We start from the raw sequence: 72089 nt of genomic DNA on the forward strand, positions 1-72089 counted from the left end.
GGTCGGAAAAGAGTATTTCAGTTTATATGTCTGCATAATTTTTCTTTCTCCCCAGAGGCAAAGTATGAAGTCATATTTCATGATCGACATATATGGTGTTATGCACACAGGAATGACATCAGGAGATTGTCCATGACCTTCATCTCCCTAAAAGGAGCACGGCCCAGGAAGGGTAAATTTTTTCTTAAATGATGTGAGTCACTAGTAGCAGAAACGTCAGGACCTAGAATTACTATCTGTCAATTGCAAATTCACAGGAGCAACTGGGAATTGCTTGCTACTATCCCCACCCTTAACCAGTTAGTATATGCAAACATAATAGGAAATTGCTCAAGAGAGTCCTCAATCTGTACAGGTAACCATTAAAAATGATAGCCCCCCGCTACCATTAATACAGTTACTAATAGTATCAAAATATGTGTTATTAAAAACAGGTACTGAATGGCAAGGTTAACAATTTCTTATTCTAGCTACAATAATGTAATTCATTTAATTTACATAAAGTAAAAAGTGATAAACGGTGAAATTCTTATGCCTGGAATAACTCTTCTAAACTACAACTGAAAACTGCAGGCAGTAATGTTTACACTAAAACCGCTTTTTTCCAGCTTTATAACTAACTACGAAAGTTACATAAAAGATTTTTCCAAATCACTTAAGTGAATCTTTCTCTTCACCATTGAGTTGGGATTGCAGCACATTTTATATTTGATAAATATAAAATTCCTTTTCCAACTCTAATTCCTTTATTGTATCTCATAATTGCTAAATGGGCATTTTGGTATAAGGAAATGTTTTATTTCATTGTAAATATTTTCTCTTATTTGAAATATAGGAGTAATAAATTTATAAACCAGAGAGTCTAGTGATGAAAAACAGCATGCAAGATGTAGTTGCATTGGATAAAATCATATTGTTCTAAACTTTCATCTTTCATTTTACAAACATTTGTTAAACATCTATTATGATTTAGATATTGCCTTCCCATAGGTTTTTCTCACATTAATGTGTGTAGGTAAGTATGTCTAGAACAAAAACTACTTGACTGCAGTGACCATGTCTTATTATTTTTTTAATCTAGACTTTATCTATGTAAGTGTCTAGTCTCTAGTAGGTATTCAGTAAATATTTGTTCATTGGATAGACTAGAAATTCCCTCATTGGGTACATACAGTTTGTTTTAAAGTTATTCACAATTATTCATCTGAAAGAAAAAGCACAAAAATACTTGTGGAAACATATGAATGAAAAAAACAAAGAGGGCCCCAAATAATTACGTTAAAGTTTTTGAAGTAACTTTAAGTTTTTAATACACACACACACACACACACACACACACACACACACCTTTCACCTATAATTATAAAAATAGGTTGAATGTAGTTTTACCAAAATTGCTGCATTTCTTATTTACTCATGGAGAACTGTGTTCAAAGAGTTTTTCTCTGTAGGAAGTAACTCATTATTTCTTAAAACCGGAGCTATGGTATACTTATCATTTGTGGAAAATATCAAATAAAAATCATAACTAACACTTGAACAGTAATCCATGCAGCAATGCTCATTTTGTCTAATTCCATGACAGCACTCCTCAGGAGAATTCAGGGTATTCATTTATCAAGTTTTCTATGAAACGAAATATCAAGAATGTTATAGTCCTTAACACAGAATATCAGAATAGCAAATCGAGCCTGCTTCCTTTTGTATTCAATTCCACTTCTGAAATGGACTTTGACATTTAAAAATGTATTAACTACCCACAAATCAGTTAGAAATGCACATATTCCATCACTTCCAATATCCAGTTTTACTATCATCTGTTTTACGGAAAATCATGCCAAAAATCTATACTATGCTGATAACTCTACTTTAATACAGACGACATACCACATTCATTTTTTGTCAAACAGCACAACTGGCTAGAACCTGGTACGATCTAAAAAGGATATGGTTTAGACAGCAATAGAATTATAATTCTCTCTGTGCAAAAGAATGACCTTCTTTACTCACTAATGGAAATACTTTATGTCATAACACTTCACCCTACTATAAATGCACTTCTTTCTCTCTTCTCTCCCCACCTATTCGTACATGGATAGTACACATGCTGTCAACAATGTGAACTCTTCTCAATTTACAACCCTGTAAAAATGTCCCTGCATATCTTATTATCTGAGCTGATGGACTAATTAGAAACAGTCAAGGTTATATCTAGGTGTGCTGATAAAAAATGTTTCTAATTGGCCCTGAGACGGAAGATAATTCAATTACAAATCTTTTCCATTTGATTCATTCTTTTCTTTCTTAGAAAGGATTATGTTGATAGGATTCAGGTAATGGAGCTTGGTGGCTTAAGAAAAGCATTAAAACATCCTTCCAGCTTTCAACTAATGTGATTAAATTTTATGAAGTTTGTTTTTCTTCTTAAAATCTTACTGAGGTCAAGTGCTCATGTGATTCCCTTAGAGCAGGGTTGAGAAGTTGGGTGAGTTGAAGAGGCGTTACTAATCTCTTAAAATGTGCTCATTAAAGTCCTAAAAAGATTTGAAATACTCGTTTCCCCATATCACAATACCTAAGTTAATAAATGAAAATACACAATCCTTTTCAATTAAGTCTTTGTTACAGACCTTTGAAATGCTTCTACATAATACTTTGAGAGTACAAATGTACAGTGATTAATGGACAAAGAGTGATTTAAGAAAAGAAAAAAACACCTTAGTTTTAAACCTTTGTGTTGTCTCTAACATAAGCTTTTTTTCTGGATATTTACCAAGCCCATAAAAATAAAATACATTATTTTCTCTTACTCCCAAGGAAACATAAGTAGCAGAGATGAAACATATTTAATTCCACATAGGCATGGAAAATTTGGCAAAAATATTAAGCAATGTATATTGTCCAATATTTCCATTTTTTGTGTGCAAAGAGCTTGAATTGCACGCTATCTTCATTCTCCTTGAAAGATGAAAAAACAATGTATTAGGTTATAAAGGGAACATTTTAAGATTTAGTATCCAGAAATTAAATGTATCATGAAACAATAGGTGGAGTTTAATGTACACCCTATCAGTGTGGGTCAGTGACCTGGAACATTTTCAGGATTAGTATGAATAGAAAGTATTCCCTTCTATTTTCTCTTCATACAGGAATCTATTTTAGTATCTCTCTCAGTAGGTCAAAGGCTCTTTCCAGTGATTCTAAATACACAAGAATTTCAGAAATCAAATTATATTAATGAAGAACAACACAGAAAGCTCGAAGAAGTGCATGCTCTATCTGTATATAAACATTTATGAATAAGGAGATCTATAATTATGCATAACAATTTGTGTAACATCACTTATGAATCTATACTTATGCTTACATGTTTTCCAGAAAGAGATTTTTCAAAAAGAAAAAAAAAATAGCCTAGAGATAGATGTATTTGTAAAATGCCTAACTGTGACATGCATTGTAGATAAATCTGAAGGCAGTATAAATATATGTCACAAAATGTATTTAAGTATTGGTAGCATTTATAGGACTGCTCAGTCTTCTGATTTATATTATACATACTTTGTATATGATCATTAGAAATTTTATTAAACCAATCATTCCTGGAGCTTGATAATTACCTTTGAGTAAAAGAAGGTACGTGTCTCAGTGGATTCTCTCTCTTGCCTTAGAGGAAATATTAATTGGAGTCAATTTTCGATTAGATCAAAAATGTTGTGAAACTGCCTTATCAGCAAATCCCTTCTCCCTACAATGGAGAATATTCTAGTGGGTTACCACATGACAACCTCAGTAGAGAACCAGCTATCTTTCAGTACATACCAGCCTGCAAAGTTGGTAAACAGCTTTACACTTGATATGAGTAGTAAAATAAGAACTTTAATTATATAATTTAAAAGTTGCCATTTGTCAGTTCTTTAAATTCCAAAAATGAAATAAATTTATGTTTCTATTAATGTTCAGAAGATATATGTGTGTATATATACACATATATGCATATACATCTACATGTTTGTAGATATGTGTATATTTAAATATATAGATTTATATGTATGAATATATCCAAATCTACACCTCTTTCTCCCATACACACACACCCACACACACACACATATTTATATGGCCCTATAATCTGGTTTACTCATTCTAGTTTTTCACAGCTGCCTAAGGTACAGGTAGGAAAGGGGGCAGCTATTATAGCTTTTCAAGTTATCTTAGACAAATTTAATGCTTTTGCCTAAATGATGTATTACCTAGCTAACAACAATAGCCATGGAATTCATAGAAAGAGGAAATAAAAGTTAATATTTTTAAGCCAAATAAACTACCTAAATATTTAAAATATTAGGGATTTTTAGATGCCTGAGATTGGTAAGCCCAATTCTTAACTCACTTAATGAGGATCATGTTATATGAAATAAGCAAACTCCTTGTTTTATCAAATGCAACATTTGTTTAAAATCAAACTTTGACTTCATGAATCTTCCTCAATATTTACACAACGTAAGATAAAGCTTATCAATGTCAAGTGAGGCATGTTTCTCATTGATGCTCATTTTAATGGGCACTGTAGAGCTGATGGACTGGAAGATTGCCCAACCAGCTGTAATTGACATAACTGACTATTTGACCACCCCGCGCTTGCTTTAGATCCCATATTAGTCTTATGCTTTTTGCTTCACAAAGCTGTGTAACAGCTGCTCTTCAAAAGAACATATGCTAAGGACATGGTAACTAAATTCAGCCCTAACCAAAAACTTCAGGAATTCTTTGAGAAAAATATGCCAAATGACAGTATTAATCCTTGAATCACCTCTGGAATCTTCAGTGTCACATGGATCAAAGAGTTCAGGGCATGGATGTTTGTTAAAACTTAGTTATTCATTTCCCCCAGAAGAAAGTTTGTGCGTTATCAATGCTGTTGGTTCTAAAGGAAGAGAACTTTTAAATGGAACATTTTCACTATCATACTAAACAAAGCTCAGATCATTTTCTAGAACATATAGTTTGCATTTGTCTCATTTTGACAGTTCATCTTGAAAGGTTTTTTGTTTGGTTTTTGGTGTTTTTGCACTTTAGTAACAACATTAAGTATCATTTAACTTTAGGCAAAATGATAGGTATAAATAGGAAAACTATTTAATGACACATTATTTCTAAATAAATACAGCCAAGCAAATCACATAATACATTAATAACACTAGGTCAGGAAGGAATTTACCAGTTTACCAACTTTAGACACACAAACAAACACACATACCCCTGTAGGGGATGGTCAACAGAAATGATAGGAATTTGCATTTCCTCAAATTATGCTTCTTGGCACTAATTTTATCATTCACAGTATATGCTGTCTTCTGCACACATAAATTTTTACTTTGACATCCTAAGACAGTTAGGTTGAAAATAAAAGTAATGAAAGGGGGCGTGGGAGGTACAAACTATTGGGTGTAAGACAGGCTACAAGGATGTATTGTACAAGACGGGGAATATAGCCAGTATTTTGTAAGAACTGTAAATGGAGTGTAAGCCTTAAAAGTTGTATAAAAATTTTAAAATTAATAAAAAAAGAAAATACATCCCACGTTTTCTGTTATAAACTGTTAGAATTATTTCCACACTTATTAGATGTAATTTTTGTTTGCAGTCTGTCACTATTGACCCAGTTACCTCCCCATCTCGTTGACTGCTGAGTACTTTTTCATAAACAATTTACTCTATCCCCAGATATGTCAGTAGGTGATTGGACAGCTGTTACTTTTTGAAGCTAATATCTAGGGGTAACTTTCTGATGGTGATTTTTACCTTATTTTGCATTAATAAGTACAGGAATTCTATCAATGCCAGTTTCCCTTGCTCTGTGGGACAAAAGTTTGGAAATCTGATGGCATATGCATTCTTCAACCGAATACTGAGATAGGAGTTATAATAAATATTACCTTAATACAACTGACATAAATATTGTCCTCATATGGGAATTCCTTCCCAGTGTTTCTTAGAAAATTTATGTATTTTTTCCAAGTTCTGAATGTTCAAGTTTATCAGTTGAGAAACAGGAAAATTGTAATACATTATAATCCCTCTGTGAAGTTAAGGCTTAAATATCAATACAGAGATGTTATTGGTTTGAAGGAATCCACTGACATTAAGTAAAAAGCAAGACACCCTGACACTCAGGGTCATGTTAAGGTGGATATTTTCTGGAACTAGTACAAGATCACACAGGCCAGAGGCAGTCACAATCTAATCAGCCAGTCTTGCCTGTAGTATTGTCAGTCATGTTATGTGTTTCTTGCTGGCTTAGTGTGCTGTTTATAATGAGTCATTCTTTAAAATAAATACTAATAACTTTACATATATATATAGTATACTTATACAAATACTATGAGTTATGTTCCAAGAAACAAATATAAAAGTAAAATAAGTTATTAAATTGACGATTAACATATGTACTACTTCTAAACTTGATAGGAGATACAAATATTTGTTAATATTATCCAGTAATGCTCACTGGTGTTTTCCAGTGTTTCAGTATTTTCTATAGGCTATGATTCTTGGAAATATTCCAGAAGAAATACAAAAGGAAGATGATATGAATGTTATGAAATCTTCATTGTGAAATGCATAACTGATCTCCAATATGACTTAACAAAAGCAATATTTAGTTCAATGGTAAAACCAAAACTAAGAAAAGCAGAAAAATTATTTTCACAAATAAAAGACAAATATTGTCAAAATGACTAGACTATTCAATGCAATCTACATATCCAATGCAATTCCTATCAAATTACCAATGGCATTTTTCACAGAACTAGAAAAAATATTTTAAAATTTGTATGGGAACACAAAAGACCTTGAATAGCCAATGCAATCCTGAGAAAGAGAAATGAAGCTAGAGGAATCAGGCTCCCTGACTTCAGGCTATACTACAAAGCTACAGTAATCAAAAGAGTAAGGTAATGGCACAAAAACATACATATAGATCAATAGAACAGTATAGAAAGCCCAGAAATAAACCCATGCACCGATGGTCAATTAATCTATGACAAAGGAGGTAAGAATATACAGTAGAGAAAAGACAGTCTCTTCAATTAGTGGTGCTGGGAAAACTAGACAGCTACATGTAAAAGAATGAAATTAGAACATTCTCTAATACCATACACAAAAATAAAGTCAAAACGGATCAAAGGCCTAAATGTAAGGCCAGACACTATAAAACTCTTAAAGGAAAACATAGGCAGAACATTCTTTTTTTTTTTTTTTTTTCTGTTTTTTTGTTTTTTTTGGTACGCGGGCCTCTCACTGTTGTGGCCTCTCCCTTTGCGGAGCACAGGCTCCGTTCGCGCAGGCTCAGCAGCCATGGCTCACGGGCCCAGCCGCTCCGCGGCATGTGGGATCTTCCCGGGCCGGGGCATGAACCCATGTCCCCTGCATTGGCAGGCAGACTCTCAACCACTGCGCCACCAGGGAAGCCCCATAGGCAGAACATTCTTTGACATCAATCACAGTAATATCTTTTTGGATACACCTCCTAGAGTAATGAAAATAAAAATAAAAATAAATAAATGGGACCTAATTAAACTTCAAAGCTTTGGCACAGCAAAGGAAACCATAAACAAAATGAAAAGACAACCCACAGAACGGGAGAAAATATTTGCATACAAAGTGACCAACAAGGGATTAATCTCCAAAATATACAAACAGCTCATGCGGCTCAATAACAAAAAAAGAAAGAAAGAAGGAAAGAACAACAAAAACAACCCAATCAAAAAACGGGTAGAAGACCTAAAAAGGCATTTCTCTAAGGATGACATATAGATGGCCAAAAAAACATGTGAAAAGATGCTCAACATCATTAATTATCAGAGAAATGCAAACCGGAACTATAAGGAGGTATCACCTCACAGTAGTCAGAATGCCCATCATCAAAAAAATCTACAAACAATAAATGCTGGAGAGGGTGTGGAGAAAAGGGAACCCTCTTGCACTGTTGGTGGGAATGTAAAATGATACAGCCACTATGGAGAACAGTATGGAGGTTCCTTAAAAAACTAAAAATAGAGCTACCATATGATTCAGCAATCCCATGCCTGGGCATATATCTGGAGGAAACCATAATTTGAAAAGATACATGCACCCCAATGTTCACTGCAGCACTATTTATAATAGCCAAGACATGGAAATAACCTAAATGTCCATCAAAGAGGAATGAATAAAGAAGATGTGGTACATATATACAATGGAATATTACTCAGCCTTAAAAAAGAATTAAATAATGCCATTTACAGCAACATGGATGGACCTAGAGATTATCATACTAAATGAAGTCAGACAGAGAAAGACAAATATCATATGATATCACTCATATGTAGAATCTAATTTAAAAAAATAATACAAGCGAACTTATTTACAAAACAGAAACAGACTCACAGATACTGAAAACAAACTTATGGTTACCAAAGGGGAGATGTTGAGGGAGGGATAAATTAGAAGTTTGGGATTAACATATACACACTACTATATATAAGATAATCAACAAGGACCTACTGTATAGCACAGGTTACTCTATTCAATATTCTGTAATAACCTATGTGGGAAAAAAAATCTTAAAAAGAATGAATATATGTACATGTATAACTGAATCACTTTGCTGTATACCTGAAACTAACATAACATTGTAAATCAACTATACTCTAGTAAAATAAAATAAATAAATGAGCTTATATGAAGCAACATGTACTCAAATGCCCAAGCTGAAGAGCGAAGCACTTGTAACGACTCAACCAATGTCCACAGAAAAGTTTTCTACATCTTAAATATTTATCATGGAACAAAATTCAATACTTTTAGGTAAGGAAATTAGTGCGTTTTAAAACTATTTTTAAGAATGATAACTTGAAAGTAGTAAGTACTTGAATTATTATTTTCAGTGTTTTGTGAGGAAACATTGTGAGGAGCAACCACAGAATGGGTTGAGGACAGAATAGAAGATGAGGACAAGGAAACATCAAGTATAGCAGATTTTGTGGAATTTGCTATAAAGACTAGCAGATAGGCAAGGTGGAAGGGTTGTGGTTTATTGCTTTGGTTTCATTTTAAGTTGAGAAATATTGTGAGATGTGTCTGTGAACTAAAGAAAAACAATTCAGTAGCAAGGGAAAATTTGATGATACAGATGAGAGAGAATAATTTCAACAGCAAAAACCTTGTAAGGCAAATGGAACGAAATTTGTTGCACAATATATTGTGATAGGAGGGAAGGCAGATTTTATGGAAACATGTATGAGTGGGTTATTAACTTTGTTGGTGGGAAGATGAAGTAATTCTAATCTGATGACTTCTGTTAGTTTGGTTGTTCCTTTATAATGAAACTGCAAAGTCTTTTCACAAGTACACTTTATAAAATATTTGCTTTAAAGCCTTATAATGTATGGGAAAAGGTATTCCCATTGTAGATTTTATATCATGTTTATCTTGATGTAGTGGGTTTTATTCCTTGTTTTTAAAATTATGTGAACATATTTCGCTGGGTAGTATAAAGGCTGAAGATTCAAATAATGAGTTGTAAAATAACATTTGAAAAAAAAAGATAACTTGAAAGTATTAAGTACTTGAATTATTATTTTCAATGTTTTAAATGATTTTAGTTTGTCATACATTTTACATTATTTCTCTCCTTTAGTTTTATCTATTAATTATGGCAAATATTTTACATTTTATTGAAATATCTAATCTTGTTACAATGTATTGGTGAATAATATTTGCATTTATTATTCGTTCTCTTTTATAGAATACTTCTGAAACTTATAACCCTAACACATAAAAATGTTGCACTGATTATTTTGTTCAGTCATTAATCTTAGAAACATGTAAATAATTTGTTATTAAAAACAAAGAGTAATTTATGATTTCAGCAATCTCAAGAATTCCTAGGAATTCCAATTTCTTTTTCCTAAATCCTGAAGACTAGTATCTATTGGAAATTAGAAACACTAGGCTTGGATGAGTTCCAGAACTTTGTTTGTGACCTTGTCACATTCTTTAAGGTAAAACATGACTCAAAATTGTTGTTAGTCAAACAAGGCCAGAGGCTGTGTATGATGACCATGGATGATTCTTTCTACTTTGTACTTATAAGGCTTTGAGTGAACAATTTAGAGCTTAAATCTGCTTTAAGACAATTTTCATCAGTTATCTTTGCAAACGACTCCCCTTTTTATTCTATTTGTGTATGTCTTTATCACTGGTGTTCTGTTTGATGTGACTTGACAAAACATTTCAACTTAATGATAGCAATGTGTATCTGTAACTATGATACTCGGTTTTCAAGTTACAGATAATCTAATGTAATTCAAAGTTGGGTTACACTTGAAATGTACAAATGTACACTAAATTCATACAATTATTCACACAGGTTTGAAATCCACTTCACATAGAAAATAAATTATATTAGGGGTTTAAAATTCCTCACTAAGTGTTTCCAGCTCCTTTGCTTTAAGAAATTGACTGCAAAAGATGCATATTCCACCAAATAGAAGTGATATGCTATTATCTTAGAAATTTTAAACCTCCCCAAAAGTGTATTTCAATCAAACAGTGTAATGGAGTAACCAATCATTTAACTTTGCTGATAGACTATTTTATAGTATATTTATAGTTGTTAACTTAATATGTAGTTTTTAACTGTTTATAATTATGTCCACTTTATACGTCACAGAATCAGTCTATGATCAGCCTTTTTGCTTGCAACACAAAATTTTACATAATGTCTCTGGGACAATTTTAATGATGATCTAATAATTTTATGAGAGAGTTAAGACTACTTAATGATTTTGAGAAAATTAAGATAATTTTCCTGCCTTATATTTCTTATTATAAGTTCTCCTAGAGCAAAACATGTCTTTGGGTTTGAATAAAATAATGTATATTAAAGTTCTTCAGGACTTGTAAAGTTTACGCTACAATAAATATGCTGGTACTACTATTACTTTTTCAAGTCTGAATGTGTTCTTCTGGTGTCAAGACTGCAATTCTTTGGCATTTCAACTTGAAATTTGAGATGTCACTCTATTCCTGGCTCAAAACATACCTGTAGCCCCCCTGCCTCAGATAAATAAATAAATAATAAATAAATAAATAAAAAGACAAAAAGCTCCAAAGATAACTTTGTTGTTTTTTAGTTTAAATTTTTTTTTAAAAAAAAAACATTTCCTAGAGATTACATGGCTCATTCCAAAAGCTATAGGTACTGTCTTTGGACATGTACACTCTAAAATGCATAGGATTGTGGGAAGCAGCTGCATAGCACAGGGAGATCAGCTCGGTGCTTTGTGACTGCCTGGAGGGGTGGGATAGGGAGGGTGGTAGGGAGGGAAACACAAGTGGGAAGAGATATGGGAACATATGTATATATATAACTGATTCATTTTGTTGTAAAGCAGAAACTAACACACCATTGTAAAGCAATTATACTCCAATAAGGTTGTTAAAAAATAAATAAATATAATTAAAAAAATAAAAATAATAAAATGCATAGGATTGAGCATGGTCAGAAAGTTCTATTCTGGATTCTATGATATTAATGGGCATTGGTTACTTTATCTATACAAAAGGAAAAAAGTGTCTGTCTAATATCACTGGACAAACATTGTGAATGTAAATGGTCTTTAAGTAATTTGACTTTAAGAGGATATCTTTTTTTAAATTTATTCTAAATAATCATTTCTGTTTAAATCTAAGTAATGATTCAAAGTATACTTCTATATAGAAAAAGGATCAGTGAGTAGTTCCGCTGTAAATGTGGAACACATGTCTTACCAAACTATGCTTGTCAATGTCCTAGTTGGGATATTCCAGATACCACAGGCTGAAATTTTACAACAAATCTTACCATCACATGTGTAATACTGCTCACATCAATTCAGAAATAGTCTTAGAACAAACCACTGTATACTAAGTCAGCTATGGTTCTTAGCACAAACTCAAACTATCCACTCCATATGGCTTTTTCCTCAGGTCTACCCTCCATATTTCATGGTCTTTATTTATCCTCCTCCCCGTCTACCTCACATCTGTAGATATATTTTGGGTGGCCTTATAGTGCTTTTAGATTCTAATAGGGGTCAACTAGCAGATGGAAGAGAACTATTCAAACAAAAAACATTTTCTCTAAACCAGGAGTTGGCAAACTATGGCCTGTAGGTCCAATTCAATTCACCACCTGTTTTTATAAAATTTTATTAAAATACAGTCATGTCTACTCATTTACACATTGTCTATGATTGCTTCAGAGATCGTATAACCCACGAAGCCTAAAGTATTTCCTCTCTGGCCCTTTACAGAACAAGTTTGAAAATCTTTGTTTAAACCAATATTCTTGGGCTTCCCTGGTGGCGCGGTGGTTGAGAGTCCGCCTGCCGATGCGGGGGACGTGGGTTCATGCCCCGGTCTGGGAAGATCCCACATGCCGCGGAGCGGCTGGGTCCGCAAGGGGAGAGGCCACAACAGTGAGATGCCCGCGTACAGCAAAAAACAAATAAACAAACAAAAAACCAATATTCTTAAATGTAATCAGAATGAAGGGTTAAATAGAGGCAATTGGTGGGCTCCACCCACACACTATGATTTGGTAGAACTGGGACTAGGTTCAAGAAGTTGTATTTCTAATATGTTCCCAGGTGATGCTGATATTGTTGGTTAGAGGAACACATTTGAGAACCGCTGTTCTATAGTGTGGAGGTACGTTCCTCTTTTTTTTTTTTTTAACATCTTTATTGGAGTATAATTGCTTTACAATGGTGTGTTAGTTTCTGCTTTATAACAGAGTGAATCAGATATACATATACATATATCCCCATATCCCCTCCCTCTTGCATCTCCCTCCCACCCTCCCTATCCCACCCCTCTAGATGGACACAAATCACCGAGCTGATCTCCCTGTGCTCTGCGGCTGCTTCCCACTAGCTAGCTATTTTACATTTGGTAGTGTATATATGTCCATGCCACTCTCTAACTTCATCTACGCTCCTCTTTTTAAGAAGCTGTTCAGATGTGCTATAATTTTAAAGAGCAGATCGATATTGGTGTTCTTCAAATAGCATTTACCTTCAAGTCTGGAAAAATAGCACTCTAAGAGAAACAACTAAAAGTAATTTCCCTTCTTAGAAACTTGAAATGTTACCCTTAAGAATTAACACGTTCTCCATTAAATGACGCTCATGCTTTTTTAAACCTCATACTCAATCCACAATAAATGCAATACCATACCTCATACACAATTTGAAAATTTATGGTATGATAATACATATTTTACCATTAAACTATTTGAGGTAAATTTGTATCCATTATATGCATGGATAAGAAAAAATACAACTTACCATACTGAAGTTAAGTGACTTCTCTAATACTTTAACTGAGGACTTTTAATTCAGGACTCTTTTCCATGAGATTGTTCTATCAAAACAAACTACCCAATTTCTTAAAAAACTTAAAAAAACAAAATTGGGCCACCATTGTTAAAATTACTACATGTAATTAAATAGAGCTGGGCATTTGAACTTTCACTGCTAAAGATGCTAATATTTGAGTCTATAATAAACAACTCCTCATACAGAAAAAGAAGTAAAAATGTGAATTTGTGGTGACTGTGGTCAATGAAAATGTGGTTTCCTACATTATGATATACAGTTGGGACCAATAGTTAGTATGATGATAGAAGCATCCTTTTGCTGGATATTAACCAAGTGTCATTAGGCAAAAGCAATTGTGGAAGTAGTGGTAAGATGCTCACCTTGGTTAATGATTTGGAAAAAAATCTCTGGAGATTTAAAAGTAGGTGCTGTATATCCGTTTCTTTTATTGACTTTGATGCACTGTTGGAAATTGAAACCACTTCACATGAATAAAAAACAGTCTATTACAGTGGGATGGAGAAAAAGGCTTGGGTGAGATTAATATTTAAAGTACTCACAGCTGGTAAGTAGATTAAACTACAATAGTAGTAGACTGGTCTCAGCATCTTTCTTTATTTCATTTTTAGGTTACAAATGTTGGTCTTTATGAGAATATCTTAAGGTAATAGTACTGGAATAAAATTATATGATGGATTTTCACATTAATATCTTTCGATTCTCACAGATTTGTTAAGGGATCATTTTAATAATGGAGATTTTCTATCTTGTGATATCTACTAAGGAAGAATGTATAAAGATAAGATAAAATTACATAATTTTTCTGAGCTTTACTTTGTAACGAATTGAAGAATTACAACAAACAACTCAGAGGAATAAATTATATACACACTAAAATTTTCTGTTTCATTTGTATTATTTTTAGGGAAACACAAATTAAGAGAATTGGTTAGATCGTTTCATTCCTATTAGGTTTTTTTTTTTTTTTGCTTTGAGTACAAGATAAAATACACACTTTTAGCCTAATCCACTTAGTCTTGAAATATGAGTAAGGCATTGGAAAGTATCTTGAACAAGTAGTCAGAAAATCCGTGTTTTCTTAGTTTTGCCATTGACCAAATATGTGACCTTAGAAATTTACTGCATTGTTTTGGACCAAATCCACTCAACTCTAAATGTATTTTATTATTTGATATCTAGTTTCCTTCTGAAACAAAATCCCATGATTATATGTGATATGCTTCCATAACCAAGTTAAATCTCTATGTGTTGAGATTATATTTGTAGTGATTTTCTAAATCGTCTATTGTAAATATCAGGCAACAGTTAACTTTCTACAGAATGTAATCACAATTTTGCCACCAACTCCCTAAAGTTAATTTTACATCACCAGCTGGTGATTTTCAGGTAGAATTAGAACTGTGGACCAGACAGTCCAGAAAGATATATACATACAAATATATACTTGAACATGTGTAAAGGTACATCTTAGAGATGTATAAAGCCTCTAGGATAATGGAGAAGAGCATCAGTTACTTCCTGCCTCACATGATTCTAAAATTTACCATGGAGCGTTTAAAAACTGATGACATGTCAATGCTGCCTGAGGTTCCTTTAGTAGCTAAGGGGTAGCATGAGTCCTAGGGGTAATCATTTTGTAAGCTTGAACTACAACTATATGATCATAACTATTAATGAAATACATCAATTACTTTTTTCTTCTAAAACCTATAAGCAAATTATTTTATTTTGGCTTTCAGTGAATAAATATTACAAACATAATGAATATATTACAAACATATGACTTTAGAAAGTTATGCAATGTACAGAAAATGATTGGATTTTTTCTTCATTATTTCTATATTACCCATTTAGTCCCTAAAATTGATTAGAAAACTTTTGTTCTATTTTTCAGGTTTCAAACATAACTCAAAGGTAGGCTGTCTGTATTCCCTGAAATATTCTATCTAGCTTTATAGAATATATAAATATTAGACGTCTCCATATCATGTCAGAGGAAGAAAACAAGTGTCCACATAGTTAGAGAGATTTATATTGAGTATCATGCCTATGTAATAATTTTTTAAGCTTTTTGACATTTTTCAAACTTATGAGTATTTTTCACTACCTTGAGGTTTCCCATCCCATTCCCCACTCCCCAAACTGTAGCTAAATAAAATGGCCTTCAAAATGAAAACTAGTATTTTGCTCTGACCACCCTTAAAACCAGGCAAGGCATATAACCCTAAGAAGAATTCACTGGTAAAATACTATGCCACAAGTCTCTATTTTAGCAAAAAGATAGAGATGGTTTGACACTGAGACCAAAATATAAAGTCTGGTAAAGCACATTCTTCAAAGAAATACTGAGACAGGAAAGGAATTCACTTGAGAATGTGGTTCAAAAACATCACCAACTGAATCTGCTGATGGTATACCAAATCCCTCCTCTGCTGTGAAAAATCACTTGAAGTTGATCATGGTCAGTTGTTTAGAAATGTTCCCTTAATTCCTGAGTTGTCCCTGGGAATTTACTCTTGAAGAGATCACTTATTCTATTGACCTGATCTTAGGCTTTCCATGCTATATTTAATCCAAAGATATATGTTTTACCCTAATTTACCTATTATAATACAGGCAGCATGAAATTTTCCTGGTCCTTCACCTGAATGTGGGTCTAATGTCAGAAAGAAAAAGTACTTTGTGAGTTTTTTCTGTTTTCTTTTGTAATGTGTACCTCATTTGGCACACGTACAGAGAATTCATTCTTCATTTCTCTATTTGGGGACTTTAAAAATCAGGATTATGCTTTGTCTCCTTGCTCCTTTGTTTCCTGGAATTCTGAAGCACCTCTAGAAGAAAACTGGGTCGCTTGTTAGATTGAGTTGAAGAGCCTTAGGGATGCATTTTTCAAGGAAGTCTATTGGGTCTGCCTCTGCCCCTTCAGGCAGTCCAGTAATTCTGACATTCTAGTTCAAGATAATGTCTTAAAACTACTATCCCTCTTCTGGCACTGTATAGCTCTCATGTTTGAACTGCTACTTTACCATTAGATTGAGTTTAAGTGTCTGGGAGTGTCAGTTACGGTTCTTTATTTTTTGTTTTAGAGTCAAGGTTTACTACTGGTTAATTTTAATTTAAAAAAGGAAACAAATATCCAAATAAAAAGTCAGCCTATTGTCACAGATGTAGTATGTAGTAGATTGGTTCTTTTCTAGAGAAGCTTCCTTGAAAATGTTAGACAAAAGTGTGTTTCTGTCCTTGACACTTACTCTTACCTCCTATATTTTGAGATCCTTTCTGTACCAAATACTTTTTTTTTTTTTTTTTTTTTTTGCGGTACGCGGGCCTCTCACTGTTGTGGCCTCTCCCGCTGCGGAGCACAGGCTCCAGACGTGCAGGCTCAGTGGCCATGGCTCACAGGCCCAGCCACTCTGCGGCATGTGGGATCTTCCCGGACTGGGGCACGAACCCGTGTCCCCTGCATCGGTAGGCGGACTCTCAACCACTGCGCCACCAGGGAAGCCCTCAAATACTTTTCTTGATGTTTGTTGTTTCTAGAAGCTTTTCTACAGAATAAATTATACCTATGCATTTGGCGTAAGCTTTTCAAGTGCCATGATTCCATAGAAATATTGAGGGCAGCATTAACGGGCTATCACTGATACATCCTTTAGTTGGCTCCACCCTGTCTCCTCCTTCTCCCCTATTTGCAATTTTTAGATACATAGTCATAGAGGTCAAGTTAACCAAGCATAAGAATTTGTTCTACTACCTTTTCTTAAAGAATGAATGATAATCATCAATTTTGACTTATATGGAATTTTTGCATTAATCAATCTATTTCAAAATAAGGTTATTTTACCTGACAATATAAATGTACTTTAATTACCTGAACAGAATTATAGCTCAGTTCTTTGAATCACTGTGGTTTAGAACATCATTTCACAGCCAAACAGAAACATGTTCCCAATCACTGAACTTGAATTATTGTTATGTAGCTTGAGGCTTGTATTAAAATCACTGAATAATTGCAATCATATTATTATAATCAAGTACAGGAACAGTAATTACAGGTTACAGTCACTTTAAGCTGCCCTGGAAGTCCTATATTCTGAGCATATGCATATTAAAAGTTTATGTTAGTGATAAAATTAATGAACAGAACTGTAAGCACTTGTCAGTAGGAAAGATGTCACGTATCTTACCATATAGGGAGTTATGTTTTCACATTAAGGAAAACTGTGTGCCTAACATTATTTTCTCTCGTAAGTTAGATTATAAAAAATAAAAACTAAATTTCACAAGCTAATAATGGTTATTTTAGTATCTGACTTTAATAAATTTACCACATTTTCTTATGATGATTAATATTTGGGATTTTATTATTCATTTATTGGTTTAAAAAACAAAGAAAACTATGTAAATTTGTGTGTACTTTGTGTTCCCCAATGAATTGTAATTGTACAAATCCTTGATAAAAGGCAAAGTTAAAAAACATTCCTTGAGATCAAAACTAGGGAAGAAAAAGTCAAAGAAAAAAATGCAATCTTTTTCAAATGATATGATCTTGTTTTGAAGAGACATAAAATGGAAAGGTATTTGATATTTGCTGATGTAGTGTATTAGAGGTATCCATCTTGTGTTAATATTCTGATTAAAAGACCAACCCTATTTAAACTTTAATAATCTTGTTCTTTTATTCAAACGATGAATATGGCATGAGAGATAGGAATTGTATTTTGATAGTCGGAGTCTAAAATTAGAACCTGAAGCTGAAAGCAGCGTAGAGCCCTAGGGGTCCAATCATGGGGAAATGGCTTCTACACACATGTGCTAACCACCGAATCATATTATTACACTTTCTGATTCACAGTGGCAATGGGGACAGAGTGAACATATGACCATAGAAATAAGTAGGACATATATAGCTGTGATTGGGAAGGGAAGTCAGAAGGGGAAAACGTGAAAAGGTTACGTGTGCAGGTGACTTCCAGGGAATTTCACTCCAGTTGCTCATCTCACTCATCACCAAATGAGCATCAAGACGAAATGACACTCTGTATGGATAAGATAGGCCCACAGACGAGGAGATGAATCTTGTGCCAGTTTCATAGGCTTTCTACACCCACCATGACAGACAACATAAGCCAGATAAAAGGCCAACCAAACACCCAGATGCTGTTGCTGGAAAATTACATACTGGAGCTCAGCATCTGGGTCTCACAGCAGCCAAGTTCACCCCACAGGTGGCCGTGGTGCTTGGCTCAGATATTGGGCCAGATAGAAAGGGGTGAGCACCACGGAACACACTAATCACCACAGTGAACAAGAAGACAGTAGAAAGCCAAGCATGAAGCTACCAATATGGTTTCAAAAGCATAAAACGATACTTCAGGATCCTAGACATAATGTTGACAGCAGGTTTTTCCTGTTTGGTGTAGAGATATGATTTAAGGGTCATTAATGTTGGGCCTGGGGTTATACTCTCTTACTGAGTGAAGGATGTCAGTCATAAAAGAAATTATAATCATAATTACCTTATGGATTACAATACCCTACACCTTTACATGTAGTTAAAAATCCCTAGGAGGATAGCTAAGCAGAATGAGGAGAGCCAGAGCCATTTGGTGTAAGAGCCTATATCAATAGGGTAAGAATATACCAAATCAATATACAAAACAGCATGTAAGATCAAAGATGGCAACAGGGTAATGAGTGAGCATTACAGACTCCACTGGTTTCACCTCAGGATTCTAAACCACATCAATTTATAGCAAACATGCACCTCACTATAGATTGTGTTCTTAGGAATCTGCAGCAATATAGCTCTGATGAGATGCTATGATGGGAATCTTGTGCCCAGGCTTATGAAGCTTGGTATGTAGATTTCAATTAATAAAGTAAATGAGTATTTTTCCAATCAGTGTGTTTCATTTCATGTGGTTTATTTTCCTTCTAATTTAGTGCTTTGTTTTCTAGATTCAGAAATATCTTAGACATATTTTATACATGTCTTTATTTTTAGATTGTTTTTGGCTTAAAAGGTATTTTCTGACTCATTAATAGGTAAGTGAGTACAACAGGGCATAATATGACATTTTTTAAGAATACCCTATTTAAGGAACTAAGCTGTTATTAGTCAAAAATATTAATACTGAAGTAGTAATAGTATATTTGACTCTGCATATAACTAGAGAAAAAGGATTCATTAAACTTCTTATCAAAATGATTATTTTTGCATATTAATTGTGATATGCAATCCTCTGAAATTTCATTTCTTAAATAACTATGTGGCTCTCCACTTCTATTTATTTTAATGCATTATATTTAAATGATTGCTTTTTAACACAATGTCTCTGATTTTTTAAAAAAATTTATAGGTGTATATATATAAATGAGTGAAGTATAAATATGGCTTAAAACATATGCTATCCTACTTTAGTCAGTAATTATGTTTTTCCATAATACTAGTATTATAATTGTAATTTAAATAATGTTGATAAAATAAAACTCTTCTTATGTGAAACCACAGCTTATACTCCTTTATAATTGCCAGCTTAGGCCAGTTGTACTCTGCAAGGGAAAGGATTACAAACTCAGTTTTCACCATTGTATCCCAATAGCCTAGCACCATGTCATGTGCCTGACACATAGTAGGAGCACCATAACTGTTTGATGAATGAATATGTCAATGACTCTTTTATTAAGGATAAGCACGATTTTTATGTCTATAGTTATATATTGAAAATGTATTCCCCAAGAGAGGCTGTTCTCAAACATTTCGTACTAGGACTCATTTATATTGTTAAAAAATGCTGAGACTTGCAAAGAGCTTTTATTTAGATAGGTTATTTCTATCCATGTTGATCAAGGTTATTTCTATCAATGTCTATCAATGCCTATCTGTATTAGAAATTAAAACTGACAAATTTTTGAAAATATTTTAAAATAATAAACTCATTAAAGGTTAACAAAATGTTTTATAGAAATAATTATATTTTCCAAAAGAAGTAATAGTGAGAAGAGTGAAATTCCTTTGTACTTTTGCAAATCTTTTTAATGTCTGGCTTACAGAAGATAGGAGAATTTATCTGCTTCAGCATCCAACCTATTGCAATGTTACTTTAAATAAAGTACATGAAAAAAATCTGGCCTCACATAGATATACAATTGGAAAAGAGGACCTTGTGAGCCCTCTGAAAGGGTCTGAGAGACCCTCACAGTTCCTCAAACCGCACTTTGAAGATCACTGCCCTCGAGAATCTGCATTTAGATCTCACCAAAATTGATTTAGCCACATTTCATTCTGTGTTAACGGAATCAAAACTTATAGATCAGGAACCGAAAATTATTTTGTAAGAGTTCTAATAATTAAATGTTCGCAACATAAACTTACAGTCTTAATGAGAAATTGTACTATAAAACGTAGAGATGTCTTTAAATAATTATATAAGCTGATATTAAAAATAGTACATGGTAATGAGTAGCAGCTATTCTAGGTGTTTGGAGAACCAAACATAAACTATTATCTTGTTTACTGTTACTATCTCCAGATTTCTATCTATGTATTTATCTATAGGTAGACTGATTTTAGATACCTTTGAGGTTCTATTAGTTGGAAAATTTCCTCTTAAACTTTTAACAACTATGTTTTTAATTTAAGTCTCCTAATTCTCCTGTTCAGAAATATACACAACCTGAAACTAATGCAACATGGTTGATCAAATATACTCCAATATAAAATAAAAATTTGAAAAAAAGAAATATACACAAAGAAAGTTTAGTAAGCAGGCTAGACATTTCAAAACAATATATACGCATCTCAATATAAAGTTGAAAAAGTAGACTATAATTACTTTCACCAAAAACACTTATTTTTAGAAATTTACTATATACCCTAATTATGTGTGTATTTTCTCATATATAAATATGGTACTGAAGATCAATTATGATGTTATGCATAATTTCATAATAATTCATTTAAAAATTATTCATTGAGAATGTCTGTGCCAGATACTATCAGGCACATAGTAGTCTTATCTGGGGATAAGATAATGAAGAAGACGAAAGTATTAGGCTTTGTGAAAATTATTTTCTAGTGGAAGAAAAAGATAATAACTTATCAAATAATAAATAATAAAATGTCATCAAAATTAAATACCATTTTACACTCATTTGTTGGTAAAAATTAAGAAGTCTTATGATACTATTAGAGATGAGGTAGGCTGAAAGAATATCTTAAAAACAGCTGGTAGGAGTGTAAAATGGAAGACATTTTGGCTTTGCTTTGTAAAGTTAAACATAACCTAAGACCCAGTAATTCTATTTCTAGGTACATACTCAAGAGAAACTTTTGCACATTTGCACAAGGACATATATATATATATATATATATATACACACACACACACACATATACACACACACACACATATATATCTATATAAATGTGCAGAGAAATACTGTTAAGAATAGCAGAAAATTGGGACCTACTATAGACAGGAAAAAATTGGTAAATTTACACTGTGAATTATTACACAGTGCGGGAAAGAAACGAATATGGATACCTGTAACAACATGGCTAGCCTGTACTTGAGCATAGGAAGTGGGCCACAGAAGATTACATTCAGCATTAAGGCTTTCTTAAAAATTAGGAACAATTAAAAATTATTGTTCAAGCATATATGTGTGTATGTATGTATTTAGGCAAGATAATGATAAACACAGAATTTAGGATAGTGGCTAGGTGCCTCTGAGGAAAGCAGAAGGATCGAGAGAGAAAGAGCACATTAGTGGAAGTTGGTTTTAATGTTTTAGATCTAGGGGTTGGATGTTGGGTTCAAGGGTGTTCATTATATCCTGAATGAATGAATGAATAAAAATGAGGATCATGCAAGGACCCAAGATGGCAATGTGTTAAAAACCAAGGATTATTGTTAACGTAATTTTGTGCTCCTGAAATTAATGTGTGTGTGTGTGTGTGTGTGTGTATGTGTGTGTGTGTGTGTGTGTGTGTATGTGTGGGCATGAGACACATACACACTTTTTTTCAGGTAGTATTAAGTATAACAAAGCAAAATAAAATAGGATGCAGAGATAGAAACCTATGAAGTATTTTTATATTGGATATGCACATACATGTGAATGTTTGTATATATAAACACATACAATTCACGTAGTGGGACAGCTCTGTCATACAACACTATTCTCATGTTACTGAGTAAACAGCATGATGCTGTGTTGATGCTGCCATGTCTCACAGTGCAGTATTAGAAAGTGAAAATCGTGGACTTGGTAGTCAGACAAGTGTGGAACAAAGTTATCTATGTTTGCTTGGGTAGCCAGGACCAAAGTTTTCCTACTGGAATTGTGTTTTTGTACAACACTTGCATTTATTTTTAAGATCTTTGTAGTATTCACTACAAAGTCCTGTGAAAAATTATGTCTTCTGTAAGGGTATTTTTGAGGCTGCTGCTAAATTGTACCTTGTTTTCTTCGTGGGAATCTCAAGTCAGGGGGAAACCAAATGATTTTAGGAAGAGAAATATTTCTCTGTTCTTGAGCAATTTGTGTTTTATCTTAGAGACATGGGGAACTATGCAGCTAAATTTGTGTTTTCAGTTTTCTTGTGTTCATTATTGAAATGCAGAGCTAACTTGGAACTATATCTGTAGCAAATATATAATCTCTCTTTGAATTCATTTTTAAACCACATTTCCATCTCATCTATTTGTATTTTTCTTTTTTACCCTTGCTTTTAAGGTACTTTACTTTATTCTGTTAAACCAAACTCATTTGATTCTAAAAATATAAATACTTGGAAAATAGCCAATAACTTTATCGGTTATTATGTCTGTAGCACAAAGCTATTTTGTCCTCCTTCCCTCCATGCAACCATTGTGCTAAAGAGACTCTTATTTCATGTGTATATGTGTAGGGACGACCCCCCCACCAAGAGGTGTGACTCAACCAATCAATTAAGGTAACTAAAAATAAGCTAAACAAAGGCTCAGTTTGATGTGAAAATTTATCATTTGTCTAGGAGTATATTTGCTCAATACAGACTGTCAATCTATATAGAAGGGGGAGAAAATTAACTGTAAATAAAGCCTCAGTTAATATAAATTGAAGAGCAGTTGTAGTCTTCTCAGTACTGAGAAACTAGTATATTCTACAGAATATCTCCTCAGAATGGCTTAGAAGTTGCAACTCTTTTCCCTACACATAATATAGAGATTTCTCAGAGATGACACCAAAGTTTTTTTTAAATTAGATTTGTGATTTTCATATTTATGCTCCTTCCCTGAAACTGTAAAAATAATTTTCTTGACCTCACTCAGAAAACACATTCTCAATCTTCAGGTTTTCCTTCAAAAATTATAATAGCAATACTTTACATTTTAAGAACACCATTGTTTTCCTTTTTAGAGCTTTCTTCCAAAGAGCTCAAAGCATCGCAAAGTGCTCTCAAGGAAGTTATATTCACGTTTCCCTTCCTTTGATCACTATGATGAAATGCAACCACCTCTCTGGTGAAATACAGCCACTGCTTATGACAGTGAATAACAATTCCATACAATTCATGAGAAATAACATACCCAATTAAAACTGTAAAGGGGGCTTAGAAAGACAGACTTTAATTAGCGAAGCTGGAATGTGGCCAAGCAAAAAAAAGTACCGTGAAAAGTGGTCATGACCTCATTTTAACACTGTCTTATTCAGAAGACCACATCTAGAGTAGCCCATTGCATCAGGCTGACTTGGGGCACTGATTGATTCAGCCCTGAATAAATGGGAACAATGTCACATACTTAATCATCATCTGCATTTATCAAAGTGGTCAAAGATTTTCCTAGACGCACCTCCTCCATCAGTTAACGACCCTGTGCATGTCCATTCATGAGTCAAGGAATAACACCAGGCCTATCCCTCCCCTTTTATAACTTTTTTTTGACAATATGGTGTTATCAAGTACCAGAAAACTACACAAATTTCTATATAATATTGTAAGATCAAAGACCAATGGAATTTCAATGTGAACATTAGATATTCAAAGGCAACCATCCTTAATTCTAAAAATAACTTTTCTAGAAATGTCAGAAGTTAAATATCACCAGTTCCTTAATCCAGTCACCCAGACTCATTAATTTCATGCCTACAGAATGTAGAGTAGCAGGGGGTAAAAAAATAAAAACAATTAAAGAAAAGATAAGACTTATATTGCACCAATTCTTTTAAACACAGCTCAGTGATAATATTATTTGATTTCAAGAGGGTTTCCTAAGTTGATTTTTCTAAATTGGAAGTACACACTGGCACCTAATCTGTATTTAACATTCTGTATTGTTGGATTTTTGATATAATATTGGGTTTTATATTCTCCCAGAAATTGCTGTGGATGAACTCGTTTTCATGTTTGTTTCTTGCATGCTTCCATGACAAGGATGTCAAGGATAGACTTATAGAAAGCATTTCCAGCAGCTTTGTCCCCAGCAATTACTTCTCTATTTCCCCATTCAGCTCTCCCACCACAATGGAGGAGTGGGCTGGTAATATTGATGGTTGACGTTCGTCTCCATTGACCTAAATTTGTGACTATATTAAAGTATCCACACTTCACAAACCAAAGCTTTTGTTTATGTAATGGAAAAGTGGCCCAAGATTTACATTTAAGTTTTATTCCTTAAAAAAAGTTTAAAGGCACCTGTAGCTTTCAAAAATCTCAAACTATATAGTCAACTGTTAAGAGAATTGACTTAATGTTTTCTATGTCTGTAGTAGAAAGCTGTTCTTTCCCCTTTCTTTCCAGCATTTCTTTTCTCTTCTGGTAACAGTACTGACTCCCCTGGGTTCAAGAGTTGCTAGTCTGTACAAGACCACTCCCGTCAAGGATTTATGCATATGACCCAGTCTTGACCAATAACAATCTTTCTCCAGGGCAGCTTGCTATTTCCCTATGGATAACACATTATAAGACTGTTGTCTTGGGATAGTTAAGCAGTCCTGGCTTCTGCCACCCAGTAAGCCTTCAAGGGGTGAAGAGATGTAAAGAGAAAGAGGGATAGACGCAGAGAAGTCCTTGAACCTAGGCTATAATGAGGCCTTTTGCGCTACAGTTTTCCATGTCTGATTGCCAAGCTGATAGATTCTACTTTAGTATAATCTGAACTGGGTTTATACCATGTGAAGCCAAGAATACTGACCCAAAAATAAATTGTCTGTAAATTATGAACAGTCACTGTGCTAGGACTGGGTATCCAGAGCTCTACTGCAGTGCAACATTAAAGAGATGTCATCACGGCCCTCATGATGTTAACATACTTGCAAGGGAGGTAGGAGATGAACAGATAGTTAATGATAAAATATAACATGTTACTAAGAAAATGAACATGGATGATGGAAAACAGAAGAACATACTTAGATAAGATGGTCAAGGGAGCTCTCATTCCAAGGGTATTAGAACTAATATTTTACACAAAGTAACTTTAAAAATGTTTCATTCAGATCCTTTTCAAATGTAGTTTTAGACTTTTAAAGTTTTTTTTGCTTTTACTGATCATTAACAATGATGATACAACCAATAATAAGTAACATTTATTGACTCCCCTTATGGTTATCACTGGATAACTTTTCAATCTTTTATTCCATATAATCTTCAAAATTATTCTGTAAAGTGAAAATTATCATCATCACAATTTTACAGTTGATGAAATGGAAGCATTCAGATATTAAATACTAACTAGTAACCAGAAGAGACAGTGCTCAATCTCCATGTTAATTCAGAGCGGGCATCCTTCACCATGACCCTATTGACGATCAAGTTCAAGCATTGCAGGTGTAAATAATGTATTGATAGAAAGAGAAAAATCCCTTTTCCCTTAGCATTCTCTTTTCCATTAAGATAAACATTCTTAAGCATCTGGTACATACATTATTTTCCTGTACGTGTAAAACTATGCTCTTTAATAGTCTATCATGGTATTATAATGCATACCATATATTCTTAAGACATGCCTGCAATTAACTTTCTCCCAAAGGTGATATTTGAGATAGTTTTTTTATTTTTAAAAAGTTTATCCACCTTGAATTTTTTTCTATATTTGCACAAAATTGTATACAATCATACCATTCTTTCTTTATACTAAAGGTTAATATGCTTGAATTCTTATAGTGATAAGACTTTCTCCAAAACCCAGTTTGCTCCTAACTAATCCTTTCTTAGCCAACTTTTGCCGACTACCTCAGCATCAGGAGGGAAGTTGACCCAATAGCAACAATACTTTGGAATTAAGTAAAACTTTTCAACTAGGAAGATTAGCATCTTCATTTATTCCCAGTCATTCCTGATACTTCAATGATTAAGTGCGTGAGGTACATCTACCTCCAACTTCTTAGACTGCATGAAAGAAGAAAGTAAACAGAAACCATAACTATTTATGGAGTCCCTACAGTGTACCACTCACACATGCTGGGCCCCGGAGACTCAATGGCAGATAAGGTCAATGGGTCTCAAGCCTAAAGGAACACTCCATGTGAAGACAAAAGAGCACCATCTCCTTACGATTTCTGTTATTTTGCCTGTTGTAATTACTAAAATTCAGGAAAAGAGGACAGTGTCACTACTCTTTCCCTCTCTATCTTCTCATGACTGGGACTAAAGCTACTCGCAATTTTTTTTTTTTTTTTTTTTTTTTTTTTGCGGTACGCGGGCCTCTCACTGTTGTGGCCTCTCCCGTTGCAGAGCACAGGCTCCGGACGCGCAGGCTCAGCGGCCAGGGCTCACGGGCCCAGCCGCTCCGCGGCATGTGGGATCCTCCCGGACTGGGGCACAAACCCGTGTCCCCTGCATCGGCAGGCGGACTCCCAACCACTGCGCCACCAGGGAAGCCCCACATGTTTCATTTTTAAGTTCATGGGCAAGTAGAGGTTTATTGCTACTTACATATCCCAATTAAATGAAACTGTAATTTTAAATACATGATCACTATCACTTGATCAAGTGCTCATCAGTGAGAAGAACAGAGCAGAACTGAAAACATCTGTATTCTAAATGCATGTCCACCACTAGCCACTTCTGTGACCGTGGGCTTCAGTGCCTGCAGGTGTAAGATGAGGCAGTGGGCAGGAATTTGGGGTGCAAAGACACTTCCCAAACCTAAATATAGAATTTTAAATCAGATTACTTTAGTCTCATACAACTGGACAGTCTATCAGTGCTGTTTCTAAATCTGCAGATAGCAGCAGTAAGAGTAATGCTGTAGGGAATTAAGTTGTATCCACTCATACGTTCTATGAGTTTATGGACCCATATTAGAGAACAAGATTATTGCATATATTAGAGTTGGTTTCTATAAACAAGTAAAATCAGGGCAATAGGATTTGGAAACAACCTCTGATTCCATTTCTTTTGGCTTCCTGATTTTTAGGTTTGTTTACCAGGTACCAAACACAACTTAAAATTAAAGTAATAATTTAGAAGTTATTGCTTTAAGGCAAAGGAAGAAAAGGGTCTCTGCGGGGAAGTGTTTCTCTAGAGTCTTCCTAATACTGATTAACACTAGTTTTTGAAATGTTAATTAGTTTTGAGCTTAACAGTTAGTCATTGTCTAAAAGGGCACGGAGCAAAACTTTTTCAAAGTTTGGACTAAGGAGTATTTAACTCCTTAACGCCAAAGACTGGCCATTTACTTCATTGCTGCCCACTGAACCATGAGAATGCCAGGGCTGATTAGCTGTGGTGATTAGCAGACTGACATTAGGACTAGAATCACTTGTCATTTGCTTACATTGATAAAAGTTAGATTTTTTTTAGGTATTCTATCAGTGCAGTGTATTCCATTTAGTAGTATTATGGAATGCATATTTTAAAAACTTATCAACTATGAATAGGTGTAATACAATGTATACATTTTTAGAATAAGATCTAAAATTACTATACTGTATTTCTGTGATTGTGTTTGTCATTTAATTGGTATAATGGTAGAAACTAGAGCTTGTTGTTTTTTAGGCTGTATCTTAGAGACTATATTTATTATTCCTTCTATATCTGTGCCATCTTAATTTCACAGTTTCCTATTGCTTCTCAGTAGAGTAAAACACTCTTAAAAGAACATTCATTAAAATCTTCATGAACAGAAGAATTCTTATGGGGAAATATGGCATTATAGAAAACAGCTACAGTCTGAAGAAGACAATGGAAATTGGAAAAGTAGAAAGAAATATTTGCTTTACTCAGAACTGTTTGTCTATATAGCAAAAATGTCTATAGGTCTAGCTGATCATATGTATAAATTCAATATTGTTTACTCCATTTTACTACTCAGGAACAGAGATTTGAGAAATCTGCCCAAAGTCTTAGAACTCAATGACAGAGCTTGTATTTGAAAATGTTCTTTCTACTACTATCATCTTCATTTTTTCTTCCTTTATTATTTAAGCACAAATAGGTAAGGCCTTTTCTTTAACATTTAAATATAACTCAACTTCGTTAACTGTATTTGAGACAAGAATCTAGTCTTACACAGTGAAAACTCTACATGGAATGCAATATTATATTGTAGAAGATTCTACTTAAGTATTTACTTAAGCATTTAAACTATGAAAAGCTAGTAAAATGTTAAAAAATAAGCTGTGCTTGAGATTATAGTAAAGGACTGAAGGACAAATAAATCCAGGTGGAAAAAAATTGAGAACAGTCTTAATGCTGGGAAGGCACATGATGTAACCTAAGGACACAAGTAGGAGGAAATAAAGGAATGACCAGAGTAGATGATCATCTAATGAGAGTGATATTTGTAAAAGACTATTCTGGATGTGGGTCTAGACTTTTCTTAAAAGCCGTGATGGGAGAGAACGAGGAAAACCAGAAGTAGGGCTGCGCAGGGAAAACTGAAGCAGAAGAGTAGGAATAAAAAGGAAAAAATGAATCTTAGAAATGTTGTAGGAAAAAAATCCTCAAATTTATTTTTAACGATTGCCTTCTTACGTAAGCACTCTTAATAATGTTGGCTTTTCTTTATTACCAAGTCACATGAGCGGGAATATTTTTTTAAATCACTGTCCTTAAGCTTTTCTTTGGCACTATTGCCTCTTCCCCAGTTCCTCCACAGTCTTTTGAATTTATTTATGGTTCTTTCCTTCTGTAGCTATTGATATGCACTGTTCTTTATGGTACAATTCTGCGCTTGCATTTTGGTCTACTTGTATTTTTCTCAGCCATATGTGATATTTGGGTAGATTTGTTAACATTGACTTTCATTCTCATAGCATTAATAAAGGTGCTGCAGAAACCGAACCAAGCATGAGAGCTGGTCCATGGAGCCCAGCAGTATAGGTGGCACCCCAAAATTAAGAGGCTTGATGGACTGTAGTTAAACTCTTCTTCAGGAATTGCTCCAAGCTGAGAAGCTTAGAGAAAGAAAAAGCCAAATGACGCTCCACAGAGCAACATGATGGTGTTACTTCAGCGTCTACAATCTTGCCAATGAATTTACAAATCACATTACTTATGTTTGTGGTAAGCTATGACTTATAACAAGTCTGCTATTAATGTCCAAACTTTTCAGCTGGAGTTGGATCGGAAAACCCTTACAATGACCAAGTTACTCAATTACCTAACTAAGCTATAACCAACCTTCACACCACATTAATAACAATTTTCTGAAGTGTCTTTTTAATTTACACCAAACACGTTCTTCTTTCACAGCAATTAAATCTATTAACTCACAGTTTGTTGAGTTTAAAATAACGTAAAGAAATAACGGTATACTAGCAAATCTGTATAAGGGCATGAGTGTGTGTGTGTGTGTGTGTGTGTGTGTGTGTGTGAGAGAGAGTAGGGGGAGGGAAAGACAGTAATTATATGCATAATCACATGATTATTTGAATATTCCTTTGATTTTACAAAATTCTTTTTATACAGTTCTCATTATTAAACAAATATTTCAAATAACTCTTTTTATCCTCAGTTGGATAATTTTCTGATCATTCTTATATTTACTATTACTGGAACCAAGTATATATGTAGTGAGAAGACTTTGCCGTCAAACTGAGTCTGAGCGAAGGCTCTGCTACTCATGTTTATGTGACCTTGGGCAAGTGACTGCTTCTCTCATCACCATCTGTACCACAAAGATAATAGCAGTGGATTCTATAAATGCAAGTGGGAAAAAAGTTCTGCATACAGAGGTATATGCTGTCTGCCTGGAATAAGGCTGCCCACTCTCTCCTAAGACAGTGACTTTTATCATCCAGAAAGTCACCAATCTGCTGTCCAACCTACTCTTCTCAATACCTCCAAAGCATGTTGCCAGGATGAAGGTACATTTTCCAAGCTCATGAAGATCTGAATAAAGCCTCATATTAATGGAGAAATAATCAACACAGGGAACCAGAATATTCTTGGTTTAGACAGTATGCCCAGACAATTTCCTCTTATGGACAGATTTATATGATTACTTTCATAAGAATATTAATTAATTTACAATGAAACTAACAGCCATAGATCCCAAGCAGAGGGGGCTAGATGATTCTTTTCATGTCTGCAGATATAAAGTGGAGCAAAATAATCATTGGGAAATTCCTTTGTAAGTCTGGAATCAAAACAAAGGGGAACTAATTAGAGTGAGCAAGTGTTCTAGCATCAGCATGATAAGAGAGCATGATAATGTATCCCATCTCTCAGTAGAGATGACTTTAATAATATTGGTAACTAACAATATAGAACACTTTATGTGCTAAGCACTGTTAAAAGCATTTTATATGAATTAGCTCATTTAATATTTATAAGAACCCCCGTAAGACGTTCTATTATTATCTCCATTTTATAGTGAAGAAACTGGCACAGACTGGTTATTTAACTTGCCTAGCATCACAAAGAAAAGAAGAATGAACTTGCCAATGGGGCCTAAATTCTCACTATCTGGTTAGAATGAGTTTATTTTCTGAAAAGTTTGGGAGGTGGGTCCTGCCAATCTTTGCCCATGATTCTCATTTTCAATATTCCCCCTGATATTCACTTCTTCAAGTTCTCTACAAAAGTGGCATTCAGATTTATATCTGAGGGAAAAGAAAGCAGCAATCACACAAATATCCAGGAAAAAGCCCTTGAGGCAAGAAAGAATAGTAAGTATCAAGACACTGTGGGTGCATTAATCTATTTGATTCACAGCCAAACACTGCAGAACTGGGAACTTCTTTCCTGGTATAGCTCTACTGCGATCTCAGTATTTCACTATCAGAGGGAAATCATAATTATTTCATTTGGTTGCAGATTCAGGGTGGATGCAGATATGAAACTAAGAGGCAATACCAGAAGTAGTTAAAAATATCTATCTATTATATAGGTGCTGCAATCAGACCCAGTTAGAATTCTGTCTCCATCACTTACTAGCTCTCTAAGTTTGAATTAAATTCTAATGACTCTAAAATTGAATTTCTCATGATAAAATGGAGAAAATATCAACCTCAGAGGACTATTGTGAAGATAAATAATCTACATAAAGCCCCGAGTTTAACATCCGACACGTAGTCAGTGTTCACTATAGGGCAGTTTCTCCTTCTCCCCGTGCCAGGTTAACTAGCTCCCTCTCACTTTCTCAGGAACTTGCTCCTGAATCTTCCAACTTCCCTTTCCTACTGTGTCATCTCCATAGACATTCAGGAGCCCAAGCAGTTCTAAAGAGACAAAGGAACCATCCAGACCCTACATTAACCTCCAGCTACAACTTACCTCTTTGCTACACTTGAAGTAAGTATTGAAAGGCATTATCTACTCACCTTGCCCTCCGTCCCCACTGTAAGTCTCCTACCCTCTCTATGCCAACTTGACATTTTGCACATGTACCGCTCCACTAATTCTGCTCTTGCTGAGGCCACAAGATGATTCCATGTTGCCTAAAAAAAAATTCACTCTTTATTTGTTGTTGCCAGAACATTTTAACACCATTTGACATAGCTAGGCATTGTCAACTTTCTTTCCTCACCCATTCACCTCACTTATTTCCATGACTCTATAGCCCATCTGTACTCCAGTGTGTCCCAATGTTATGTTTGCAAAAAGCCAAAAGTTTCTCTTGAGCCTACACTCAAGTATCTGCCTACTTCTTAGCTAACCTGTTTTTAAATATAATCATGTCCTATGCTATAACTTTGATCCATCTCCGAAATTTGCGGCTTTTTTTTTTTTTTTTGCGGTACGCGGGCCCCTCACTGTTGGCGGCCTCTCCTGTTGCGGAGCACAGGCTCCGGACGCGCAGGCTCAGCGGCCATGGCTCACGGGCCCAGCCGCTCCGCGGCATGTGGGATCTTCCCGGACTGGGGCACGAACCCGTGTCCCCTGCATCGGCAGGCGGACTCCCAACCACTGCGCCACCAGGGAAGTCCCACTGCTCCTTTTTTATATCAGCAAATATCACCTTCATTTGTATCACCTGCCAAAACCAGACACTTAAATCATTTTCTTTTTTCAAAAATCAGCTTTTGGTTTTGTTTTTCTCTAGTCTCCTGTTTTCAACTTCTTTTGATTTCTCCTCTAATTTTGATTATTTCTTTCCTTCTGCTTGGTTCAGTCTTAGTTTTCTCTTCTTTCTCTAGTTTCTTAAGGAGGAAGCTAGGTTATTAGCTTAAGATCTTTTCTCTTTTGTAGTATATGCATTTATTTTCCCTTAAAGCTTTCACTGCATCCCACAAATTTAATGGAATGTTTTTATTTTCATGTGGTGTCAAATATTTTTCAATTTCTCTTGAGACATCTTTGATCCATCAGTTTAGAAATGTGTTATTTACTTTCCAACTATTTGGGATTTCTCAATTATCTTTGTTAATTAATTTATTGTGTAATTCCATTATGGTCTGAGAACAAATATACGTTGCATGATTACCATTCTTTTAGGTTTGTTAAGGTGTATTCTATGACCCAGAACATTCCTGGTGAACGTTCTGTGTAAATATAAGGAGAAAATGACTTCTGCTGTTGTTTGATAAAGAGGTCTAGAAATAAATGTCAATTAGATTAAGTTGATTGATAATACTGTTGAGTCACTTATGTATTTACTCATTTTCTGCCTAATGGATCTGTTAATTAGTGACAGACGGATTGAAGTTGTCTACTGTATTAGTTGATTTGTCTATCCTCCTTTCAGCTATATCAGTTTTTGTTTCATATATTTGGCTGCTATGTTGTTTAGGTGCATACATGCTCTATTTTAAGTTTATTGTTAAGATTGTTGTATCTTCTTGGAGAATTAATCCCTTTATCATTAAGTAATGCCTCTCTTTATTCTAGATACTTTTCTTTATTATGACATCTACTTTGCCTGGAATTAATATAGCTACTTCATTTTTCTTTTAATTCATGTTACCATGGTATATCTTTCTCTATTACATTTTTCACTCTTTTGTCTCTTTGAATTTCAGTTTGGGAAGTTTCTATTGGTGTATCTTTAAGGTCACAGATTTTTTACTCAGCCATGTCTAGTCTACTGATGAGTCCATCAGAAGCATTCTTCTTTTCTGTTACAGTGTTTTTTTTAATAGCAAGTATTTCCTTTTGATTAATTTTAGGTTTCATCTCTCTGCTTACATTACCCACTTGTTCTCCCATGTTGTTTATTCCTTCCATTAGACCCCTTAAAATATTAATAATAGTTATTTTAAACTTTCTGTCTGGTATTTCCAAGATCTATGTTATATCAGAACTGGTTCTGATGATTGCTTTGACTCTTCAAACTATTTTTGTTTTGCTTTTGCCTTTAGAATTCCTTATGATTTTGAAGTTGTTGTTGAAAGATGGCTACATGTCGGGCAATAAGAACTGAGATAAATATGCCTTTATTGTGAGAATTAGGCTAATCTGGCTAGATGTTCTTGTACCTATAGCTGCCAGAGGCTTCAATCTCCTCTAATGTTCTTTTATGTCCCTGCTCTCAACTTTGGGCTTCTCTAAGTGGTCTTCTTTACTTTTAACCTTTCTTGGATGATTTTATTTAAAATGTTTCCTGCAGACAAAATATATTTTTTGTTTTAATCTACTTTGACAGTGTCTGCCTTTAATTCATGCATTTAGATGATTACACTTAAGACAATCATGGATATAATTAGATTAATATCTACTATGTTTGTATTCCAATTATGCATATGTTATACCTTTTGAAACTGTCCCAGTCTTTGTAAGTTCTATCCCGGTTTTTTTTTTTTTTCATCTTTTAATCTAATCTATCAAAAATATTACTAACTATCTTCAAAGTCTGTTTTGCCCAGTTTTCTTCTTTCTACCCTCAGGATCACAGCACAGTCTCAAGCCATATACATCTCTTATTTGGTTTACTACAACAGCTTCTTAACTGAATTTGTCCTCTTGTACTATCATTCCCCATCAATCCTGTTTTGTGAAAAAGGGTTAGAATAATTGTGTAAAAGTGTGAACTGTTCTGCTTCTAAGACTCCTTTGGGGCTTTCTGTTTCTTTTAGAATAAGATAAAAAACCTGTAGACTTTGTCCTCTCACTACACTTAATTTCTTTAAAAAAAAAAAAAAAAGACCTAAGTCCAATCCCATACCATCTTTCAGCTCCTCATATCCACTAAGGTATTTCCTTCATCTCTACTTTAACATATTTTTTCTTCATTGATTACTAAAATAGTATCTTTTATGTAGGTTTCAACTCAAATATTTCACAGAAAATTTTATTACTCATTTATTCCAATAAAAAAATCTGTTATTTTTCTGTATACACCTATCATTGTTTTTAATTATTCATGTAATAAAAAGCTTTGTTTAATATCTGCATCCTCAAACTGTTCAGATGTCACAAAATCAGGCAATGTCTGGTATTTGATGTTTTTTATGTTTATAGTGGTTTATTTTTTATTGAAGTATAGTTGATTTACAATATTGTGTTAGTTTCAGATGTACAGCAAAGTGATTTGGGTTATTATAGGTTATTACAAGATACTGAATATAATTTCCTATTAATCCCATACTCCTAATTTATCTCTCCCCGACTTTCCCCTTTGGTAATCACAACTTCATTTTCTCTATCAGTGTGCTTCTGTTTTGTTAATAAATTCAGTTGTATTATTTTTTAGATTCCACATATAAGTGATATAATGTTTGTCTTTGTCTGTCTGTCTTACTTCACTTAGTATGGTAACACTCCCTGACACCATATGCAAAAATAAATTCAAAATGGATTTAGCAACCTAAATATAAGACATGACACCTTAAAATTCCTAGAAGAGGACATAGGCAAACTTTCTGACATAAATTGTAGCACCATTTTCTTAGATCAGTCTCCCAAGGCAAAAGTAAAGGTAAAAATTAAAAAATGGGACCTAATCAAACTTAAAAGCTTTTGCAGAGCAAAGGAAACCATAAACAAAATGAAAAGACAACATACGGACTGGGAGAAAATATTTGCAAACAATGCAACTGATAAGGGCTTAATCTCCAAAATATACAAATAGTTCATACAACTTAGTATCAAAAAAAACCCAATCAAAAAATGGTCAGAAGACCTAAATAGACATTTCTCCAAAGACATACAAATGGCCAAGAGGCTTATGAAAATGTACTCAATGTTTATGCTCAACATTGCTTATTATTAGAGAAACTCAAATCAAAACCACAATGAGGATCACCTCACACTGGTAAGAACTGCTATTATGCAAAGTCTAGGGACTTCCCTGGTGGCTCAGTGGTTGAGAGTCCACCTGCCAATGCAAGGGAAATGGGTTCAAGCCCTGGTCCAGGAAGATCTCACATGGCGCAGAGCAGCTAAGCCTGTGTGCCACAACTACTGAGCCTGCGTTCTAGAGCCTGTGAACCACAACTGCTGAGCCCGTGTGCCACAACTACTGAAGCCCGTGCACCTGCAGCCCATGCTCCACCACAGGAGAAGCCATTGCAATGAGAAGCCCGCACACCGCAATGAAGAGTAGCCCCTGCTTGCCGCAACTAAAGAAAGCCCATGCACAGCGGCGAAGACCCAACATAGCCAAAAATAAATACATAAATAAAATAACTTAAAAAAGAAGTCTATAAATAAATTCTGGAGAGGGTGTGAAGAAAAAGGAACACTTCTGCACTGTGGGTGGGAATGTAAATTGGTGCAGGCCCTATGGAAAACAGTATAGAGTTTCCTTAAACTAAAAATAGAGCCACTCCTGGGCATATGTGTTGAAAAGATCCAGTGATCTCACTCTTGGGCATATGTGCTGAAAAGACAGAAACTCTAATTTGAAAGATACATGCACCCCAATGTTCATAGAAGTACTATTATAATATCCAAAGCATGGAAGCAATCTAAGTGTCCATCAACAGATGAATGGATAAAGAAGGTGTGGTATATATACACAATGGAATATTATTCAGCCATGAAAAATGAAATATTGCCATTTGTAGCAACATAGATAGACTTTGAGAATATCATACTGAATGAAAGCAATGTCTGTTTTGTTCACTGCTATACCCCCAACTTTCTGATATTATGCTTGTCACAGGAAGGAACTCAATACATATTTAGAGAACAAATTAAACGTAACATCATTACCATTTAATGACTTGAAAAATATCTAGGTTATTTTTTCCACAAAAATTTAAATTATATCTGCCTCTTTTCAAAAAGTTTCAGACAGCAAAAGAACATATGTGGGCATCCAGCTGTAAATGGTACACCAGAGGAGGAAAAGATGGTGTGGTATGACGTATATAAGCCATCAATTAGGAAGCAGAAATAAGAGCAATTTATCCTACATCTAGAGTTTAGTCAACATGGATAGGTAAATTTTGATCCTGATTTGGTGGTAAATAATAACCAATGGGAAAAACTAAAGATGGTGATGTCAGTTCCCACTTTGGTAGTTTCTTCAGCACAGTTTTACAATAGAAGAGAGATCTATTCCTGTGTACTGCTTAGAATACCATTCATTTGCATGAAAAGTCCAAACTGGAAGATTTGGAATGACTATTTAATGTTAAAGATTGAATAAAAAGACTTCTGTTTCTAACAAAATGTGGAAGTATATTCAAGAAATTTTCAAGGGGAAGGGAAGGAAACAAACTGCTGGTTAGAGAAAAGATATTTCTAAATGCGCGGAGGAGCTGTCAGAACAATAAAGAAAGTGGTTGGGGGCCAAAGGCAACAAGAAAGCCCAAAACCAGGGAGGTAAAGAGTAATGGTGTTTGCCCTGGAGAATATGCCAATCTCCATCAACCTAGCATCTGTGTCCACACAAGCACAGAAATCAGGTTTGGAACCATAGCAAGAGATAAAGAAAAACTTGGGAAATACAGCATAATACTAGACTACAGAAGGGCAACAACCCCAGTGAATCAACTAGTTAAAAACCTGCCAAAAAGAGGAAATGGTAGAAATACTTGCCAGTCTTCCAAGAGAAATTCTAAGCAGTCACATGAGTTTGGGTTCATGATTCGTATTAACTATTTGGCAAGAAAAATAAAGTAGAAATGTAAATACTTCCTGAAAATTAAAAGAAGGAAAAATCTCTTTAAATCTGGTGTCAGAGTTCCCATAGGTAAGAAAACAAAGGACATGCATTTATAATCAAATATTACCCCAAAACCTGTAAATAATAAAACACTATATAATTGAGAATCAGCTGAAACAAGTAAACAAAACCAAGAAACTCCAAAAAAGACGTCAGACCTAAATAATGACAAATAATGGGATAAGAAGGCATTTAATATAATTAAAGAAATTAAGCAAGATACTGGAAGAATAATGAAGAACAAGAGACTATAAAAATGACAAGGCGTGTATCACTACATGATATTCTTGCCAAAAATGTTTAAATTAAATTGAGTCGTGAGGAAATAATCAGAAAAAGCCAGATTGTTCAACATTCTACGAGACAACTATATTTGATGCTTCAAAAATATCAATGCTATGAAAGGAAAAAAAAAGATAAAAGGTATAGTTCTGGATCAGAGTACCTCAGCCTCAACACTATTGACATTTGGGGTTGGATAATTCTTCCTTGTGGGAGATTTCCCCTGTACATCGTAGCTGTTTAGTAGCATCTCCATTCTCCACCCACTGTATGCCAATAGTTCTCTCCCCACCTCCCACAAACCTGGACAACCAAACACATCTATGAACGTTGTCAAACGTCTCAGAGGACAAAACTTCCCCCACTGAGAAGCACTGTTTCTAGGTTAAAGATACTAAAGAGAAATGACAACCAAATATAATGCATGATCCTTGACTAGGTCTTTGATTAAAAGTTTATAATGTACAATTTGGATATAATTTGAAAATCCTGAATATTGATTATAAATAAGATAGTATTATACTACTGTTAATTTTCTGGATTTCTTGAGAGATATATGCTGACTTATTGAGAGGTAAAATGAGATGCTGTAAACTTCAAATTATAAAAAAATATACATGTGTGAGTCTACGTGTATGCTTGCATGTGTGTGTATAGAGCAAGCAATGTAAGTATGCAAATGTGGCAACATATTAACAATCATTAAGTTTAGGGAAAAGGGAGATGTGTGTTTAATTCATTATACTGTTCTGTCAACTTTATTACCTATTGAAATTGTTTTTTTCAAATTGAGAAACAAATATCCTCTCCATTCTTCAAGGCCCAGTTTAAGTACCAACTTCCTCGTGAAATTTTCCTTCCCTATTCATAACCCACCCCTGATAAAACACTAACCATGCAGACTTGAATAACAACTAACAGAACCTGTAGAAATGAAATTATTTTAATTGCTATTTGATATCAGATACATATATTAGCAATACATTGGACAAAATGAGCGTAAACTGGAAGATGATCTAAAGAAATTATTTGGAATGTAGCACATAAAGACAAGGAGACGAAAAATGTGAAAAACACAGAGAATACAGTGAGATGATCTTCCATATACCAAATGAGATTGGCAGAATGAGAAGAGGAGGCATGAAGAGCTAGAGCTAAGAATTTTTCAAAATCCATGTATAACGTAACTGCTGAGTCTAAAATGAATTATAGCTAACTGACCCTCACTAGCAGAATGTCTAAAGATGTACATCAGTAATATTCTGACTCCAAACTACAATGTGTATGGGTTCTCCTACATCACCAAACAATTTTCTGACACCAGTTGGATGTCCTACAATTCAACTCAATCCTGACACTATTTACCTGAAGATAACATCAGATCCCATTAAGGACTCAGTCTTACAAGACTGCTTCCTCTCCAACTGCAGAAACCAATCACCTGGGTTTCTGACCCACCAGCTGTAGATTAATTGGAGGTTCTAACACCCTCCTTCTTGGGTTCAACTTTTCTAGAGCAGCTCACAGAACTCAAGAGAAACATTTCACTTACCAGATTACCAGTTTATTTTAAAAGGATATAACTAGGAATAGCCAGATGTTAGAGATTGCACTGGGCAAGATATAGGAAAAGGGCACCAAAGCTTCCATGCGCTCTCCAGCTGTGCCACTCTCCCTGAGTCTCCATGTGTTCATCAACCCAGAAGGTCATCAAACCCAGTCCTCTGAGGTTTTATGGAAGCTTTATTACATAGGCATGATTCATTAAATCATTGGCCACTGGCAATGGATTCAGTCTCCAGCCCCTCTCCCCTAGAAGCAGGGGAACTCAAAGTTTCAACCCTCCAATCCCATGACTGGTTCCTCCTGGCAACCAGCCCCATCCTTAGGTGCTTTCCAAAAGTCACCTAATTAATATAAACTCAGGTGTGGTTGAAAGGGGTTTATTATGAATATCAAGACACCTTTATAGTTCTCACAGGAAATTCCAAGTGTTTAAGATCTATGTACCAAAAAACAAGGATTAAAAATCAAACATATATTTCTTATTATAAATTGTAATATCACATTCAGGAAAAAAGGAAAATAATCTCAGAAAATCATGCAAGAAGCAGTGAAAGCAATGAAAATGGTAAACGGATGCAAATCTGAACAAATTTGGCTATTAAGACAATAATGTTTGTGGAGTCAAAAAAAGGATAAGACTAAAACACTGGACAGCAGTATTATGTAAATTGGGTGGAGATTTATAATCACTAAAACAGTTTAGCATTTCCACATTGCATTGATGAAGGACACTGTTATTGATTTTACAGTTTTTAATTTAAATATGCATTTAAAAAGTTTTAGAGGCAGCACTAAAACAGTAGAAGTAGACACATAGCTGCCTAACTGGTAAGTGGGGGAAAAAAAAATCAACTAAACTTTATAAAATTAACCAATCCAATAGACAGCAAAAATAAAACCCTAAATAATACCATAAAATTTAGAGAAGTGAAAAACTTCAAAAACAAGACAAAATGATAAAATATAAACCATATCAACAATTAAAATAAATATAATTGGACTAAACACTCCAGGAACAAGATTAAGTTTTCCAGAATACTTAAAAATCCCATCCACCCCTCCATATGCCAATTAAAAAGACAATCTAGAACATGAGAATACAGAATATAGGAAGCAAGATGGATGGAAAAAACATGCTAAGCAAATACTAATTTAAGAGCCAACAAAGCTGTTACTCATCAGCCAAACAGCATTATTAGTGGTGAGACCCGTCATTATGTGCTATTGACAAATTTAATTACCTAGGAAGATACAATAATGCTTAAACTAGTGAGAATCTAAAATGCAGATTCAAAATATACAGAGCAAAAAAAAAAAAAGAAAGAAGGAAAAAACTGATGGTAAAAATTTGTTAAACCTGACAATGTAGAAGGAGATACTAACAACTCTCTTAGTGATAAATGGATAAAACAGATCTAAAAGTTAGGAACAGCACCGTACAGATTAGTGAACCTAAATACAATATTGCTTGCAAAAGCAACAGCTAGAGAATATACTTTCCTCCCCTCACACCCTGCCACCCCACCTTCACCACCAAGATACAAGAAAGGTTTAGAAAACTGGATCATATACTAGGTCAACAGCAATTCTAAAGAAATCTCAAAGAATTGATATCACATGTCTATGTTCTCTGGCTACTGCAAATTAGATTAGAAAAGAGTGACAATGAAAAAACTTAATGTTAGAAATTAAAGAAAAAACACATATCAAAGAAGAAATTATAATGAAAATTAGAAAATACAAGTGAAAAACATGAAAATAGTACATAACACTTGTTGGAAGCAAGAAAAACAGTATAGAAAGAGAAAACTACGTAAATATTTATATTAGAAAAAATAAACGTGAAAATAAATTAGGTAAGAAGCTGAAAAAAGAATAAAAGTAAATAAATGGAAAAAAATAAAGATATAGATGATAGAAATCCAGTATTAAATAGAATCAATACAGCCAAAGCCAGTTGTTTGAAAACGATAATACAAAAAACTTCTGGAATCCAGGGAACAATGAAGAGACAAACAATGTTTACAGTGAAAAGGGGACCGTAATTGCTGCTGCCATAGAGATTAAAAGGATAAAAGAATATCATGAAAATACTTATGTCAATAAATTCGAAAATGAGGTAAAATGGGTATTTCTTAGAAAATTAGAAATCATGAAATCTGACTCCCAGGAGAAAATTTGACTGCTACGGTAACAGAATAAGTAGTTTAAAATCTCCCCATTTCAGGGTGCTCTCAGGAGAAATCCTAGTTGGAGGAGGAATAAGGAAAGGAAAGGAAAAAGTGGTAAACTGAGAACATGGTCTCAGGTAGAGTCTAACCTTGGCTTCATCCAGAGGCGAAACTTGGAAGTTTGATCCCACGGCAGCGTCTTGAAGCAAGAAGCCTGGCTTTTATACCCTATGGTTTATGGGCTGCTCCTGGGTAAAGGGTTTAATTTCCTAGTCATCTCCAGGTGAGCTGACCTGGTTAACGTCTGACAAAGGCAATTCCTCAGCGGCCACAGGTGTAAATCATTGGCTTCAGTACTCCAGCAGCAGGTGGGAACCAGCCAGTAATGGGGGATGTGAGCAGAGCACTAAAAATATGTTGAGAGAAGTTTGTGTACCACTTGAGGTCTTCCCAAAACTCACGGATGAAAATCTGGAGCACTATGTTGCTTGTGTGCCAGAAAAGATCCTTGACTTTATGAGTATTATCAGGATGTTTGAGGTAAATGTATCTCTAGAGGGAATCAAAACAAACCCATCTCTGATGTTTCTATTAACTACAGAGAGATACACCAGAAAATCATTACTGGTGATTTCTTCACGTACAGGCAGAAGGGCCTAAATGGACTTTGAGTGTGAGCCTAGCAGATTGCATCCCTCCTATAACCCAGACTTCACTGTTACCTGTGTACCTGAATGGCAAAAGAGGACTCCTTTATGTTAATTTCAGGTGGGCCCATGAAGGTCAACAACCAAAGAATTGGTGCCCTTTCCCCTATATTCCAAAGACTTATGCCAGACTTATAAAAGGGGTGCCCCCAAAGTTGTGTGGGGACCCTTCATCCAACACCCACAGACCGATAATGAAGATCAAAGTCAAAGAACACTGGGAAGATAAGTATTTTTGCAGAAAAAAATCTGAGAATGTTGTAAACGTATAAAAACTTTTTAAGCCCTCCCCTTGGGAGATGGGTAAAGGCTGTATCCATCCTCTTGAATTCAGGACCACAGAGAAAGCTGTAAGGAGATTGCTCAGAAAGTATGTGCTGTGATCACTACAACTGGGAACGTGGTGCACTTGTATCTGACTCCCATTTAGGAAACCTAAGTGTGAGAGACAATGTGGCTGTGAGTCACAAGAGCAGAGAAACAGTGAGATGCACTGGAAGCAAACTGTCCTAGTGCCACATATGGTTCCAGAGGCTTGGCTGTGGACCATAAGAGAAAGCCTAGAGCCATCAGAAATGGAACTCTGCTCAAGATAGTCACAAACCACGATGACGGGGCAATGGCCACAACAAAAAAAAAGTCTGCATAAGGAACACACAGGAGCTGAGTGGTGATGTCCCAGGACGAAAGTCCTCCCATTTCCCTCCACCTTGGGAGTTGCTGTTGAAGTTCCCCCAAACCTCATTATTCATGTATTTAAATCTACAAAAGTAGCTCATGAGGTCGAAAGCCAGCGCTAAATATTTTCCTAACCTGGTGCATAGTGTCCTCTTATAAGGCTCTTTTCCCTAAATCACTTTCTCATCTGGGTAAAACACTGAAGGGGCCTAAAACCAAAGTGGGGAGAGTGAGAGTAAGAGCTAGGAAAGAGCATTTTCTACACAGACCCTCCTCCTCCTCCCTATGGGAGCCCTCACTTAAATAACAAGGTAAGGGCTTCCCTGGTGGCGCAGCGGTTGAGAGTCCGCCTGCCGATGCAGGGAACACGGGTTCGCGCCCCGGTCCGGGGATATCCCACGTGCCGCGGAGCGGCTGCGTCCGTGAGCGATGGCCGCTGAGCCTGCGCGTCCGGAGCCTGTGCTCCACAACGGGAGAGGCTACAGCAGTGAGAGGCCTGTGTACCACAAACAAACAAAAAAAAAGTTAGGAAGGAAGAATCTTTACGTGGCATACGTAATGAGTTATGCAGCTGTGCCACCAGACTGGACATTTTAATTTTTCAAATAATGCCATTCGTGAGACTAAAATTTAAAAAATAAGTAAATAAAAGAGCAACATAGGTTAAGATTTCATTTAAGGGGTAAGGAAGAAATTTCTAAGGAGTGAGTTTAAAGGGTCATTAAGACAGGAGAAACATTTTTTTCTGCTTGTATCTTAATAGTTTCAGCTTTTTAAATAAAATAGTTATTGTTATGAGTTGAATTGTGTTTCTCTCAAATTCACATATTAAAGTCCTAATCCCAAGTACCTCAAAATGCAACCTCATTTGGAACCAGAGTCATTGCAGATGTACTTAGTTAAGATGAGGTCACACTGGAGAAGGGTCAGCCCCTAACTCAATATGACTGAATCTCATAAAAAAGGGGCGATTTGGACACAGGCACATATAAAGGGATAAGACCACATGAAAATTAAGATGGCCATCTATAGACCAAGACAGAGACCTGGAATGGATATTCCCTCATAGCTCTCAGAAGGAACCGACCCTGCCAACCCCTTGATTTGAACTTCTAGCCTCCAGAATTGTGATAATAAATTTCTTATGTCAAGCTGCCCAGTTTGTAGTACTTTGCTGTGTCAGCCCTAGCAGACTAATACAGTTATTCATTGAGAGAGGTGATTCCTTTTGTTCTAAATATTAATTTATTTTAGTCACTTTTAAGTACTGGAAACTTTAGCTCAGTAATTTTCATCATTTTGTTCAACATTAAAAGGCCTATGTACTACTTAACCTTTAGGAGCTTTAGGTTTTCATCTGAAAATAAATTCAGATGAAATTTCACTCCCAAGCTTCAAATCCTATAGTAGCTTCCCATTGCAAGGACATCGACATTAAGAATTCAAAATTCTTGGGCTTCCCTGGTGGCGCAGTGGTTGAGAGTCTGCCTGCCGATGCAGGGGATACGGGTTTGTGCCCTGGTCCGGGAAGATCCCACATGCCGTGGAGCGGCTGGGCCCGTGAGCCATGGCCGCTGAGCCTGCGCGTCTGGAGCCTGTGCTCCGCAACGGGAGTGGCCACAACAGTGAGAGGCCCGCGTACCACAAAAAAAAAAAAAAAAAAAGAATTCAAAATTCTTCACACGGTCCACAAATCCCATATGGTCTGCAGATTACTTGTAATCTCTAAACTCCAATCCTTCCTTTTGTCCCCTTCTTTGCCTCCTTTAAAAAGCCACACCGCCAGAATAATACAAGTTCATCCTGTTCTCAGGACCTTGGCACATAACTTTCTTTTATATTTTGGTACCAACCACCATAGCTAATGAAATCCCAGTGCTCACCATTGGTACCTCTACCTCATTGTCCTGTTTTATCTTTTTCTTCACACTTATTTGTTCCTGATATAATCTTATTTATTGATGTGCTTATCATCTCTTCTCTCTCCTCTAGAAATTAATCTCCTTGAGGAGTGGGACTCTGTCATTCTCGTTTATCCCTGCATCCCAGTGGTATGAGACAGAAAAGGTGCTCAATCAACATTTTTTGACTGATTGACTCTAAAACAAGCAGGATGGCCTCATTTCTTCCCATTTATAGGACTAATTCCCTATACTTTTCACATTTTGCTTCTTAACGTGAGTGTAGTCACTAGACCTACATTCAGAGCAACATTGTCATTCCTTTTCCTCCCTTTCTCCACTCTCCGTTTATGCTGATTAATAGGCCAAGTGGGCTAGATGAAAGCCTATGACACTGAAGTTTTCAAAACATGTGTCATCCAGTCAATTTTCAGCATGTAAATTCTTAGATTAAAATGATAATATTTAGAAAAATGGAATTCTAAATCTTTCATGATTTTTCCAATCACCCCCAAGAAAGTCTAGAAATAGTTGATCTATTTATTTTTTTATTCTTCGGATACTGTTTGATATTTGCTCAAAATAGGGTTAGTATTGCCTCCAGGGTATATTTACATTACTGTAGGTACTGGTGTTTTAGTAATGCTCTCTTCTATTTATATATTCAGTACCACCCTCTCATCACCTTTTTCTCTCCTCCTCCAATTATTTTAACTTCCATTAATGGAAATATTTTCTTTTCCTAATCCATTCTGCTTCCAGCCTCTATTGTGAACATTAAGTTATAACCTATGTTATTTAAACATATATCTGGGTTCATCAGTATTATGTGATGATCTAAGAGCAGAGGGGTAAGAGTCTGGGGAATAACTATATTACTAACAGTATTCCTCATGCTTATAATTAAAGCAAATGCTGAAAATAAGTAATACAATAATAGCAGTGTATCAAACTTCAAAAATTTAGTTGAAGAGTTAAATTAATATTAAAGCTTGAATAAAATTAAATTTCCTTCCTCCTTCTCTCACTCTTGTGTTCTTGTGGAACACAGATTAATTCACTTGCATAAGTATTAATCAATATGCTATGGTACAAACTTCTGGAGCTCAGGATACAAAAACATTTATTGAGCCCTTGCTGTATTCATATTACAGAATCCATAGCTCTGGGATTGTATTCAAATTTAATAATAAAATATTTATTCTGTAAAGTTCTCTGTGTTAAATCCTTTACAAGTCATGGCTACTTGGACCACAATCCTAAAATAATTGCGAAGACAAAGCTAATACTGAAAAAAAAATACTTAAGATATCATATAAATTTTTGTAAAATACTGTACATAAATAAAACCAAAAGAAATAAAATAGTCAGCAAGCTTAATTAAGTAGAAGTAGTTGGAAAAGTCATCTTTTGCAAATATTTTAAGGTTGTGTTGTTTTATAATCTATATCTCCACCTATTCCAAAAAGATTTGCAATCACTAACCTTGAAGAGATGTTGTTAACTGCTGTTAAATTTATCAACATTTATTTACCAACAAAGAGAAATAACTAAAAAGTGAAATAAGCTTGTTGTGATAATGAAGGTATGTGCAAAATACATGATATAGGAGTAGGATCACAGATTTCTTCAATTGCGAACCACCATGAACATGTTAGTTCTACTAAGGTTAAACTCAGTGCTACAGGAAAGAGAGCTTGTTCAAAGGCTCCTACCCCATATTTGAATGATCTCAAGGCCTCTCTGAAAAGTTTCCACTACCCTTCCTGGCACTCTGCTAACCTAATGCCTTTTCAATCATATGTGGTACACAGATAGGCATTCCCTACTATGTGCCAAGAAAAATAACTGGGCATCTTAGTCATACAATGTAGGCACAAATTCTCAGATATGATCCGTTACCATTCCCAAGCCAGGTCCTGAACCAGAAGTTCCTGAACGCCACAGTCTTGGACTACGGTTCTGAATTGACCAGCACGTCTAACTTCTCCCCATTGTGATCTGTTTGTCTAAGGTATAGTTATTATGACAGCCAAGGGGCTCCACTTAAGCACATGGTGACTTGGAAAATGCATCTGTGCCTGTACTCTATCTGTACTGGTTTTCATGAATATCTGAACAAAAAGCGAGAAGCAGTAAAGGAATCCATCCTAAGATAAGGCTTAATGTACAACTTTACGTTGCCAGTCTCAAGGTGGCATTTTGGCATGAAACTCAATTTTCTCTTAGAATAATTTGCATGGGGATTATGGGCTAAATGTTCTCAAAGAGTCTAAGCTATAATTCTTTTTGAGTCTGCACTTTGGCATTTAACTACAGCATATGCAAGCCTAACTTACAGTCTTAGTCTTTACATTTGTCCAAATTCTCTACACGATGCCAGCCAAATTTTAATGAAAAGCGTTGCTTCCCGACATGATTTACTTGCTCTGTGCTTTTTTTTTTTCCTAGAGGGATTTTTTTCTTTACATTAAATATAAACTGAACTTTTACTGAGATTTCTGCCGTCAGTGAAAATTCTCTTTGTGAACCTCCAATCTTCCAAACACCCAACCCTATGCAAAGATAAAATAGTAATAAATCTAACTTGTTTCCTTCCATGCTATAATAAATGTTTAGACTATACAGAATGATCTTCTGTTGTATGAAGCTAGTATTTAAAAGTCCATTGGATTTGTGCCCCTTAGAGTGAATCACACAATCCTGAAAAAAGCACAAGACAGAGAAAAAGGAAAGAAGAAAAATATTAAAAAGAAAAAAAAAATAGAGAAAATGAGTAGGGGAAGAGAGAAAAATAAGGTTACTAGAAACTGCAGAAGCTGCAGTATCTGTTTATAATGTGGCTGTAATACTACCTTGGTCAGCAACTATAATGTAAAAGGTAATGTGTAAGAGTTTTATATGCTTTTCAGAACTACAAAGGGAGTGTGAGTGGGTTTTAAACATTTTGATTAGCACCACAAAGATTTTAATGCTTTATTTAAACAGTTTGCTATAGGGCAAACACATTTGGTAGACAAGGAAAATGAAAGCATGGGCATCAGTTTCTCTGTTTTCTATTAAGTAATGTTGCGAAGTAAGCAGAAGTTGGATTCAGATATCAGATAATTATCTCCACACTGTGTCACAGTAAATAATTTTAATTGGTTTAACTTCAGGGACCATTACTGGCCTAATTAGAAACATGAAAAGGCTACAAGTATTAGGAAATATCCTGAAGGAATGAGAACATTAGCAATTCTGTCAAGCCATTTTTAAAATAAGTACACAGTAGCAGCCGCATTTCAGTGAAAGGCAGGGTACTTGAAAGGTGCTTTTAGGTAAACAGTGCTTGGGACTGTGTAATAAGAGATCTCTAACAGGAAGCATAGAAATGCGGTAACAGGCTGACACGTATGCTATTACTGTGTTAAAAACATACTCATCTCGTTCTGATGGCTGTTTTTAAATGAAGCAGGTTAAGGTTTTCAGAGTCAAGGAACAATAATTGAGGTTGGGTAAATCCTAATCGAGAATATGTTGACTTCCTGAAAGAGAAAAAGATCTTTGAGTAAAATAGATTTACTCAAACACCTTCAGCGTGCAGGGGAGATATACTGAGTGAAGGATGGTACTGCATATGGGACTATGATCTCTTCTTCACCTCGGGTTCCCAAGATTCATGAGAAACGAATGCGTATTATTGTTGGAAGCATAGGCATACAAGATATGCACTACAATGAGTGTATGACATAGTTCATGTTTAGAAAAGAGCTGTGTTTTGAATGAAAAGTGAGATACTGTGTCCATTAGGCCGGAGATGATGCTAAAAAAAGAAATCCCTCGGGACTCTCAGACTTTCAAGGAGTAAGATTTTTCCATCATATGAAATAACTAGAATGCCATATAATGTTTAAATGCATTATTTAAATGCATAAATAATGTCAAGACCTTCTAATAAATAGTTACATAGTACAGTTTTGTTCTTTTTCATTTGTAATCTTGTGTTTAGCTTCCCACTTTCTGAAATTGCTGATAGTAGCATTTGACTAACTATCCTCTTTGGGATGTGAAGATTTTGAACGGATCATCCAAGCTTAAAGTTACCAAAATCAACCGTAATTTTAGCCATTTTTGTTTATTTGTTTTAAATGCAAAGAATAGAGAAAGTAAATAGAAAAAGGAAAACATGGTAAGCTGTGGACCGTTTTTAAAAAGCCTGAATTACTCGAGAAGAGTAAATTGTGTAATTTTACATCTTTGATATTTGGGCATACTGTCAAATACAAACATTATGAATATAATCGAGTGTTTAAAAGACTTAAAGAAATCAGTCGTCCCACCAAATTTGCCAAGAAAAATGTATGCGTGTGTAAGAACCCACATCACAGATTCTCCCCACGCATATGTTCACAGACCCGCCCACCCCACGGACCCACATTTATTCAAACAGGCACAGAAACGCATTTCTACAGTTTGCACTTTTACGCTGAATGCCCTGAAATAATGCCACCAGTTATCATAACTATCTTTTTAATATTTCTGTGTTTTAAAATTTTGGCAAATCTTGTTTGACTTAGGTATATACAATAATTTAAAACCACATTTTCTTCAACAAGATTATAACGAATCAGCTTTGTCTTCGTGGAAGAGTGTAGAGTATGTGCAGACAAATAAAATAGAAAAAATTCACATGAGATATTTTTTAGGTGCAAAATAGAAAACACACACATGATTGCTGATCATTATAAAATAATACTTACTGCCTGCCCACCAAGCACATGTTCCATATTTCAAATATCTTCCAAATGTAGAAGAGGGAGGGAAGATGATGAGAATAAAAATGTGGTTGCTTATACAAATATAAATGCTCATATACGTACACAAACATACATACATATGTTCAGATATTTCAGCTTTGCCCATATGTTCCGAAAATAGCAGCCTGGAAAATTTGTACCCGCACATCCTGCTCTCAGAGTGAGGATACAAATGAAGACAAATTTCCCTGGGACCCAAGTTATGCAAGAAGAGAAAGGCTTCAGGACACTTAATTCTTTCAGGCCACTGAACATTGCAAAGGAGCCTTAACACACAAATCTACTCCTCAAAATTCCAGATTTTTATCCCTTAAAGAGTTTAAGATTATTTCCTCTCATATACTCTTCCACAGAATAAACTATCTGCCCCTACATTCAAGGACCAGGCAAAGGAATAAAGGTGCAGCCTGGGGTATGGGCCTCAGTGTAAGAAGTTTTCCTCTAACACGTTGAGAGGACTTCTGGATGATGGCAAAAATTGCATCACACATTTCTCCCCGTACTCTGATCATTTCTATTTTTCTGTATAGTAGCTAATCATTTTCATTTTTAAAATAATGTTACAATGGGTTCAGAATATGCCCTTGAACTCAGAAAATATGAATTGTGTAGTGGAGTAAGCATGGCTTTTCAGCTCCCACAGACCTCGTGTAGATGCCTGACCTCATATTTTCCTAGTTAATGTCATTACTGAACATCAGTTTTTTAATCTGTAAAATGGAGGAAATGATTGAGTTGCAGGGAAAAATTGAAATAATGTACGTAAAGCACCTGGCTTATGTCTAAACCAAAGTTTCCTGTTAATACTGTTATGCTGTGTTACCTTTTAAAGATGTTTCTGTAATTTAGAGATTATCACTAAATGGTTGTAAAACCCTTGCTTATGGAGCACAGGTCAAGCCACTTTAGATTTTTTCATGCTTTCAGGTAACCAAGCTTTCCCATGAAAACATCAAGTCTGTGATAGGAACCCCACAATGATCTTCTCTTTGGTCATTGCCCCTCCTTTCAGTCTCTATGGGGGACCACAATTATGTTCATACAATGAATCCCTGTTCCCCATTTCCATCCTCTCTCAAACCCTGCCTATACCCACCAATCACAGGTCTGGGAGTGGACAGCAGGTTCAAGAGGGACAAATCAAAGTCCCTTTCTCAAACCCCCAACACCTGGACAAAGTTGACTAACCCATGTGCAGGGCTGTCACTTATCAAGGAATAAGCTAGGACTCCGAAAAAAGGCAATCAATTTTTTTTTTTTCAGATTCTGTTAGTGACTAAATTCTGCATTACATAAAATGAGACTAGCAAAGGAAGTCAGTCTGCAAAAGGAGAGAAGTGGATGGTTGGTCGGAGAGGAGCAAAAATAAAAGATGGACACAGCACTGGCTTGGGTTCCTTTAAGTCTTCCTGTTCAACTATGTTCCTGCACTCTCATTGTAAGCTCCAAACACCCCGCCTTTTTTTTCTTTTTTTTTGCTTTTGTTTGGATCTTGCAAAAGAAAGAATTTCTGCTTATATAACTCTATACTAAACTATAGCATTAGTATTAATGAAATAATTCTATGAGATGAAATTAGTTAAAAAAATAACTTCTTAGTAGTAGAAGTAATTTCTACTACTTTCACTGGCAGTAGTTCATTTTATACTTTGTAGCTAAGTCCACATTAAATGAGAATTCATAGGCTAAAAAAATAAACTGATTGCCTTTTAATGTAATCTGAAGTTATCTACTGGCTCTTTCCCATCACATGAGATCTCAAAACCCAGGGATCCCAGCAGGTCCTAAAGATTTAAATTGCTAATATTCTGTTAAATCTTTAGTGTGGAGGTTAGTAGTAACAAAGTTCACTGCATGAAGCAATGGAGACTCTTAAAGACTGCACTTGGCTAACTTTATAAATGCACTGATATAGGCGTCTACAAACTCCTCTGCTTCCACCGTCCTGTGGCACAAGATGAAAGGCAAGAAAAAATGGGGGTGCCTACCCCTTGGAAGCCTGTATCTTGTAAGTTCCTATAGTCATTAACAGACATTTTCCTCTAGATTCTCCTAAATTAATTATTTCTATAATTAGTATTATTTACAATCATGTATAAATAATTATTTATTCCACATGTTATAACTTGCTTCTGAGATCCTGATTAGGCTTCCTATGAGAACACCTTCTTAGAGTACTAATTCTCAGATTTGATTGTGCATCATGGTTTACTGGGAAGCTTGTTAAAAATGTAAATATCGGGCTTCCCTGGTGGTGCAGTGGTTGAGAGTCCGCCTGCCGATGCAGGGGACGCAGGTTCTGTGCCCCGGTCCGGGAAGATCCCACATGCCGCGGAGCAGCTGGGCCCGTGAGCCATGGCCTCTGAGCCTGCGCGTCTAGAGCCTGTGCTCCGCAACGGGAGAGGCCACAACAGTGAGAGGCCCGTGTACCGCAAAAAAAAAAAAAAAAGAGTAAATATCTAGGCCCTACAGCATAGGTTATCATTCAATATTCCGAATGGCTCCCAAGTATCTATAAATTTTTAACAAGCACCTAGGTGATTCTAATGCAGTCAGTTCAGGAAAAACTGCAAAAAAGTTTCTAAAAAATATTTTTCCTTTTGCTTATCAGACTTTTATACTTAGAAAACTGAACATAATGTGGCAAACACTTGAAAACATTTTTAACATTAATTTACCCAAATTACAACTGATTATACTTTAGATTTTGACTACCAAAGAGAATAAAGTTAATTGTTTGGTTACAAAGAAATTATAAGCTTTACACATATTTTTATTTGAAGCCAGTAGACAAACTGAACCAAAACAATAGTAAGATTGTGCTTTACAAAAGAAGTTTCTAAGATTATTGTATTTCAGGTAACTATATAAAGGCAATACTTATCTATGTTACTTTCAATTGATCATGTTATATTAATTTTTTTAACATACTTATTGGAGTATAATTGCTTTACAATGGTGTATTAGTTTCTGCTTTATAACAAAGTGAATCAGCTATACATATACATATATCCCCATATCTCCACCCTCTTGCGTCTCCCTCCCACCCTCCCTATCCCACCCCTCTAGGTGGTCACGAAGCACCGAGCTGATCTCCCCATGCGATGCAGCTGCTTCCCACTAGCTATCTATTTTACATTTGGTAGGGTATATATGTCCATGCAACTCTCTCACTTCATCCCAGCTTACCCATCCCCCTCCCTGTGTCCTAAAGTGCATTCTCTAAGTCTGCATCTTTATTCCTGTCCTGCCACTAGGTTTTTCAGAATTTTTTTTTTTTTTTTAGATTCCATATATATGTGTAAGCATACGGTATTTGTTTTTCTCTTTCTGACACTTCACTCTGTATGACAGACACTAGTTCCATCCACTTCACTACAAATTACTCATTTTCATTTCTTTTTATGGCTGGGTAATATTCCATTGTGTATATGTGCCACATCTTCTGTATCGATTCATGTGTCAATGGACACTTAGGTTGTTTCCATGTCGTGGCTATTGTAAATACAGCTGGAATGAACACTGTGGTACATGACTCATTTTGAATTATGGTTTTCTCAGGGTATATGCCCAGTAGTGGCTTTATCAATTTATATTGCCACCAAGAGTGAAAGAAGGTCCCCTTTTCTCCACACCCTCTCCAGCATTCATTGTTTGTAGATTTTTTGATGATGGCCATTCTGACCCGTGTGAGATAATACCTCACTGTAGTTTTGATTTGCATTTCTCTAATGATTAGTGATGTTGAGCATCTTTTCATGTGTTTGTTGACAATCTGTATACCTTCTTTGGAGAAATGTTTATTTAGGTCTTCTGCCCATTTTGGATTGCGTTGTTTGTTTTTCTGATATTGAGCTGCATGAGCTGCTTGTAAATTTTGGAGATTAATCCTTTGTCAATTGCTTCATTTGCAAATACTTTCTCCCATTCTGAAGGTTATCTTTTCATCTTCTTTACGGTTTCCTTTGCTGTGCAAAAGCTTTTAAGTTTCATCAGGTTCCCAGTTGTTTATTTTTATTTCCATTTCTCTAGGAGGTGGGTCAAAAAGGATCTTGCTGTGATTTATGTCACAGAGTGTTCTGCATACGTTTTCCTCTAAGAGTTTTATAGCGTCTGGCCTTACATTTAGGTTTTTAATCCATTTTGAGTTTATTTTTGTGTATGGTGTTAGGGAGTGTTCTAATTTCATTCTTTTACATGTGGCTGTCCAGTTTTCCCAGCACCACTTATTGAAGAGGCTGTCTTTTCTCCATTGTATATTCTTGCCTCCTTTATGAAAAATAAGGTGACCAGGGCTTCCCTGGTGGCGCAGTGTCTGGGAGTCCACCTGCCGATGCAGGGGACGCGGGTTCGTGCCCCGGTCCGGGAGGATCCCACATGCCGCAGAACGACTGGGTCCGTGAGCCATGGCCGCTGAGCCTGCGCGTCCGGAGCCTGTGCTCCGCAGTGGGAGAGGCCACAACAGTGAGAGGCCCGTGTACCACAAAAAAAAAAAAAAAAAAAAAAAATCACCAATACTACAATAGTCTTGAATGGTTTGTGTCTTTGAAGTCTCCGAAGTCCCTTTGTTACTTGGTTTAAGGGGCCATGGACATTACATATCATTCATTCCTTTAAGTGGCATTTATTTTATATATAACTTATGTTAGAAGCTTTGAGAAATACAAAGAAATACAAAGTAATAAAAAAAATTACAAAGTAATAAAAAAATTCCCCCTGTACACAGAGGAAAATGCAGATAACCATACAAAGCCTATATATGTAGTGTGATATCAATGGTATAAGCCACAAATGTTTTAGAATTCACAGGAACTATAGTCTACTGTGACCTGGAGGGGTCATAGAAGGTTCATGAAAGAATCGGAGCTTGGGCTGCATATTTTAGAAAGGATAGGAATAGACTATTAGGCAAGGGTAGTGAGGAGGAAAGGCATAGTAAGTGATTTTGAGCATGAGAGTTGTGATGTTCAAGACAGATGAATCTCACAATATGTTAAAGGATAAATTGCAATATGAAAAACAATAAAAGTAGGGGAACTTTTTAGACTACCATTTACGTAATACAAATGTGAGGGCTTCCCTGGTGGCACAGTGGTTAAGAATCTGCCTGCCAATGCAGGGGGCACGGGTTCAATCCACGGTCCAGGAAGATCCCACAAGCCGTGGAGCAACTAAGCCTGTGCGCCACAACTACTGAGCGCATGTGCCACAGCTACTGAAGCCTGTGCACCTAGAGTCTGTGCTCCGCAACAAGAGAAGCCACCGCAATGAGAAGCCCATGCCCCGCAATGAAGAGTAGCCCCTGCTCGTCGCAACTAGAGAAAGCCGGTGTGCAGCAACAAAGACCCCACGCAGTCAAAAATAAATAAAGAAAATAAATTTTAAAAAAAAAGAAGGAAATGTGAGATAATAAAGATCAAAAGTAAGACAATGACATTGATAAAGAAAAGGAAAGAATGGCTATAATGGAAGAAAGATAAATTTGATGACAAACTGGGTAACAGATTGAAAGAATGAAAAAAGTACTAGAGGGTACAGGAATGATTTACCTGAGACTAGGAAAATGAAGATACCATTATCACACAGAATGTGTGGAGAATGCAGGTTTGGGGTCAGACAGACTAGATTTTGACTTGCTTAACTTGAGATGATAATGTGAGCCTGGAGCTGGAAACAAGACACTAGAACTGAAAGGAGCAGATCAGGCCAATTCATTGTGATTCATGATAAAAGTACTATCTGCAGCCATGATTAAGTAAACTCATCAATAGAAAGAGGGAGAAAAATTGTAAGATTAGACCTGAATCTTGGAAAAATACTACAGGTGGTACATGGGAAGAAGGAATGAGGCAGGAGGAAAACTACAGAGTGTGTAAACATTGGCAATTCCTGTTACATGGCGCAAAAGCATCTAGGAGATGATTCTTTTCTGTAACATGTGGGTGGACAGTTGGTAGAAAAAATAATTCGGTCAGAATTGTAGATTAGCTGAAGTTACTTTTGATTGCTTTCATTTCTGAGACAGATTTCTTCTACCTTCCAGGAACCTAATTTATGTACTGATCTCTGACTACCCAAATCATTTTTTCAGAACGTCACTAAGTCCTTCAAACTCTATAATTTTATTCACTTTTTTCATTTCTATTTCCCCATTCTAATCAAAGAATTGAAAGGGAAGTAATCTGGTTCTCAAATTAATGCTCAACAAAGTAAAATAAATTGGTCATTTAAACCATCTCCAGAAGATGGGAATACTTTCCCTAATGTAGGTGCATCTCTAATCTGTGAACTCTGATGGATCTGTCTTTGAGTTGTAAGTCTCTTCTCCAAAACCATTACTTATTCAGGCAAACCACTGCCAACACTAGGATAGTTAAGTGTCTGATGTCATGCCCACTGCAGTGGTGTTAATATCCAGTAATACCTGGTTCAGTCATGTTAAAGTGGATCAATATCTGGAAGGCTCTTTGATTTTTTTTCTAGAACTAATTTGGGGGCTAAAGCAAAGAAAATAAATGACAAATAAGAGAACAGCTGAGCTGAGGATCAGCCATGAAAGATTAAGGAAATAATAGCACCCTAGGAGAGATGTCGCACAGGCCTGAGTTACTAGTCGTGGAGCTCCAGCGTAGAGCAAAAAGACTGCATGAATTCAACTAATTGAGATGGCTTGCATGACCAGAGTCCTCAGAGGAGGTGAAGTGTTGCTCATTGGATATTCTGACTGCAAGTGTGTCAGGCAAAGAGGTTGGAGTTGCAGATAAGGAGATTTGGAATTGAAAGTCCTATTTTGAGGTAAAGAAATAGGATGTGGTCATGCTGTTGAGAAAGTTGATGTAAGATGAAAAAAAAAAGTTAAGGAAACTGGTGAACTGTGAGGCTAGTTGTTAAATGGGCAATTTGAATATGTGGAAATCACCAAGGATGATGGGACCACATGGGTTAAAATTAAAGCATTGTGTATTTCTTATAGCTATTTATTAAAGAGAACATCAGAAATTAGAACATTCTTTAACACTATAACAAAAATAAACTCAAAATGGATTAAAAACCTAAATGTAAGACTAGATACTATAAAACTCCTAGAGGAAGACATAGGCAGAACACTCTTTGACATAAATCTCAGCAACATCTTTTTGGATCTGTCTCCTAGAGTCATGGAAATAAAAAGAAAAATAAACAAATGGGACCTAATTAAACTTAAAAGCTTTTGCATAGCAAAGGAAAAAAAAGACAACCTACAGAATGAGAGAAAATATTTGCAAATGATGTGACTGACAAGGGATTAATCTCCACAATATAAAAACAGCTCATACAGCTCAATATCAAAAAAATCAAACAACCCAATCAAAAAACGGGAAGAAGACTTAAATAGACATTTCTCCAAAAAAGACATACACATGGACAAAAAGCCCAAGAAAAGATGCTCAACATCGCTAATTATTAGAGAAATGTAAATCAAAACTACAATGAGGTATCACCTCACACCGGTCAGCAGGTCATCATCAAAAAAGTCAACAAATAATAAATGCCAGAGAGCATGTGGAGAAAAGGGGAACCTCCTACACTGTTGGTGGGAATGTAAATTTGTACAGCCACTATGGAGAACAGTATGGAGGTTCCTTAAAAACTAAAAATAGAACTTCCATATGATCCTACAATCCACTCCTAGGCATATATCCAGAGAAAAACATAATTTGGAAAGATACATGCACCCCAATGTTCATTGCAACACTATTTACAATAGCCAAGACATGGAAGCCACCTAAGTGCCTACTGACAGAGAAATGGATAAAAAAGATGTAGTATATATATGCAATGGAATAATACTCAGCCATAAAAAAGAATGAAATAATGCCATTAACAGCAACATGGATGGACCTACCGATTATCATAAGAAATGTAGTAAGCCAGACAGAGAAAGACTAACATCATATGGTATCACTTACAAGTGGAATCTAAAAAAAAAGGATACAAATGAATTCATTTACAAAACAGAAATAGTCTTACAGACATAGAAAACAAATCTATGGTTACCAAAGGGGAGGGGGGGAGAGGGATAAATTAGGAGTTTGGGATTAAAATATACATACTACTGTATATAAAATAGATAACCAACAAGGATCTACTGTATAGCATAGGGAACTATATTCAATATCTTATAATAACCTATAATGGAAAAGAATGTAAAAAAAGAATATATATATTTGTATATATGTGTATAACTGAATCACTTTACTGTATACCTGAAACTAACGCAATAGTGTAAATCAACTATATTTAAATAAATTTTTTTAAAAAAGAGAACATCAGTGTACAAGACAGTAGAGTAACGATTTTAAAACCTATTTCCAAAAATTTTTCTTAGATGTTATGTGAAAGTAAAAGTTTATAGGTTTAAATAGATTGGAAAATACTGGGTTAACAAAGAAAACCAACTTTCTTTTCTGTTCTGTTTTCAGCATTTTAAATTAATTAACATTATAAGATACTAAGAAGGAAAGGTATATTATCCATGTTGCTTAGCAAAAATAATCTTCATTTCCTTCCCTCTCAGGACCTCTCAAGAAACTGGTAAAATATTGCTTTACCAGTTGACTGCATCCTCTGTAAGAGGGAATAAGATTAAGGTTTCAACGGTTTGGGCCACAGGGAGTCTGACAGTGAATCAAGGGGAGATATATTGGAAAAGGTGAGACAAACAAAGGAGATTTTGTACTAGTGGCATGATTTTTTGTCACTGGGCAATGAAGAAAGATGCAGTGGAAGACCTTCCTGGGAAGAAAGACTGAAGAATACAGAGGCTTAGGTGGGTTCGACTGAAAGTATGGAGGAGAAGGCACCAGACATGGATGTTACTTGTGGTCCTTCAATAGTAATGGAAGAGGATTAAGCTATATAAGAAACAACGTACAGAACTGAAATGATTTCATTGAGAGCTTGCTTGTTAGAGTTTTACATAAATGAGAGAATATGTTAACACCCTGCTAAAGAATTCAAAAAACTTGCAGATATGCCTATTTGTTTGGAAATAAAAGTTTGGAATAATACTTAGAGAAACAGGATGGCAACATTTTAGGTCATTATTATCATAGATGAAGATATAACTTGGGTTTATCTGCTTCTAAATATCTATGTTGAGAAAAATATCTCCATGTTTCTAATTGTCTTTAAATGAAAAAATACTAACTGAAATAAAAAATTTCACTGTTTGATTTTCCTACTTGATTCTGTATTTAAGAACGAGAAAAAACAAACATTAACTTGGTTTTTACTGCTCCATTTGGGTCCCTGTTGTTTGCCTCTGTAAAGTGATTCACATTTTCATGCAAGACTTTTCCAAATGCTTCATAGGTGTGAATTGGAGTTTATATCTGTGACTATCTCTAAGTTTCTTTATCTGTCCTAGGAAGCACGTTTCTTATCTGACAGCCTTATAATTATGGAAGAAACTGCATATTAATTATTCAGTGCTTAAATAAATAACTGGCCTTGGAGAAATCTAATGAACCAACTTTGTAGGATTTGATTTTGCCTAATTGAATGTAAATAATGTTAAATGTTGTATCTGCCAGAATTTTTACAGAACCTTATGAATTTTTTTTATGTACACAAAGCATTATGAATTCAGAGTTTTTAATAGTTATCTTTTAATTCAGCTATTAAGATAATATGGTTTGACATCAGATATGCACTATGAATGTGAGGTACCAGCACACATGTGCACACTAAGTGTTTATATATGCAAGGTATAACTCTCAATTGTTGTTATTTTTTTATTTTTTAATGCTCCTCCTTTGAAGTTGGCAGCTTGTACATTTTTATCTGAAGGTCTGAATTTGTATTATGCTTTGAAGGAACAAATGGCCTCCATGTGGTATTCGGTTTTCCCTTGCCTGTCTCTATTACTCTGTATCAGGATAAAATTCATTCTGACATAGTTTTTTACTTAGGCGTATGCACCTGATCTTTTCCATTGGTCCTGTGCTAACACATGCCACCATTTAGGGATATGTAAAATAACTGGCTTTTAAAACAAGAAGATAATGTCATTGGGAAAAAGGGTAATTAAGCTTACATATTAGAATACTATAGTAATTCCACCTTTGTGGGAACAGGAGGATAGAAAGATTATACAATTTGTGTGAGTGTGTTAATTTTGAAAACAAGATAAAACAAAAAATAGTGCCTAATTTCCAAAGTGGTACTCAGGACATAAACTTTAAAATTATTTTGCAAAACAAGATGAGGCTAACAAGCTCTGCATGTATTGATGACATGGTTATACAAAAGCAGTACGCCATAAGTAAAACAGAGAAAACATTTTGTTAAAATAATAAGTCAGAAACTTTGCTCTTCTTAGCACTGGAGTCTCTAATCAACACAGTCATCCTGGTCTTTATGGTCCTATATGGTTATACTTTTAAAAAATGTGAATCAGTAAAAACTCTGGGCAACTTAACTAGCTACATTTTTGAATTGGCCTTTTTTGAGTATTCCTTCACTGAGTAAAGACAACCTATCTCTCAATCTCTAAACATGTAGAGCAACATTCAGCTAACATTTTCTCTCAAAACCTATGTGGTATAATAGGAATGTCCCAGGTAAAGCTCAGGTCTGATCAACCCCCAAATTGGCCTAGGTATGTCATACAACTTCACTGTTATAATAGGCAAGTTAATTTTTAAGTTAATTTTCTTTATCAAGACTCAATTTCTCCATCTGCAAAAAAGAAAGAGTAATACATATGGTTGTATTTTTGAATAAATGGAATATCACATGTAAGGCAACTAGCATGCATGTCGTTATTCACTCTGATTGCAAACACATCTCCTGAAGCCCACTATTCCTATCCCACTATTGCCATTAGACAACACTCAGGAAAGATTATAATACCATTATATTTTCTGATACCACAGAGACAAGTAACAACTATTTGCCTATATTCTGAAAAATTAATTATTTTTATAAAAATTTCAAAACAGAAAGCAAAAACTCTTTAAAAATGGATTAATACTTTAAAACATCTCACCTTTAAGTATGGTACCCACGTAATATACAATGGACATTCATTGTCTCATTTAACAACAATCCATACATGTTTGTTGAGTGCTTATCATCTCTGAAACATTGTTCTAGATGATGGAATACAAGCAATGAACAAGATGATGAAGTCTCTACTCTCATGGAGCTTGCCACTTTGTAGGAGAGACAACAATAAACAAATGAATAGACAATGATTGATCTCTGATGAAAATAATTCTAGTGAGAGAATAGAAAGTGGTTGTGGTAGTTATGGTGGCTATTTTAGATAGGATGATCAGAGATGACTTATCAGTGGAGGTGATATTTCTTCTGGGATCTGGATTATGCAATAATTAGCCATGAGCAGATATAGCAGAGGAGTGCTTCTAACAGAGAAGACCAAGAACAAAAGTTCTAAGGCCATAATAAATTAGGTGTTTTGAGAAATAGAGACTAACTCAGTGCAGCTGTAGCACATTGAACTGAGGCCTAGAATGGAGGACTATTTTAAATGGTACTGTTTCCTTAAATTTTTGACCATATTCATTGTTAGTATGTATAAATACCATTGACTTTATACATATATTTATTTTGTATCCCGCAAACTTGCCAAACTTGCTTGTTAGTTCTTATAGCTTTCCTCTGAAATTTTTCCGTGAACTTTCCACTTAAATGCCCATGTCATCTAAAAATAAATACAGTTGTACTTCTTTTCCAATCTGGATGCCTTCTATATTTCTTCCCTTACCATCTAGAACCACAGTACAATACTGAGTAGAGTGGTGAGTGTGTATATTTGTCTTGTTCTTACGGGGAAAAATTTAGTCTTTCACCATTTAATATGTTGTTAGCTGTAGGTAGATGCCCTTTATCAAGCTGGAGAAGTTTCCTATGAATCCCAGTTTGCTGAGTTTTTATCATAAATGGGTGTTGGAGTTTGTCAAGTGCTTTTTCTTCATTTATTAAGATAATCATTTTTTTCTTTTTTGTTTGTTAATGTACTGAATTGCACTGTTTGATTTTTTTAATAATAAATCAACCCTATGTTGTTGGGATAAACCCCATTTGATCATGTTGTGTTACCTTTTCTATACATTGCAAATATATGTTGAAATTTTGTTTAGAATTTTATATCTATGTTCGTGAGAAATCTAATTTTCCACTAATCACATCCATTTATTTTTCATCTCAGATACTGTAGTTTTGCTATTTAGAAGTTTGATTTAGGTGTTTCATTTGGTTGTTTGTTATTTTATACCTTTCATGTCTCTTCTTAAATTTTTTAACATATACAATTTTTAAAATTATAACAACTGTTTTAATTCCTTTCTGCTCATTCTAATGTCTGTTTTTATTGATTGATTTTTTATTATGTATCTTGTTTTCCTACATCTTTGCCTGTCTGGTAATCTTTGATTGGATGTCAGACATTAATTTTACCTCATTGGATGCTGCATATTTTGTATTCCTATAAATATTCTTGAGTTTTTCTTTGGAGCAAAATTAAGTTACTTGGAAAATTTTTTATCTTTTTAGGTTTTTTTGGATGATTTTTTAAGATAGATATGGAACAGTGCTTAGTCTAGAGCTAATTACTTCCCACTATTGAGGCAAGTCGTCCTTGAGTACTTTACCCAGAGTCCCATGAATTGTCAGTTTTTCCTATCTAGCTGGTGATAACAGGCATTACTCTAGATGCTGTGTGACCCTTGGCACTGTTCCCTTTAATCTTGCTAGATAGTTCTTTCTCTGGTCTTGGGTGGTTTCTTCACCACCCAAGACTCTGATCATTGCTCTATTGAGTTTTTTCTGCTGGGCTCTGGGGCTCTCTCTTCATGCAGATCTCTCTTCTCTTGTGTTCTGTCCTGGGACATATACTTACCTTCATCTCTCCAGACTCTCAGCTCTATCTCCTCAATGCAGGAGGAGTGCTGGGTTTCCTAGTGTGTTCTTTCCCTGTACCCAACCTGTAATCTCTCTTAAGGCAGTAAAATGTGGCAATAATAGAGCTTACCTAATTGATTTCCCATCTCTCAGGAATCACTATACTTTGTTGCCTGATTTCCACTGTCTTGAAAACTTTTTAACTTTTTAAAAATTTTATCTGTTTTTTGGCTATTTGGGTCTGGGGGGTAAACCTGGTCCCTCTTTTCTCATCTTGGCTGAAGGTAGAAGTCATTTGTTTGTTTTTGTTTGTTTCGGTCAATGGAATGAAAGCAAAGTCATCAGCTAAGAATGAGAAGGGCTGGAGGCACGTGAGTTTTAACAAGAGAGACAAAGGTATGAAATAGTTCTCTTAGAGAGTAGTCAAGAAAATCTACTCCTGAAAATGTATTAAGATTGCTAGGCATTATGGCCAATTAATCTACTTCAAAGGAGGCAAGAACATACAATGGAAAAAAGAGTCTCTTCAATCAGTGGTGCTGGGAAAACTGGACAGCTACATGTAAAAGAATTAAATTAGAACATTCTCTAACACCATACACAAAAATAAACACAAAATGGATTAAAGAGCTAAATGTAAGGCCAGATCCTCTAAAACTCTTGGAGGAAAACATAGGCAGAACACTCTTTGACATAAATCTCAGCAATATCTTTTTGGATCCACCTCCTAGAGCAATGAAAATAAAAACAAAAATAAACAAATGGGACCTAATTAAACTTCAAAGCTTTTGCCCAGCAAAGGAAACCATAAACAAAGTGAAAAGACAACCCACAGAATGGGAGAAAATATTTGCCAGTGAAGCAGCTGACAAGGGATTAATCTCCAAAATATACAAACAGCTCATGCAGCTCAATAACAAAAAAACCCAATCAAAAAATGGATGAAAGATCTAAATAGACATTTCTCCAAAGACATACAGATGGCAAAAAAACACATGAAAAGATGCTCAACGTCACTAATTATTAGAGAAATGCAAATCAAAACTACAATGAGGTATCACCTCACACTGGTCAGAATGGCCATCTTCAAAAAATCTACAAACAATAAATGCTGGAGAGGGTGTGGAGAAAAGGGAACCCTCCTGCACTGTTGGTGGGAATGTAAATTGGTACAACGACTATGGAGAACAGTATGGAGGTTCCTTAAAAATCTAAATATAGAACTACCATACGATCTAGCAATCCCACTCCTGGGCTCATATCTGGAGAAAACCATAATTCAAAAAGATACATGCATCCCGATGTTTATTGCAGTACTATTTACGATAGCCAAGACATGGAAGCAACCTAAGTGTCCATCGACAGATGAATGTATAAAGAAAATGTGGCACATACATACAATGGAATATTAACCACAGAAGAGAATGAAATAATGCCATTAGCAGCAACATGGATGTACTGAGAGATTATTGTGCTAAATGAAGTAGACAGAAAATGACAAATATCATATGATATCACTTATATGTGGAATCTAAAAATAAATGATACAAATGAACTTATTTACAAAACAGAAACAGATTCACAGACTTCAAAAACAAATTTATGGTTACCAAATGGGAAACACGGGGGAAGGGATAAATTAGGAGTTTGGGATTAACATATATACATCACTATATATAAAATAGATAATCAAAAAGGATCTACTGTATAACACAGGGAACTCTACTCAATATTCTCTAATAGCCTATATGGGAAAAGCATCTGAAAAAGAATGGATATATATATATATGTATAACTGAATCACTTAGCTGTACACCTGAAACTAACACAACATTGTAAATCAACTATATTCCAATATAAAATAAAAATTAAATTAAGAAAAGATTGCTAGGCATTATATGTAAAGATAAATAGCTCCAAACTAAGGGTTATTATGAAAAGGGTAAAAATAAATCTGCATAAATTAAAATTTCTTTAATTCCTCATGTTAAACTTCTCTTTTTCATCTGAAGCTCAGTACTAGGCCTTGCATGTCCAATTCTACTTGCAGTTTAAGGGAAGAAAGAGTTAATTACTTCAATTAACTGGAAAGGAAATGCTTTCTGGTGGCAATATTTAAAGAAAAAAAATAGAGTAGGCTGATAGTTTTCACAAATATTTCATTTTGAAAATATAATCTTAGCAATTAGGATTACTAACGTAAAGGAAATGTCAACTAAACAATTGGATGCCTTTAAATGATTGCTCAGTTGATTGAGGAAAACTGATGGGCACTGTTTTCTATACAGGTTATTTGCCTTTCTGCAATGCAGGCCAAATTCCATAAGGAACATGTTAGTTCTAACTGTTGCACTTAATGTTAGTTTTAATCTTTTTTTCCCAAGATTTATCTCTCTCTTTACAGTTTTACAACATCTTTTGGTAAATCTATTTTGTGATTTCCTCAAGAATGCTTGCTTTTATTTTTTTCCAGATATCAAATACATAACACAGCAAACTATGTTAGCTTTTGATTTACATCTTCCTGGCTTTATATCATTTATAGTATTTGTAGAGTATGTTTTCACTTTGAGTTATTTAGCTTATGCCACTGGATCAAGTGAAAATAAGTTTATGCTTTTGAGTCATGGATGGATTTAATATAAAAGTTGGAAGAAGCATTTGTTTGGATCTAGTAATCTAGCATTTTGTATTTTTCTTAATCACTTGGAACATATGTAATTAATAATCACTAATTTTATATACACACTAATATCTTTATATTTTTGCCAAATTTCCCAAATTCTTGAACAAGTAATGTTATTTAATATTTTTTAAAAATGATATTATGTCCATAGCATTTTAGCAGACCAGTGGTGGAAGCAATGACAATTAATATGTGATCATTGCCATTAATAAGAATTGATTTTGATTATTAAAACAAGATTTATACAAATGGAATAAGAGGAGGAATACAAAAAAATCTGAAAACCATTTAATTGCTGAATTAGTGCCACAAATGATGGAATTTTTAGATATTCAGAAGAGAAAGATATAATTGTGAAATGGACTTGGAGGACATCATTATGGATGTACTACCGAGACAGACAGTGGAATACCAATCTTATTTGGAGGGTAATAAGCAGTAGGGAAGGCAACACAGAGAGAGCATTTTGGGCACTTAAGTGGAGAGGCCCATAGTTACATGGTGGGGACATGGAAGATGGGGACAGTATACCTGGAGCAGAGAGTTTGTGTTGGGAAAATGTGAGAGTAAAGGTGACTTTGGGTGAGATTGTCAAAGGCGTTAAAGTCAAGGCTAATACAAATTTCAGGCTATTTCAGAGGACTGTTTAGCCTGCCAAGGGCTCTTCCAAGTATTATTGGGTGGAAAAAAAATCACTTCTCTTTCCACTTAACAGTGAGCCATTAATTCATGCCGTTCACAGGGGGCTGAAAGTTCCAGTTTGGTCGGTCTCGCCAATTTAAAAGTGTCAGTCTAACTAGGTCCTTCAAGCTCACCCTGTGATATTTACTTCCCTGAACTCTACAAATTATCCATTAAATATATTCACAGGCATCTTGATTTAATCTAGAACTAGACGGGCCTCAAAGAAAGAATTTTCCTTTCTTCTAAATGTTCATATCTATTTTAGAAACTTTATCTGACCATTTTCCTTATTTTTTAAATGTTTTTCTGGCCTTATTTTTTCTTACATTGTGAAATGATATAAGAGTTATAAATGACATTGAGGAAGAACAAAGCAACCCAGCAGTTGGGGAGAAAGCGCTGTACATGCCATAATTTTCTGCTCTGAAGAGATAAACTGATCAATGATATGCTACAGTGATTTTACCAGAAAGCTTATTTATTGTTTTGGCTTTAACACATTAAAACTAGCAAGGGTTCAATAAGACGGGATCACATTAAGAATTTTCTTGCCAACTATAAAGTTCCTTGTTGGTTTCATAGATAGTTTCCCCCCCAGGAAATCTGTGCTCAAAAAGGAGATTTCTGAACCCGCGAGAACATGCTCTCATTTGAAAAACTGTGAAAAAGCCCACAACATAGTGAATGAAACATCAAAAAAAAAAAAAAAAGTAAACATCTTTATGGTGGTGGAATTCCCTAAATAGAGTGCAAGGCTCTTGTGATACAAAACAGCTGTTTTTCATGTATATCTACAACCAGTCACAAGGAGAAATGCTGCTCAGACACCTTAAGTCATTTCAAATGAGCTTAAAGCATCTTTGGCGCCCTTAAATATTAATGAAAGTCAACAAGCAGTGAAGTCTCTGCCCTACAGGGACTGTCACTGGTCAGCTCCTTGCTGTTTGTTTCTGAGTTAATCAAATTACTATATCATTGGTGCTTTTGTACCCTCCACCATTAATGATGAGTGTCTTTGAAAAAAAAAGAGGATGTCTTAGCATAATGACACATTAATCCTGTGGGAGAGGGGGAAGGGGCATTCTTTTACCTAGATTGCCCTTGTGTGTGAGGTGGAAGCATAGGCGAAGATCACTGGCAGAAATCAACCTTTAATAAGTCAGTATAAAGCCACTTCACATTATCCCAGCCAGCTAGGAAATATACATGCAAAGAAGAAAAAGAAGCTATAAAAGGAAGAGTTTCATGCTGCTAATTTCTTAATTTGGTTCCTCTGATGTAGTATCTAGATATTAGTACCATTTTTAATTTGTGTGGAAGTGACTTCACTCTTGCCGTAGAGCTAACTGTCATCAAAACGAAAAATATGTTCTGGATGATACTGATACTACTTATTTACACTTGGCAAAACAGACCTTTCTTTCCAGCATCAAAATGGTTAAAATGAAGAAGCCAGGTTATTACACATTTCAATTCCAGAGTCAAATATAAAAATTTCTATTATAGGGACAATTAATTACATCTCAAAATGGCAAATGTGCATCCTTGTCAGGTAGAGTGTACTCTGATGGCCTTTCCTCAAACAGTGAATGTGGAGATTTGATCTCTTCTAATGGTGCTGAGAAAAGGGTAATTACGCTATGGTCAAAGCTAATTTGCTTTCTGCCAGATGAACTGTTGTATTTTATTGTACGCTGACATTTTAAAGTAATTACGGCACTGTTGACCTTAGACAATTCCAGTTGTATCGCTGTCTACAGCTGCAGCGTTCGCTCTACCTTTGGCTGGCAGACAGTGGCTGTAACGAGGTAATGACACGGACAAAGAGCACCATATGGGGCTCCTTTGAGATACACAAAGCCCAGTGAAAGGAAACAAGAAAATTTTAACATCATCATTACAGTCACACATCTTTACAGCTATAAAGGATCCTGTCCACACATGCTTGTGCGCATGCACACACACACACACACAGACAGGCAAATAATCTAAACACTTTGCCTGCTTATATCTTAGGTGTGTGCATGGGTGTGTGTGAGCATGCGTGAGTGTGTGTGTGTGTTTCTTTTGTAAATGGCAGCGTGCATCAAGAAGAAAAAGAGATCAGGTAGAACTGAACATGACGGACTGGTCTTCCTCTGACAGGAGTTCAAAGGCTAAAGACTATTGATTGAGATAAAAGCTCAGGTTCTTATCTAATGTTAAAGACACGCCTTGTTGTCTGAAAGCCGTGCACATAATTAGGCAGAGAGAAGAGCACTTCAGCCAGAAAATCACTATAAATGGAGCTTCATTAAACTTAGATATTAGTTAATTTAAAGGAAGAGGTTATTATTCACTGATACATTTTAATGAGCTATCTAGCTGTATTTTCTATGGTAAGAAATAAAAACGTGTTCAGAGTTCGTCCTGGTTAATGTATCCCTGCTAAGACAGAAAAATAGATTAATACTACTGGAGGAAAAAAAACAAAAAAACTTCATCCTCTCAAGCAAAAATGTACAGGATATTGAGCTACGGAATTGTCAAGAAGAGGTGGGAGAGAACTGAGTTTTACCGTCATGTTAAATATTTTATTCTGTTTATTAGGGTATGTGAAAATGGACTATGGAAATGCAAGCTTGCTTCCAATAAGCTGTGGGTGTTGCCTACATCATAGCTTATGGCCTACTTATGTGACGATTACATGGAGCAAAAAAAAAAAATCAATGTATTTCCTTTTGAATTACATTTATATCATTCAGCTTTTTTTTTTCCTAGTAATTAATGGAAGAGCACTTGCGTCATTATCTTACTGAGGAAAAAGATTAATTTACAAATTATGTTACAGAGATAGTAGAGATTGCTCTAGTGTCCTCAATTTATTTTTAACTCTGAGGTTTATTTTCCCCTAAAGTTTGTTGGTTTTTCCTAGCCTTTTTCACTTTCATTAGTATTTGGAGATTTCTATGCCAATAGAGGTATTTTTCTTTTAAGGCAGCATTCACTTGAGAGAATTACTAAAGAATTCCCATTCAAAATTGGAATGATATGGAAATAAAGTATATATTAAAATGGTCATTTCTGTGATGCTTACTTTTGGTGGTGTGTGACTGAAAATTTACCTTGTTCGTAACCCAAGTGAGAAAGAAGGTCTAAAATAGATGCAGTTGTCTCTTTTTAAATTGCATTTTTGTTTTACCTTTAAAACTTAGGAAAAACGGATTGACCTTTCCACTGTATTCACTGTGAAGGGCTTAGGGATATATAATGCTATTTTAAAAATCCTTGTAACTATTGAATTCCACACGAAATTTCTGATATTGTTAGAGTGACTTAACTATTCTGGCACTGTAATTCTGGTGTAAATACATCCAACCAAGATCATATATTAAAAAGAATGTGTAACCAACACATTTTAGAATGTGGAGGAGTAACAATATAAAAGCGATCTAAGCATATGAAGTGGTATATAAAAGACTTAAAATCCAAACACTTTTGCTCTTTCCAGATTCAGGCCTGAGTCCAACACTAGGAAACACAACTGGAAGTATGAACAACCTGTCTATTTGTATTCTCATTTTTTTTGTCATTGTTAGAGACAATAACTCACACCTAAGAAGTAACCATTTCATCTCCAAATACCCTTGATTTAAAACGTCCACTACATTTGTTAATGAGTGAGAGCACGGAAGCCTACCATTTCATACTTTTAGAAACTTTTAGAAAATATTTATTTCTTCAGGAGTGTACCTAGTAATGTGAAATCAGTATTTTACTGTCTAATTTTGTCTACATTCCAAGTCCTGAAAGGTAGAAGAAGATAAAGAAAGAAAAGAAGGCTTTCAGAAGCTGCATTTTAAAAAAAAGAAGAAGAGGATAGAAAGAATCTCGATCATGATTCTGAAAGAGGAAGGGAGTGAGGGAGATACATGAGTCCAGAGCAGTCACGGAATCAGGAAACGAGTTCTGATTGAGAGTGAGTGGAAGAAAGAAAGAGAGTGACAAGAGGTAAGAAATCACTTCCCTGAATTAAGAGTGAGCGATGCAGTGAGAGAAGCAGAGAGACAGACAGATGGAGTTGGAAGCACAGATAAGGAGAGAGCTACTCCGAGGAAGCGGGGAGACTGTAAAAGACCATTGCATAATGAAGAAGGTGCAGTGCATGCTAACCAGAACATTAATGGTAATATCTGGGACTGGACCCTATAAAAATCCCATTTACTTTGAAGCTGACAGAATACTAATAAAAATGAATGAATAAAGGGAACAAAGCACACAAAATAGAACAAAAGACATATAATGGCTCCAAGTTCTAATCCTTACTGTTGATTGCCTTTTACTGTTACTTAAACAAATTTCTCAACATGACATGCCAACATCAATTCTTCAGTTCTCTTTTGTGAAACAGGATAGGTAAGGAAGACATGAAAAATTCTGCAAGACTAGGGCTTTAATGCAATATCTCACAAATTACACTGATTATTTGAAAAATAGAATTTTCCATACCATTAAAAGGTGGCAGAGAAGAATTTTTTCCATATGCAGTGAAGGTTGTGAAACAAAACCAGAATTGGCAAGGGGAAGGACAGCTTTCTGGGACGTTAGAATTTTAAAGCAAGCATTTAAAAGTCTTTGGAAAAGTTTTAGAGATGTGTTGGAAGCAAAATGATTCTTTCAGCTCCACTTAAAATGAGCTAGTTTTCCATGCAAAGCTATTTTGAGCCATAAAAAGACAGTAACCCTAATCAAGTATATAGATTCATTAAGGACCATACTAGATCGAGGTCAAATATGTGACCCTCCAATCTGAGTGTACTTAGCTGAGGCAATACTATCTCATCATTACTATCTTGAATTTATTGTCCATGAAATAGGCTGTTGCCTGCTTTTCTATCAAAACAAATATAAAGACTAATCCAGCACGTAAAAATGTAAGTCAAGAGTATTGAATCTTTGTAGCTGGATTGGATATACTACAGAGCAAGAGAAGTCTGCATAACATTTTTTAATATCTTCCATAAAATAATGTATTTTCTCGCCTAAAGATCCATTGCATACAGTGACTTTCATTAATTTCAGGAAATGGAAACCAGTCTTTGTATATCTGCCTTTTTAAAATATGTCATCTGTGCAGGAAAGTTTTAAACAGAGTCAGTATTTTGCTTATCCAGAATAAAATTGGCCTGGAAAACAAGGGCACAAGGTTCTGAGGAAAATGTAAGCGATTAAAACACCAATGTTGTTAGGAAGACTAAGTATAAAATAAACATTACACGTTTGCAGAAAATTTCAGCTTAGAAAGAAAAATACATGTGTATGTATTTTCACATATTTATATATATATATATATATTTATTACTTTATGAAGCTTTAGGATGAACAATCCTGTTATCAAAAAGACTTCTTTCAACAAGTAATGGCTAGAAATTAGTTTGGTGTTGATTTAATTAAAATACTAGGTTTACGTATTATTTTAACATTTTCACATTCAAAGTCTTTATTGGGCATTTATATAAGGATTAAAAAAGAAGTAATTTAAGATTATTACAAAGTTAATTAAATTAAATCAAATCTTCAAGTACTCTTTATTTCCTTTCTTATATAAAGTTTGGCCTTCAGTAAAACTTTTTCTGTTTTTCATCACAAGGTAAAATATTTCTTGTTATAATTTGGAGCAGCTGCAATTTCCAATTGTGCAGGAAAACTGTTCTTGTGCTGGTTGTTATTAGATAATGTATTTACATAGATTAGCCTAAATTAAGAGTCAGGAGGAAAATCTTTCTTTCATTTCATCCTTTTTTTTTTTCTT

This window comes from Grampus griseus, assembly GCF_964374135.1.
Source record: "Grampus griseus genome assembly, chromosome: 3".
Taxonomy (NCBI): domain Eukaryota; kingdom Metazoa; phylum Chordata; class Mammalia; order Artiodactyla; family Delphinidae; genus Grampus; species Grampus griseus.